Source organism: Protopterus annectens, chromosome 7.part0 (assembly GCF_019279795.1).
Source record: "Protopterus annectens isolate FY-2018-M chromosome 7.part0, PAN1.0, whole genome shotgun sequence".
Lineage (NCBI taxonomy): Eukaryota > Metazoa > Chordata > Ceratodontiformes > Protopteridae > Protopterus > Protopterus annectens.
Genome location: NC_056739.1, coordinates 1,674,711,574 through 1,674,783,662, shown reverse-complemented (window position 1 = coordinate 1,674,783,662; position 72,089 = coordinate 1,674,711,574).

Below are 72,089 nucleotides of genomic sequence, written 5' to 3'. Positions count from 1 at the left end.
CTTCAGTTTACTGTTCTCCTATTACAAATGCCATTCCTATACTGCCTCTAGCCAGGCTCCATATGAGAAGACTTCAGTGGTACCTCAAGTCAGTGTAGCTTCAACACTGCCATCCACTGGATTTCCTAGTTCCCTTCCTTTCCTCCCTGTCTCAAACTCAAGCTTCAGTAGTGTATTCATAAGCTTTCTGTCAACCCAGGGCTTCCTTTCTAATCTCCAGTCCCATCTCAAGAGCTCTTTTCAGATTCCTCAGACGAGGGGGCGGAGAGCTACCTTTGGTTCTCTCAGGGTCCAGCGTCTCAGGCCTCCCCATCAGAGGTCAGATCACATCAATATCAAGGAGATGAGAGCTCTCATTTTAGATTTTCATTCTCTGTTTTTTTTCCAGGGCCATTCACAGTTTTCACAGACCATACCACACTGATGTGGTTATGTAAACAAGCAAGCCAGGACATGGTCCTACCTTCTTTGCAGGCTAGCTGTTCAGGTCTGGAATCTAGCTGTCCGTATCAAGTGACCCTTCAGGCTGTCTACATACCGTCAGAGCAAAATATAGTGGCAGACTCTTTGGGCAGGTCCAGCAGACAGGCTCACAAATGGATGCTTCACAGAGATGTGTTTCTGGACATTGTCAATCTGTGGAGTATTCTTCAGGTATATATTTTTGTCCCTCCTCTGAACAGACAGCTTCCTCTAATCTGTTCCAGTGTCCCAGGTCCTCTGGCTTAGAAGGTGGATGCCCTGCCTTTTCCGTAGAAGGGGATGTTTCTGTATGCCTTACCTCCCCTTCCCCTGATTCCAAGGATCCTGCACAAGGTAAAGCAATGCTCCCCCAAAATCTTGCTTGTGACTCCCTTTTGTTCCAGACAGCATTGGTTCCCCTTTCTTTTTCTCTTAACTAAGTGCAATCACCACAAGTTACCTCACCTGCTGGATCTTCTCACACAAGACAAGGGGCATCTTATCCATCCTCATTTGAACACTCTTCAACTTACGCTGTGGTTGATTGGGTTTTGATCCCTTTCAAACACCTCTTTTCTGAGGACATGCTTCTGGTTCTTTAGGAGGCCAGGAAACCCACTACTAGGAAATCATATTTGTCCACGTGGAAAAGATTTTCTATTTGGTGCCCTTCTCATAACCAGGATCCCTCTGGATCTCTCTTATTTGTGTGAATTGCTCCATGCTGGATTGGCATATTCTTCTGTTAAAGCTCACCTTATAGCAATTTCTGCTTGTCTGCCTTTGACACCTCTTCTAACCTCTAGGTTTGAGGTCAGTTTCTTAAAGGTGTTCTTCATATTAGGCCTCCCAAGAAGCCTATTCTTCCTTCCTGGGATCTCAGTTTTGTTCTTGAAAATTGAGCCTGCAGCTTCACCTTCTTTGCAGCTTTGTACTTGGAAGATTGTTCTTCTTTTGGCCCTTACTTCAGCTAAGAGAGTATCTGAACTTCAGACTCTTATGGCTGTTCCCCCATTTTTAGTTTTTCATAGGGACAGGGTGTCTCTCTGTAGTAATCCTTCTTTTATTGCTAAGGTGGTCAGTAAGTTATCTCTTAATCAGTCTGTTAACTCAACCTCCTTTTTCCTTCTCTGCAGTCTGCTAATGAGAAGGTTGTTTGCACCTTGTATTTGCATAGGCAGCTCAGATATTATTTGGATAAGACTTAGGCTGTTCTCAAATCTGAGCAACTCTCTGTTTCCTTTCATTCCAGGTCTTTGGGTTTGGCTATTTTTAAACAAACCATGTCTTCCTGGATTTCCAAGGCCTTTTTTTTGTTACTCCTTTTAGGATAAATGCCTTTCTACCTCTGTAAGGCTCATTCTACCAAAGTTGTTGCTTCCTTTTCTGCCTTTTTTCAAAGCACTGAATGCCATTTCCATCCTTGAGGCTGCTACTTGGACTTTTGCCCATACTTTCACCAAACATTACAAGTTGGTTATTGGTTTTCAGAGCAGGAGCTGGCTTTCCTAGGGCTATCCTGCATGGATTTCTATAGAGCTCTTCAGTGCCTTCCTCCTCCCAAGTTTCCTGTTGAGCTTTTGTACTCTCCCTTAATTCAGGAATACTGCAACAGTGATATGGAAGGACGTAGTACAGTTGTGTAAAATCTTGCCATAACAGTAGATGTACTTTTCTTTACTGTTGCAGTAGTCACTCCCTCCCTTCTCCCCCTTTTTGTTTTGTCTTTTTTTCTCAACTTCCTGGCCAGGGATACTTCTTTTTTCCTTTTTCAGGATGCATATGTTCTTCCTGGTCTCTAAGGGCATTCTTTTCTTCCTGATGCTTTTCTGTTCTGAAGTATGTGTGTCCGTATGTCACCTTTATGCCCTATGTCTTGCACGGGGAGCATACATGTGACATACAACATCTATAAATTCTAAAGGTTGTGGTATACTGGACAGACACTGGGATATCCTTGAGAGGAGATGCATTACATCAGGAATTCTGCAGCAGTGAAAGAGAAGGACATCTGTTGTTATGGTAAGATTTTACACAAATGTGCTTTCTCTGCACCACCTAAAATCACTTCCTTAACCATTCCCTGTCAAGATTAGAACCCTGTAGCATCTACTTCTTAGTCAACTACTGCTACTCCTGACTCAAACTTCCTGTTTCTTTCATGTGGTTCATCTAGTGGTGATTATCTAGTAACTCAGTAGGACATTTTAGTTCCAGAAAGTTGCCATAAAAGCAGTTTGCCTAAACTTGATGACTGTCTGATTTTACCAGGTATATCTGTGCTAGATTATGTTCTGAAATGCTAGGGAACCTTTGTGAGATTTGTTTTTATTGTAGGATAGCAATATGATGAAACTGATTCCCTGCATTAGAAGACAAACAGAAATATTCTCCTGCTGATGTCTGTCACCACGTTCTACACTATTGCTCCTAGAGCAGTTTTTTTTTCCTCACTATCCAATCCTGTATTTTGGAAATGTATTTATATTAGGGCTGTTTCACATATAGACAGTCACACTCTTTGAAGTTATTAGGAGTAAGTATGTAATACATTTCTTTGTTCTTTTGTTGACTTGGATCAGGCAACTCACGGATTGTATAGTTTAAAGATTCAGATACATTTATTATCAGAAACTTTAACCTCTGTGAAGTCTGATATTCAGTCTATTGAGCTTTCTGGTTCTTTGTGGATACCAACCCAGAACAACCTTTGGGCACCATTTCAAAAAAGGGGTCTGCATCGTTTGCTCCTCCTAAAATCAAGAAGATTACAAATGCTTTGTCTAAAAACTAAAAGAAAAAAAAACTAAACACACTGAGTCTCTGTTGGGTTCTACAGAAGATTTAGATGAAGAAGGGTCTAGTTCTTTCAACGCTTACAACGTATATAAAAAAGGAAGTAGGACTACCAGTCTCCATCCCTTCCTCACAGAGAGGAGAACATCTGGTATCCAAATTCTACCATCCACACTATTATTTTATTAAAGTACAGAGTAGTCAGTTCTGCATCTAGTTTAGACATGGCCCACAGCAACAGCAACAACAAGAGAGTATGCCATCTCTCCCTTTCCCCTCCCAAGACCTCATCATTACCCTTACCAAATGTCCCAGACCATAAAAAGCAAAAAAGCAGCAATGGAAGTGTTAAGTTTGTTAAAGAAAAGGGCCATTCAAGAGATCCTGCCAGACCAGGAAGGCTTTGAGGTTTTTTTTCCTGATTTCTGTTGGGAAAAACAAGCAACCTCAGACCATACTGGGATCTCAGTAGTCTAACCATTTTCATCTCAGAAGAATATTTTAGAATGCTAACATCTCAGGCTGTCCTTTCTTTTCTATCAGAATGAGAGTAGCTGTGCTGCTTGGACCTTTAAAATACATACCTCCAGATCAAAATTATCAACACATTTAAGAAGTATCAGTGCTTGTGGTTTAGACCTGATTATTATCATTTCAGGACTCTACACTTCAATCTCACCAGGGTGTTCACCAAGTGCATATCTGTTGTATCAGCTCACTAGACCTCCATTTTTTTACATAGTTTACTATAGAATATGTATTTTTGATGGGACAAAGTTAGCATGTTTTGGTATTTTTGGCAGTTGTCAGGGGCTCTTGTGCTAACTTGCTGTTGAATATTATGAGAGTATCTCATCACTGTTCCAGTTTGGTTCAGTCACCATCCAGTAGTTGCCAATGTATGATGATCTGGATTTGGCGGTAATGAGCAAAATCCTTTCCAGTTTGATATGTGGCTGCATTTCTGCTTTATTTCACTTCCAGTTTTGATTGTGGATGAACATTGCAGTGGATTTTGTCTGCTGAGTGTACTAAATGGTTAACATTACTTTGCTGCTATTATTTTTTAATGCAGCCAAGTGGATAATTAAATTGTTCTGAAGGACAGATAGCATGCATTATTTTTGATACAACACTCTGAACTATATGCGATTAATCACCCAGTTTGACAGCTTTTTTGGAACTGGTTTTATGAGTGACTGAATTAATGTATACTGAAGCATCCATGTTCCTGGTTCTTAGGTTTCCTGACAGGTGCTATTGTTTTGATTTTGACTACATAGTGGATTCCTTTTTGCATTTCCATTTTTACTTAAAACTGAAATTTACATGTGGAGATTTTACTTGCATTTGGTGTTATTGAAGCACCATTTCTGGTTAAGGGACACAAAATTGGTTCTTTACAATATCAGTATTTCTAATTTGCTCATGTTTTCCAGATATTTTTAACTTCACATGTGTTACATTATATTTGCAGTGTTTTGAGTGACAGAAGGTTTAATTCTTTCATTGTCATTTTGGTTGTTGGCCCTCCATGTTATGTTACTGTAGCTCTATTTTTAAACTAGACATGAAGGATGAAATTATCCTTTATGCTTACTTGGCTGGTTGGTGGCTAGCTTTTGGAGGATGCCTAATTGTTGGTTTGTGAAATCTGTGTACACTTATTGGACTAAAAGGACTCTGGATTTCATTTTGCCTTTCTGGTGTAATTTCAGGAAAGATGACTAATTCTCAGATCATGGACTCTGTGGGTGCTTCTAGGATTGAAATATTCCATATTTGGATATGCCTTTTTGTTTAACAGTATAAGGTGAGCTCCCACACTGATGTAACAGTTGGGAGGAGATCAGACTGAGTGCTGCCATTTTACTGGAGTTGAATTAAGGGAAGATCTTGCATATTTTCATTGACATTATTTCTCTAGTCACACACTAAATACATTAGTAATAAAACTGTCTTCATCTGAGCAGAAGTATCAGCCTGCATCAGTAAAACAATTGCATTTATTTTCATTGATAAGGTGATGTTTGAGAAATCTTTTTAAGCAGGTATATCTGTTCTGTTTTACTTACCTGTTCAGGAATGATGTTCCAGCTGGTGCTGTTTTGAAGAATATCCTTTTACAGTTGTCAAGAGTGTTAAGTGGTCTAAATAGTTAATGTATCACTGTTTCTGAGACAGTAGCTTTGATTTATAAATGTTATTTAGGAAGGATATGGGGGCTGTATTTCTCATGAAGAAGTTTGAATCTGGTTATATTAAGAAGAGGAAATGCCCTGTCTGATACAGGAAGTCAGTTTGTTTTATTTAATTTAGTGCAGTGATGCTCCATGCTGTTAGGTTGTTAAAGAGGCTGAGGAGTCCAACACCTTTGAATTTGTCCATTGTGCAATAATGAATTGAATTTCTTCTTCTGCACTGTCCACCTGGTTACTTGGGAGCATTTCTCCAAGAGTTCTCTGATTTCCTCATTGCTCTAGTTCACAAATCCCTTTGATGGTTGATTCTAGGGGATTTCATTGCCTGGGTTGCTGAGATCTATGAATTTGCTGTGGAGCTTTTAGGATCATTAGAGAGCTTCTGCTTCTGTTTGGTAGTTTCCACTACATCCCACAATGTTGGACATTCATTGGACTTAATCTTTCTACTTGGTCTTGAGACCAAGGACTTGAAGATAAAACATTTTTCCTGATCAGACCTTCATCTGGCTCCCTTCAGGCTTAACATTCTCCTGGTCCAATCTTCCATTGTGGAGTTGTTCAGATGTAGGGATCTTGGGGCTGTTAATTCAGATATCATATGATTACTCATGGAGTAGCTCACTGATGAGGTCATGGTGGATGAACCATATGCATTAGTGATGGCATTTAATGATGTAGTTGCCAATGCTCTGAAGCAAGCTCTCCCAGTCAGTGTTTGTCTTAGAGTTATAGCTCGGCAGGAACAGTGGTTTGACCATGAGTTGATATCATTGTATAAGATAGGGCAGAGTTTGGAACAGAGAGTAGGTTTATATCATACCTTCTTGAGGATAAGCTTTTCTGCAAGAGCATTATGCTGTATACAGTATTGTCGCTAGAGATAGTGCCTTATTTGAATTTGTCATGTAAGCAGGAAAAAATGTATATTAGTCTTCCCTCATCTATTTTCCACTCTGTTATGTGAATTCATGGACTTCCTGACAAATGTATATTGTATCACTAAAGTAGTATGGTTAATTGAGTTGGTATCTCTCACAAAGGAATTTTTCTTTGTTAAGAAGGGAATATCACATCTGTAGTGTGTATATTTGGACATTTGCTAGATGTGATATTGCCTGTAAATGTCAATATGTCAGATTTAGTGGTAGATCCAGTCTCAGACTCTGACACCTTCCTGGTCCACTTTGCTTTTGAGTTTCACCATTTCTTTTTCTCTTATCATGAGCTGATTGAGTGCTTTAAATTTCTGAAATTATCCCACATTTATTTTCTTCTGGGCTTCTTCAGCTTCTTTTGGAAACAGTGCAGCAGTCTTAAAATTCTGAAATGAGTTTGTATTTATTTTTTCATTTGGCTTGCCCCAAACCATGTGCATCCTGTTTTGCTCAAAGCATGTAAGTCAAGGTTTAATATTGAGCTATGCTCCTTACTGTGTGAAGGATATAAGTTGGAACATTGCTGGAGATGTTAGAACTTTGGATAAGTATTGCACTTGTTACCAAGCTGTAGCCTCTTGTAAAAAGACAGCATACCTCTCCAGAGAGATCTAAACAGCAGCTAAACATCTACCAGTATTCTTCTGAGTGGTGAGCAGTCTGTGCAGCCAACCTTGCATCCTTGCTTTTTCATCACACCAATGTGATCTGGCAACCTGATTTTTGCTGACAAGGTTGGAATTGTAAGATTAGCATTTCCTCCATTTGACTTGTCAAACATTTCTTTGGTCTAGGTCAAAGCTCATAAGACTTGGATGTTAAGTTGTCCAATCTCGCCTTCATTCTTGCTGGATGGGTTCGGAGCTGATCCTCGGCTTTGACTCAGCCACTTACTATAGCTCAAGAGCTCTTTACTGGCTCGAGGCTACCAATTATCCCAGAATGCCCAGGGTCAGCTACCCAGATCTCGTTTGCCGCTTCAGATGCAAGGTTGCGTCAGTACTGGCTCAGGCTTAGTATAACTTTTTTCTCTGTATAAAGTTCAATAATTTACTTGTAAAGTAGTATTTTTTTCACTGTTTTATAGTAGTTTGTAAGTTTATTTAGTCCTAAACCCCTTATCTTGTCCTTTGCTGTGTTTTTTGTGCTGTGTTGGCTGTCGTCCCTTAGTAGCTAGGCCTTCTGTTTTTATTCCCTGAACTCATTTAAGTTTGAGAGCCCCCCCCCCTTTAAGGACAGCCATTTAAGTTAGAGGCTCTCCTTTTAAGGTTTTTATAATATAATTTTTTATTGTTGTAGTGTGTCTCTTTGTGTGGTACTGCCTTCTTTTTTTTCTTAAAATATCCAAGGAAGTTAAAACATCAGGGTTCAAAAAGTGCAACTCATGCTGTCAGAAGATGTCTCTGACAGTTGGGCACACTAGTTGTGTTTACTGCTTGGGGGCTCTGCACCTGCAAGACTCTTATTCAAGTTGTCATGCCTTTAGTCCAAGGGTCCTGCAGGAGCGGAAAAACAAGCTTATCCTCTGCGGATTATTAAAACAGGATTCTCCGGCTGAAACATCTCAGCCAGTGAAACCTTTGAAACCAGTCAAGCCATCGGCTCCATGTTCAGAACCGACTGGTGAGCTCTCTGGCACCGACAAGACTTCTCCTCCGTTAGCTCCAACTGTTACTTCAGAGCCGTCTTGGAGCCACAAATGAGCTAGGTCTCCTTCATTAGAGCCACAATCACCTTTGCTTCAAAGCAAGACCAGTCATCGCTGATCTTCCCACTCCTCTCGATCCTCAAAGTTATCGGATCAGGATGTGGAGGGAGTGGTCAGTAGGTTGCTAAAGTCACAGGCCCATGCTAAAATGCTTTCGAGCCCACCTCAACAGTGCTTGGCTCCATCTACTTCGATTTTGATTCCTCCTCCAACTATGCTTAGTTCTGAGCCGGAGTCCATGGATGCTCCAATAGTTGTTCCTTCGGCTCCGATGACATCCTCGTCAGTTCCAACGTTGGCTCCGATTACCTCAGTTCTTCCTCCCATCGAGGTATCTGGGTGCCGAAACTCTCTCATCAGCTCTGAGGGGGGAAGTGGCATCGGACCCTTGACCGACCCCGCTCTCCCTCTCGGAGCATTGGCTCACTTGAGCTCGGCTCCCACATCGACCTCGGAGCCGTCGCCTTTGGCAGAGAGTGGGTTTCCTGTCTCTTTGGAGCTGGAGCCTTCCTTGTGTCATGACGGTGACGCCTTCGAGGTCATGTGGGAGAGTACTGTCTCCACAGACAGCCCCACTATTGGTTCCATTGGCTTTGTCCCCGCAGGTGCCTGTGACAACCTCTGCTCCCCCTCCAGCCCCAAAGTGTAGGGAACCTATGCCCCAGGACACCCCATTGGGTGAACCCTCTTCTTCCAAAGCCTCCCCAGAGCATTCTGAGCAGGCTCCTCGTAAGAAAAAGTGTAAGAGAAAGTACCTAGACTCCCCTGAGTCTGTCACCTCAGATACAGACCTGGATGAATCGGAGGGGTCCCCAAGGTCCCCCTCTGAAGATGTTTCCTTTTCGGACATCCTTGAGATTTTCAGGCAGAGGTGTAGCTGGAATTCCCTAGCCTCCTCCGAGGACAAGTCTGTATACCTGGATGCATTTGGTTCCCGACCTTCCACCTCCTGGATGTCACCACCTTTTGATCTACTCATGTCTGTAGTGTCTTGAAAGGCTTAGTCAGCTCCAGATTCCATGGAACCTGTCCCAAGGAGACCCAATAAATTTATCACAGCTCCCCAAGACAAACAATTCTTAACCAAAGGTGTCCCAGTTGATGTCATGGTGGTAGCAGCAGCCACAAAGAGAGAGTTAGCTGAAACCTCCTCATCTGTCCATCCACCAAATAAAGACTCTTGTACGATGGACAGATATGGGAAGTGAATGTTTTCATCAACGACTTTCTCCCTTATGTCCCTGAACTATCTTTCCCATTTTACTAGGCTTCAGAGGGCTTTCCTAAAAGAGCTTGGAGATACCCTACAAGATCCCACAGCTGAGGCAGCTTCAGCCAAGGTAGCTACCCAGCTGGCAACTCTTAATTCAGTAGTCAACTCCTCCACGAGGCTTATTTCATATGCAGCCGATGGAGCGAGTAGAGTGGCAGGAACAGGAGTGGCTCTTAGGAGACATTCTTGGCTGTGGCTGTGTCAGTTTGCGGAACCTTTCAGAGCGTCCTTCACCAATACCCCCTTTGATGGCTCCTCTTTCCTTGGGCCTCAGGTGAAAGGCATGCTTACCAGGTGCCAGGAGGAAGGCAAGATGCTCTCTGATGTCGGAGTCCATTTTTCCACTCCTACCAGACCATACCCAAAAGGTCAGAGGGGTGGAAAGATGTGGTTTCGAAAATCCAGGAAAGCTGGAACAGCGGCAGGAACAGGAGTGGCTCTTAGGAGACAGTCTTGGCTGTGGCTATGTCAGTTTGTGGAACCTTTCAGAGCATCCTTCACCAATACCCCCTTTGATGGCTCCTCTTTCTTTGGGTCTCAGGTGAAAGACACACTTACCAGGTGCCAGGAGGAAGGCAAGATGCTCTCTGATGTCGGAGTCCGTTTTTCCACTCCTACCAGACCATACCCAAAAGGTCAGAATGTGGTTTTGAAAATCCCAGGAACACTTGCCTGTTACACGTGGTGAATTTTCCCCCAGGGGCAGAGGGGGAAATAATAACAATGGCAGATGCTGCCCTCGTGGCAGAGTGGGTCCGCAAAATCAGGGTGACAGAGATATGTTCTCTTCCAAACCCTGTCAACATCCCTGAAGGGATGCCTGACTGCTCAACTCTGGAGGCAGTTGGGGGAAGGCTTTCATTGTACGCAATTGCACGGCAAAATATTACAAAAGACAAATGGGTACTATCCATTATATCCGGAGGTTACAAAATTCCCTTCCATCAACATTCTCTTGTTTCAAAAAAATCCATCCCAGATGTTCCACCCAATCTAAGGGATCAGGCAGTCACAGAAGTTTCAAGACTGCTAGAAAAAAGAGCCATCCAGGAAGTCCCCTCAGACCAAGTAGGATCCAGAACTTACTCAAGATTCTTTTTAGTGCCCAAAAAGACAGGGGACTGGAGACCAATTCTGGATCTCAGCAGATTGAACAAATTTGTAGAAAAAGGAAAGTTCCAGATGGTAACACTGTAGTCCATTCTCCCCTTTCTGGGTCAGGACAATTGGATGTGCTCCATAGATCTTCAGGACATGTACTATCATATAAAAATGGACAGACGGTCCAAGAGATTTCTACGCTTCCGGCTAGGGGCCAGCCATTACCAATTCAGAGCTCTGCCCTTTGGTCTCACCACAGCCCCCAGGGTGTTCACAAATGCATGACAGTAGTTACGGCTCACATGAGACGTCTAGGACTCCAGGTGTTTCCTTATCTAGACGACTGGCTCCTCACTGCTACCACCAGGCATCAATTTATAGAGCCACGAGATTACACCATAACATCCTGTGCTCAACTAGGTATCACAATAAACTTTGAAAAATCTGCCTTGCTGCCCTCTCAATCTATTACGTACATAGGAGCAGAGCTAGACACAAGAAAAATGATTGTAAAATTGCCTCAGGAAAGAGTTTCCATCATCCGACAACAGGTGTCACTTCTCCTGAGGAACAAAAGAATTCAAGTCAGATATGTCCTTCAAGCTCTAGGGTCCATGGCAGCAGCCATTCTTTTAGTTCCTTTAGCATGCTTTCACATGAGAATCCTTCAGTGACTTCTTTTCACACACTGATCCTTCCAGGAATTACCCATGTCTCACATGATGCTAATTACGGACTCTTGCAAAAGACACCTTTCCTGGTGAATGGTCTCCCCACTAGTGACTCAGGGCAGACCTTTCATGGAATCCCATCTGATCACCACAGTGACCACAGACGCTTCCCTGATAGGGTGGGGAGGGACATTATCTAGGGAAAACAGTCCAAGGCACATGGCAACCTCATGAGTACCACTTGCACATCAACGTCCTGGAGATGAGACCGGTGCTCCTAGCATTGCAAGCTCTTCAAGACTCTGTCCCTGTTGGGACTATTGCAATACAGATGGACAACATGTCCGAGGTCTGATAATCAACAAACAGGGTGGGACCAGGTCTTACCCCTTGTGCCGTGAGGCCCTCAGACTCTGGCAATGGGTGATTTCCTCCCAACATTTTCTGACAGCAATGCATATCCCTGGTAAATCCAACATAATAGCGGACAGGCTCAGCAGGGCTATCCTCATGCCGTATGAGTGGTCTCTGAAACAGGAAATTGTGTATCTTATTTTCCACAAATGGAGCCAGCTTTGCTGCAATCTGTTTGCCTCTCCCCTTAACAACAAATGCAGCAGCTACATCTCCCTTGCTCCTAGTCCAGGTCAGACACCCAGGGACGCTCTAGTCCACGATTGGCCTCAGGGACTCCTTTATTTATTTCACCCCTTCCCCCGAAGTCATTCAGAAAGCAAAATCATTGGGTTGCAAGATAATCCTCATTGCCCCCTATTGGCCTAGACAGATTTGGTTTCCATTCCTTCACCCCCACCTTCTAGCCCAACCTTGGGTTCTGGACCCAGTGCCGGAACTCTTGATTCCTCAATCAAGCGGGTTACACCAGTCCCTCCAATTTCTCAAGCTCACAGCTTGGTTACTCTACTTCCAACCTTAGCCAGGCTCTGTAATATTTCCCCAGCAGTGCGTGATATTATTGTTTCCTCCCATAAGACAACTACAAGGAAAATTTATGCTAGCAAATGGAAAAGATTCTCTTACTGGGCAGAATCCAGGAATGTAGATCCCCTTACAGCTCCTGTACACGAAATATTGGATTTCTTAGTAGAACTGTTTCGATCTGGTGCAGCTGCTGCTACCATCAGAGTACAACTAGCTGCCATTTCAAATTTTCACATCAGAGTTTTTAACTCAAGCTTAATGTCTCACAAACTCTCTAAGGCCTTCATGAGAGGTACATCTCTACTTAGACCCCCAGTGAAAGAGCCCCTTCCACCTTGGGATCTCACTTTGGTTCTGTCCTCCTTGATTCTGCCACCCTTTGAACCAGCAGCATCATGTTCCTTGAAATTTCTCTCTTGGAAAACTCTCTTCCTAGTTGCTATTACTTCTGCCAGACGTGTTTCATAACTTCATGCACTATGTGTTCGTCCTCCATACCTAGTTTTTCACAAAGACAGTTTCTCTGAAAACCAACCCATCTTTTCTACCTGTTTGTTCAGAACACAATTTGAATCAATCCATTGAACTTCCTGTCTTTTTCCCTAATCATTCCAACAAGGCAGAATACAGATTGCACCAACTGAATGTGCATAGACAACTGCTTTACTATCTCCATAGAACTAAAGAGATGAGAAAATCAGATCAAGTGTTCCTTTAATTTGCAAATAACAAATAAGGCCGTCTAGTTTCTAAAGTAGCATTGTCAAAATGGTTATCAGACACCATAGCCCATTCCTACCATTTGCGACAAAAAGATCTTCCAGCAAAACCCAAAGGTCATTCAACCAGGCCAGTAGCTACTTCAGTAGCTTTTCAGTCTAGATTGCCCATAGATTCAATTTGTGCAGCAGCTACTTGGGCAGATCCTCATCCATTCATTTCTCATTACAAAGGAGATGTGGTCTCCCGGGGCAGGGCATCCTTTGGTTCCACGGTTCTAAAGAGTCTGTTCCAATGAGCCACCCAGCATTGAGGTGCTAGGGATGCTGTCCCATCCAGCAAGAACGAAGGCAAGATTGGACAACTTAATATAAAGTTATGTACATACCATAATGTTCCATGTTAGTTGTCCTTCAACTCGTCTTCCTTCTTGCGGCCTCCCTCCTTCCCCCTTCCTCGAGGATTGAGAGCAGTTTCTCAATGGTTTCATTGGCTAATTTGTTTTGTTATTAGTTGTTTCCAAAGTAAACCATGGCAATTAACTCTATATCCAGCTTGATTAATGGATTATCTTCTACAATTATGTCTAGTGTGAGCTATCTCAAATGAGATCTGGGTAGCTGACGCTGGGCATTCTGGGATACGGGGTTGCCTCGAGCCAGTAAAGAGCTCTTGGGCTATAGTAAGTGGCCTAGTCAGAGCCGAGGATCGGCTCCGAACCCATCCAGCAAGAAGGAAGGTGAGATGAAGGACAACTAACATGGAGCGTTATGGTAGGTACATCACTTCTTTTTTTTTTGTTCAATGTTTTATACTCTTGGCTATAATAAGTTCTTGACCTTAGTTCCAAGCTTGCATATTAAAACTTGCAGTTTGTAGCCTTACTTCTCCAGACTAGTTATGGACTGTCTGGATGTTCTGGAGGAATTTATTTATTGGGCATTTGTGACCTTTCAGTGAACTGGAGTTTTTACAAATTTGTTGAAATAGAGTATTTTTACCTCAGTCCTCAGGAAAACATCTTTGGGCCTCATACCCTGATATACTTGACAATTTCAACCCTATTTCACGCCATCCATTTCTTGGTAAAGTTATCGAGATGGTAGTATTGTGCAGTTTGAATCTTATTGTTGTGGTCTTTGAGCTCATGATCCCCTATCAGCATAGTTTTTACTCTTGCCATAGTACTGAGACACCTCTCATTATGACTGTAATGAAACTTCTTATGCTGAGAGATCATTGTTTCTATTTTTTTGTGTTCCTGTTCCGTCTGTCAGCAGCAGCTGACACTGGTGATATGCTGATCATAAGATCTTGATTGACTGTTTGCATTTCTGCTTCGGTCTCGCCTCTATAGTCCTTGATTGGTTTACATCCTGCCTTTCAGGCTGTACCTAAAGGATTGTTTTAAGTATGAATTATTCAATTCATGGTACTTACATTGTGAAGTGCCTCACTGTTCGATCTTGGATCCATTGTTCTTTGAAGTGTTTTTGTCATCCTTAGTGGAATCTTAGTGGGGTGGGGGTAACATAACATTGCAATGGTGATGATACTCAGCTTTTCCTCTGCTTCCATCAAGGCCATATAGTGAGTGTGTATTTCCTAGTTGCTGATCTGTAAGTTACCCATTTATGGTTGTCTGCTAATTGGTTGAATATTAACACTTCCACAGTCAAGGCTTTAGCTATGCATGCCACTCTGAGAGATTCTTTAGCCTTGTGACTTCCACCTTTCATTCTTTATATTGGTAGTAAACGAGGTTGAGACAAATATGTGAGATATTGGTGTTAGCCTTGATATCTGGCTGACATTCAAGGGGAAGATGTCAGCTGTGGTAAATCCATTTTGTTTCCATCTGAAGAACATTTTCAGATCAAGCATTTGATACTGCAAAAGGATCTGCCTGTAGTTGTTCACATTCTGGTCTTCTCTTGTATTGTCTGTTGTAATGCTCTGTACCTTGGTGTTCCCAACTGTATCTTAAGATGATTATTGCTCATGCAGAACTCCACAGCTTTGCTGCTTACTCTTTCATAACATTGCCATTATGGTATGCCCATGCTGTCTCGACTGTACTGGAGCCCTCTTCACTGTTGTATTATTTTCAAAATGTTAGCTTTGGACTCATGTCTGCATGATTTTGGTCCCTTTAACTTGACGGCACTTATTGAACAATAGTGCACATCTCTGGTGTTCTACTTCTCAGAAGTTGTTAGCAGTTCCTCAGGTACAGCTAAAAATAAGAGGCATTTGTTCATTTGTTTTTCAGGCTCCATGCTTTTTGAATCTGCTACGTAACTGGTTTTAGGAGTGCTCATCTTTGGTCTGTTTCAGGACTGCTCTTAAGTCATACTTTTTGTCCTCAATTTTTAATGAATGCCATTTGCACCACTCACATGTTTTATTTTAATTATTTTATCAACCAAATTATCTTGCTTTTATTTATTGTTTCTGTTTTTATATTGTTGGCACTGCTAATTCAATACCTTTATTGCATTGTTCCAGCTTTTATTTTATCTGTAATATTATTGTTCTTCAAGTGCTTTAGATGTGAGCACTTTAGTAAAACTGAAAAATTGTCAGCAACCAAGGTATTTTTGTAAGTAGGTGATTCACTGCTTTGGTGAGCACAAGGACGTGTGTTATTTAAGTTGTTCAACTCCATGGAAGTCGTAGTAAATTTTGTCAAATCATACTTCTGGTTCAGTTTTTCATCTTAGTTCTTTTTGCCAGCATGTCTTGTTCCAGGACAAAATTATTCATCTGCAATAGTCAGCTGCCCTGGATCAGTGAGCCATAGTTGTGCAGGTTTACAACATGGATGCTGTACAAACAACAGTGAAAATATTGTTGCTCAGTGTGTAAATAAACCACAAGAGTAGACCATGTCACACAGGTCCTTGATAACATGCCACCTACTTAGAGAATACATGTCTTTAGCATGTAATTAGGTTAGTTCCATTAAAAACCAATAATTTTGATTTTTCTCAGAAGATAATTGCTATCATTTCTCAAAAGACTTACTGAAACAAGTGAACCCATTTCTCTGTTTGGGCATTATTTTTCTTCTTGGCATTGCACATTTCACTTTAGGTCTACTGTTCATGATGTTATTATCCTGGATCATTTGCTCCAGATCTAAAGTTTTTGTCCTGGAACACCATTTTCTTAAGTGTCTGTTACCTCAGGTAAGAGGATATCAGAATTGCAAGCTTTCTTTCAAACCAGCTTATCTGCTTTTTCACAAATAAATTGTGACACTCAAAACAAACCTTTCCTTTATGCCTAAAGTTGGTTCTGAAACTAAAACAAATCAGTCTGCTTACCATACTAATCTTTTACCCTGAGAATTCCAACCTAAGTAAATATCTTCTCTCTTGTATGGATATCTACAGATAGCTCATGGTTTTTGTGGACAGGACTAAATATTTCTGAAAAATTATCATTTACTTGTAGCCTTTGCTAAACCAAAGCTTGATAGAGAAGTTTCTAAGCTAACCCTTTCCAGGTGGTTAACCAGATGTATTGAAATATGTATTGTTAAACAAGGGAAGCCATTATCTGCAACTCTGAGAACTCATCTCACTAGAGCCTGACTACTTCTACTACTACCTTATTCCCTAATGCCACTCTTATGTTAAGTTGCTGCAGCCTGGACTTCCCTGAACATCTTTGTAAGGTGTTGTAAACTGGCTATCGTTTTTAGATCTTGGTCTTCTTTTGATGCTGCCAATATCTAAGATATTTTCCCGTGATGGTGACCTTGCAGCAAAATTAGCGTGGGACTCTGTTCTGTCAGTTAAGGAATATGAATCTCTTCTTTTCAGATGGAAAAGTATTGTACATACCACAGCAGGTTCATGTGATTGCTAGGTTGATGACCCTAATGGGGACTTTTTTAACTTAGCTAGGTTTCCCAGATCTGTTAATGATAATTTGTGATAGATCTGTAAGAAGAAAGCCTGTCTTCTGCAACATTCCATCCTTTTATCCCCATTTGTAGTGTGCCCAATCTTGAGTTTTCACCTCCTCTCTCCTTTTACCATTTTCTGTGTTCCATAGATAAACACAGTTATATATGAAGTGGAGTGTATGTGCTGAGAGATGGTTTACACTTAAGCAAAGGGTTCTAGGCAGCCTGGGGAAGTATGATCTGCCAAACAGTGTTAGTGTCTGCAACAGAAGTCCTGGTGCTACAGAAGAGGATCATCTTCTTGCAGATATATTGTTACAATAAGTACTTGAATTGTTTTTTCTACCTCATTAACTTTTTGGCTTCTGAGTTCTCGTGCTCATCTCCATGAGTATCAATAGTAATTGGAGAATTTTACTTAGACATCTCTTATTAATTTTCTCCATTCACTAGCGAAGAAAGAGCAAACTAACATTTGTGAAGTCTGCAGTGGCAGTTGATGAATCCATTTACACAAAGGTTGTTTTTTACCAGTAGGTTTATTTTGTGTATGTTTACCTCCATAGACATTAGTGGATGAGAGATTCAGGTATTTCACTCAAAATCTGTATTGTTTTTCATAAATCCTTTTCATATGATAAACATTAGCTGGACTTATTGACTCATGATGTTCTGCCTGCTGTACAATTTTGTTGCACCTACCTGGAATACTGATTGTTTTATGTATTATACCCTTCATTTCCAGCAGTGGAGCATAGGGATCATTTATATGTGAGCGAGTAGACCAAGCCATGTTGCTATGCAACAGACAGTTGAAATTAGTAACTGTATGTTTAGCAGTAAGCTACACAATGAAACCTAAGATGTAGCATTAGGGATCAATCCTTAAGTCCTGTGATTAGGTTTGTCCTATTCGCCATATTGTTTTCACAAGATCTAATTCTTGCGGATGGTAGTAAACCCATGATCCCCCACACAGTGTTATGTAATGAGTCAGCTGTATAAGAGTACTCATTACTCTTGCCGATTCCACATCTTAAGTTGAGATTCCAGCAAAAAAGATTAAACTCATTCCCAGTGATGTTTTGTGATGGATTAGGGCATGAACTCAGCCTTCGAGTCTTATAGTTGTATATGAATCTTCCCCCGGACTTGGCCTGAAATGCTCTCCATAGTATAGATGACAAAACCATTTCCACCTCAGGACAACCTGCTGAGGCTGTGGTGGACAGGGATGGCGTTACTGTGAAACCTTCCTCTCCGGCCTTCAATTGGAAAATTTTGTCTATGTAAATATTGTGCTTCTTCATCTAGGGTGTTCCTGATGTTCTGATGTCTAAGTGCTTGTGTACCCAGCCAGGTTTTTGCCTCTTGTTTCTAGGGGAGTGAGAAACTGAGAGTCAGCTCTCAGTTGCTTTGGGAGTGCTGTTTTTCTTTCTTTCTTTTCTTTTTTTTTAATTCATTCAAAAGACTTGGACTTGACATTTGAAAAAAACTTGTTTATCTGTCATTATGGCTGTATTGGAGGTAATCCTTAGGCTGGATTCTCTTCGCCTAGTAACCCAATATGTGTGACAAGGAACCCAGAGATTAGAGCTGTAGGTGTGGAGATCTCCTTTGATCCTTTTCTAAGTTAATATTGTGTATCTCAATCCCACTTTTCTCTAAAAGGTGGTTATAGTTTTGTTTCTGAAACTACCCATGCTTTTCCCCCATTTCTCTGTAAGGACAGAAACATGAGAAGAAAGTAGGCCTTACACCAGGGATGGAAGGGTTCACATTTGCCAAAAAAACTTCATTAATAGATTGTCAACTGCATTTTCTTCACTATTGGCTTGTTCCACAAAGTGGCCTTTGTTGCAGTCAGTGTCTTCTTCACTCCACTGCCTTCATTATTTGCTTTACATTATTTTCTACACATCAGTACCACCACCATTTGGGAAACCATATGCCCCTTTTTAAAGATTATTGTTTTAATGTCTTCCTATTGAAAGTGCAAAATCTGGTATTGTTAGCCCTGGAGATAAAACCTTTAACTTTGATTTTGGAAGTAAAGATAAGACAAGAACAGACAATAATTAATAAGTAGATACACAGGCATTAACATGCAGTTTAGCATGGATAACCTTAATTTTAGGTTAGTTAATGCATGTGGGTACAGCTGTCAATTTGGGACAATTGCTGCTATCAGGAAGGTTAAACTTTATTATTTGGAGATTGTGTTTTTTTGTGTTTGTTTTAAGTTAATAGGTTTGGGGTATTTGGAGATTTTTTGTTTTTGGGGGGAGTTCATTAAAATTATTCTTGTAAATTATGACATAGGTTCAAATGGAGATGACAAGAAACAACAGTATAATAGGATCAGTCTACAAAACATTTGTGGCTGTATGGAACAGAAAAGCTGAGAATAGTTCAAAAAGTTGTGATATATAATGGTGGGAATAATAACTTCTTATCATAATGGCTACACTAAACATTATTTTGGAATGTGAATGGCCTCACAGGTATAGACAGAAAGGTAAGAGCTCTGAATTATATTAAGAAATGCAGAGTGCAAACAACAATGCTACAGGAGACACATTTGAGAATTTGATGAAGAAATGATTTCAGGATGGATATTCAGCAGACTATCAGGGACAAAGGAAAAGGAGAGTACTTAAAATAATTGCTAGAGGTGCTCCAGTAGTGATAGAAAAGATGGAAAGATAGTCATGGTAGATTTTTTGGTAGTAAGGGGCTACTGGCAATGGAGGAGAATTATGCAAGCATGCCTTTATATTCCACCTAAAACTGCTGTTGTAAAGCTTAAGAACATGAGAAATCAGTATTCATTAGGGAATGCTACTTATAGCTGGGAAATGGAACTTGATTTGCAACAGTGAAGCTGTATCTGGGGGTCTTAGAAGGGAAATATAACAAATGAGGGTAGATTTCTGAAGAAATTCATCAAACTGTTTTGTATATGGAAGATATAAATTCAGTAGTAGGAACTTGGAAACAATTAACATATTATCCCCCAAGGCACAGTAACTGGGCTAGACTAGACAGAATTCATATTTCACAGGAACATATGGATTTAAATGAAAGCTTTGTCACATATTCAGTAACTATTTCAGGTCATGCACTAATAACAATGACCTGAAATAACTACAGAGCACAAAAACGTTTAGCACAATGACTTGGGCAACAGAAAATAGAAAGTTTTGTTGCCAAATTTAGGGAGCCTATAACAATAAAAATAACCAGAGTTCTTGTAGAGGTATGATATGTATTTTGGAAGTTTTATGAAAATTTGTATAAAGGAGAGAAATGTGGAAATTAAGAAAAAACATAAATGGACATGTTTATGGAAGACTTAAGTATGCTAAGGTTAGAGGTAGATGAGGCTCAACAATTAACAGTTAAGATAGGAGGAGATGAGATAAAAGCAGTGATGTATAATCAATCTGCAGGAAAGTCTGTAGGAATAGATGGTATCCTTTGGAAGTTTGGAAGCTTGCAGGGAAGAAAGTGATAAAAATCTGGAAGATTTTGTTTAATGGTGTTCTAAAAGGAGGGGAAGCACCAACATCCTGGAAGAAAGCTGTGGTCACTGTAATACCTAAAAGGGGGGGGGGGTTACATGTCATATGCTTGAACAATTAAAACATTGAATCTCACTTTAGCAAGACAAAAACTTTAAATGTCTTAATCATCAAAAGCCGACATCAGCAAATCTCACCACATTGAATAGCAATAGTTGCCCATCAGCTGCGTGTAAGTTGGAAAGACTATACATATTTACTCCCATCATGTTATACATACAAAAAGTAACAAGTAAGATGCTAACAGCACAGTTTCAAGTCTTTTTGGGGACATAAAATTAAAGAAGACAAAAAGTTTAACTTCGATTTAAGAAAAAAAAACAGTACATTCCAAAACCTGCTGTCACCTTCTTAAATTATCATTGGGAGGGACTTTATCCATGCGCCCCCACATCCCTATCCTATAACTCTTGAGATCACTGTACATAGGAATATGGCTAACATTCCAAAATATTTCAGTCATAAAATCAGTGTGTATCCCCCATCATTTGTAAATGCAGTTTTTCATTTCTGTGGATTTCTGTCATAGTCCTCAGAATTTAAACTCTTTTTTGATCTTATAGATTTGCTTGCTCTTTCTAGTGAAGTCCTTTGAGTTATCTTGAATTATTGCTTCAGAGTCAGTCAAGCCATAGGACGCAATAAGGAGATCTTCATTGCTAGAAATAACAGGTTCATTCTTAATTTATCAATTCATCTCTCAGAGGACCTTCCACAGTGAATAGAAAATTTCTCCCACTACCCCGTGCAGGAGCATAGCCTCTTCAGCCAGCCTTTCCTTTGGGGATTCCTTATAAGTTGGGTTAATATATACTAATAAATTGCGTGTTAACAATGGAGATGACAACACTTCATTGTTATTTCTTGATTTGCAGGAGAGTGCTAACTGTTGGCTTGGAGCAGACTGGGTGGAGTGATGAATATGCTCAACAAGTCCATATATTACATTGCAGCATGTGTTGCCACACGCATGCAGCCATCTCTGATCACAGGAACTTCTGAAAATACGTAACTGAAACTAGCCATAAGGCCCCACAAGTAGGTTCCTTTCTTTGATAAACCGATATGTTAAGAATATATGTGATGTGTTCATTTTCCACAACATAAGCACAACTTTGTTTCCTTGAGTCACTGGGCTCTACTTGGCAAAAGGATTGTTTTTGTCTTCATTTTTCAAGTTGGGAAGGTGTCAACATGAATTGATGAATGCTGCAGTTAACCTGTTTAGTGTATCATCTGAAGAAAGTACATTTGTATGTGTATACAAGCGTTGTTTTATACAGTGAACCGTCTGAAAATACTGAGATAAGAATATTAATTTTCACTTTCAGACAATTCAGCAAATTTGGTTCCCCTATAAAGAATGGCTTTCAAACAGTGAAAACAAAATGCATTGTCAGTGCTGGACTGGTAGTATAAATACACTGGAAGCTGGAGGACCAGAAGGCAATAGATTGTATTCCCACACCAGGTACATGGACTCAGTCTCTAATACTAGTACTGCAGGGCAGCACAAAAGTGGTGCTGTACTCCTGAAGTCCAATCATTTGTGTAAAATATTAAACTGAAATCCCATCTGCCCAAACTGGTGATAGCTCAGGTCAATGTAAAAGTTCAGCAGAGTAGGAAAATTTCCATAATATGTTGCTCAAATTTCCTGTAATTATGAACACCACCTCAGGTCAGACCAGAAAGTAAACTGTCTCTGTTGGGACTAAGCAGGTCAACAAGTGAAAAAAAAAATAAAAAAAAAAATCAGTAATTGTTTTACCATTGGTATATAAATGGGTATATCAGTAGAACGCACTCCCACAAACTTTTAATTGAATGCTTATCTATGTTCCTTTTTCAGTTATTATTTCTTTACCAGATTAGATGTGACCAAATCATTCTTTACTTTTTTTTGTATTCACATATTTATAAAATAACTTAATATCCACATTTTTAACTAAGTTATTTTCACATACCCTTTTGCTGTGTTTAAGTGAACTCTGAAGTTTTGTAGTTATTGCATTTAATTAAATGTATTATATTGAGTGTTTTCTAAACTTAGTATATAATATTTTATTTTCTTTCACAGAATTTGATAATTACTCCACCAAGGTTTGGCTATATGTCCCTCTGTTTGTTTTTTTAATGTCACAGTGTTAAAGTGTACATCACATAGATCGCATAATTGCAGCCATCTATATATTCAAAATTGTTTATATCATTTACCAGTTCTGTTTTCAGAATGTTAAAATTCAGTTGTTTCAAATCATACATTGTCACATGTTCTGTTTAATTCCTCTAAGTGCATTAATGTCAAATGCAATACTGTCATGGTCTGAAGTACTAAGTGGGTGACATATATCAAGATTTACTACCAACTCTTATTTACTAACAAAATATGTAATATGTTTTGACCTCTGGTTGGTGTATTTGTTTTTTGAGTAAAATTGCATCCACTCAAAATATCCAAAACTGGGAGGCCTCATGGTTATTGGAGTAATATTTACTCCACTTAATTTCTGGGTATTAAAATCTTCTGAAATTATAGTTGGCATATCATACATAGCATTTTTTTTCAGAAAATCTTGATGCCCTTCCTTTACAATTATCATTATCATTTGGATATCACTGCATCTTGGAGAAAAGTAGTCACTAATACAGTAAAAACCTGTGTCATTCTCTTCATGAGTCTTCAAGCTCTGATATATTATTGGTATAAAACATCATTTGGTTCATATAGTAAGAGCTCACTCCTATATGAAGTGACCAACAGCATATAAGCAACTGCTTCTCAAACAATTATGCTCAACTGGCTGTGATGCAAGCACTGTTTGCCTCATGCTTTGGACAGCAGACTTTCAGTAACACACCTTTTTATTTGGCCTAACCATAGCCTTAAAAATGTTTCAGAATATTTTTACTCTAGTATATGCTGTCTAGCAAAAAGGTCATTTGTCTGGAAAAATGACCATTGAAAGTTTTAATGTTTACCATCAGTGTAAAAAATATATTTACCAGCAGTGGTGCAAGTTCTTAAATACTTCATGCTGCTCTCAAACCTGAGCCACAACGACTTTCTTTGACTCACATAGATTATATAGCAGAGTGCCTCAGTATGTAGTACAGATCTAAAATCTTCTGTATTTTTTTTCATTCTAGGAAATCAAAATAACTGTTAGTGACTTGGCTATTTACAGATTACAGAGAATTTCAAGGATTTCCAGAATGCGTACTTGTTAACTGCTACTGTCAGGATAGTCATGATGACTTAATGTGTAGGAAATTTAATCAGTGGACCTTAAGTCTGGTGGGATCAGAAAATGCTGGACTGGAAAAAATAAATAGTTATTTCATTGCCATACACAAGGAACCTATATAGCCTATTGCAAATAATTCTGTTTCGGACATACCTACTGCTGAAATAATTTGGACAACTTTCTTAATCAGAGTCATTAAGATAACAAGAAAAAAATGCAGATTTTTAAATTTACCATGATGAAGGATTTTTATATTCCCTTTATGCATTTGGAAAGACTAGATCTATGGTGCCTGTACACTTCTGTAGTTTAAGTTAATTCATTATCTGAACAGACAGTGTATCCACTGTTGGGAATTCTGACAATTTGTACTTTAGCAGTTTAAAAAGAAATAACACACTCAAATATGTGTCATTATACTTGAATGTAGACTTAAAGCAACTTAGTGAATGTGCTGGTGTTTAGCAACATTTTGTGTTTTACCATCTGTAAAACACTGCAATGAACTGTTGTGGCTGGATCCATTCCAACACTGTTGAATAAGAAGTTACAAATATGCTTTCCATGTTTTCTGTTCTTTTTATGCTGAAATTGCTGTTTAGAAAGCACCAGTATGTAGCTCATGTTGTAATAGTTTGTAGTTTGGCCAACATTTTGACTTAAACAAATATGCTTCCTTTCATTACAATAGGTTGAATTTCATGCACAAGATGACATTTTTTGAGAGTATTCTTTCTGGCTAACTATGACCTTTCTTGTTTTACTGTCAAAAAAGTAGGTTTACCTGCTTCTCAGATGGCCAATTTAAATGTTATTTGTCATTTATCAGAAAGCACAATTCTGGAACATTTGTCTCTGATATATGATGAGCCATATTTTATAAAGTTGTTGCTGTTCTAGCAAAAAGCCAAATGTGAGACTAAAATGGGTCCAATGGGATCAATGGTCTACCCCAATTAACAAAATAAAAATAAATATATTGCTGTGGTATCCAGACGTTATACTAAATAAATCTGTAAATTTGATCAGTGATGTGTAGAGAATATAATTTATGAAAAAAATATATATAAAGAAGTGCAGTCAGTAATTGTGTAGAAAATCTGGAACAAAATAAAAGTTACAAAATTGGGTCTTGTTTAATTATTAGCAAAAATAGAATGACCCTTTTCATAGTATTGCTTGTCTAGCTGCCAGTTTTTTTTTTGTGTGTCAGAAATATCTTAGAATTTCTATTTATAGTAATAGTGCAGTTTTTATAGTGTTCGATCATGGTTTTGATTAGGTAACTTGTCAATAACTAAAATCTGTGAAGTGATGAATTTGTTGTCCACATTTGGGCTATGTAAAGCATTTTTGGAAAATGCATATGTTCTTCGTGTTGACATCAGTCTCAGGTGACGTGCAGCCAACGCAGGAGGGAAGTGCTTTACTCTGGTATTCGGGCCGGCTGAGGGCTACAAAGCAGGAATAATCCACAAGTGATGACTGCAAAAGTGAATACACTTGAGCATCTACATTTATGGTAAGTGTACACAACTGTACTTTCTTTACTGAATGATTATATAGTGTGAAGGAAGCTACAACTTTAAAATAACAATGTTGTATCATTTGATTTGTTTAATTTTCTGGTATTCTTCATAATTTTCAGTTTCCAGAACTGGTGTGTGATTCATCCTATATGTTATGCTTTATTGTGTTACTAACTTGCACAATATAATTTGGTAATAATGAACCACATTAGTGAGATCTGAGAAATGTTCTTTCCTATCTTGTTGGTTTTTGCTCCTTTTCTTAAGGTACAATTTGATACCATTTCCATTCACAGATCTGACTCGGCCACTTTTCCTAGCTCGTAGAACACTGAAACTCTCGAGCTCCTCCCTTTACCCATAATGCCCTATCCACCTTACATACCTCAGATTTCATTTGTTGCCATGGCATTCGGACATAGGATCGCAAAGCTCTCAAGTGATTTATATTAGTTTGTTAATAATTCTTAATTATCTTATAGGTTCATAGGTAGGTACTAAGCTATTGGCCCAAGGGCCTAAGTAAGCCTAACCAACAAGGTTCCCTGGCTTACGCCATCCAAGCTTTAGTCCCCTTTTTAACCTTTACAATTATCTTTAAAATTTTTCCCTTATATTTTTTCTCTTTCTCTAAATTTCCTTACTCTTTAGCGTAGTTTTTTGTACCATTGTTGGTATTCTGTTCCTTTTTCTCTGTACTTAAGTACTCTGTAATTGCCACTCTTAGTAATTCCCCTTTCAAATCTCCTTTTTCTTTAAAATATATATATATATATATATATATATATATATATATATATATATATATATTTTTTTTTTTTTTTTTTATAATATTATTAACCTAACATGTCTGAGAAACTGTCAGGTTCATATATGTGGCCTATGGCCACAAGATCCCAAATTCAGATGTGCACTCCAAATGTGCATATTGTTTGAGAACTTCACATTTATATGCCAGCTGTGATATTTCCAAGGGATTTAATTCCCTTGTGTTAATTGACTAAAACAACAAGATTATTTTTGAGGTTTACTGCCTTCTAAACCTGCTTCAGCAGTCCCTGGAGCTCAAACCCCCAAAAAGTCAGATAAAAAGAGATCTCTTGAGCCGACTACAGCTTCAACCTTGGCTCTGACCTCCGAGCCTCCTCCCAAGTAAGCAAAAACATCAGATTTGACTGCTTTGCATCCAAAATCTAGACCCGAGAAGTCACCTAGAATCCACTCATCTCAGCTCCCTTTGCCCTTTTTGGCTTCTCCATGACATCACTGCAGACCTTCCTCTACAGCCTCATCCACTCAGTCTTTCAGGAGCCTGTCTGAAGCAGACATGAACAAGATGATGGGTAAGTTTCTCCTGAGTTTCTCCTGACACAGATACAGATGGGAGTGCTTCTGGCTCTGACCCCATCGGGTCCAGAGACCTTTGTCAATACTACACCACCTTTGCTACCTCCTTCTCTGATCTGTCCTTTGGCTTCTGAGTCATCAGATCCAAAAGTCCAGAAGTTGTCTGCATTGGATCTGCAGATGTTAGCATCTTCCACTTCGATAGTGTCTCTGAGCAGTCTGGCACTGAGCATTTCAGAACCATTTTTTCAGTGCTGGTGCTCTGCTTTTGAGGTAATGAAAAGTACCTTCTCTAGTCCCAGAGTTCATACTTCTCTACCCTCATAGGTTCATAGATAGGTACTAGGCTATTGGCTATATGGCCTATATAAGCCTAGTGAAATGGTACCCTGGCTTTTGCTACCCAAGAAAATTATTTTCCTGTGCCTCTGTCAAGCAGAGCCACAGAAGTGATCCCCGGGGTGAATTTCCTATCTCCCATCCAGCCATCAAGATTTTTCTTGAAGAGTGCTAATGAGGAGCTTTGTTTGATATCGATAGGTAGTTTGTTCCAGAGTATGGGAAGTCTCTGGGGCAGGAATCTATCCCTCCAGCATGTTCTGTTTATTGTGGTGACAAGGTTTAGGTCCCTAGAGCATGTAGCTTGGAGGGATTGGGATTTCTTTAAGTGGAGCATGTCCAACAGCTCTGGGTTTGACATAGCTTTGTATGTTAGGCATAGATTGCCTCTGAGTAGGCGATATGCGACAGAGTAAAGCTGGAGTTTTTTGAGACGGTCTGCATAGGGCATCTGTTCGAGGCCAGTAATCTTCTTTGTGAGATATTTCTGTGACCTTTCCAGTTGTTGTAGATGTCTTGTGAGGTACATACCAAAAAGGGTGTTGTACTCTATAATGGGTCTAATGAGTGATGATTAGAGGGGAACAATGACCTCTTTTTTCCTGGATGAGAAACCTTTTGTGAAGAGGTGTGCCACGTAGAAGGATTTCCTGACTACTGTGGCAATGTGATTATCAAAGGAGAGACTACTGCGCACCTGTGTCCCAAGGCCTCATTACACTTTCGGTGTTAAGTAGACTACAGCCTATGTGGTAGTTCATGGGTACAGTTTTTACATAAAGGGATGACAATGCACTTTTTGGCATTGAGCTTGAGGCTATGGCTTTGACACCAGGCATCTGTCTCAGTGAGGCCCTTTTGTAGGACGTCCACATCGATAGGAGTTTTGATTATGACTCCTAGTTTGCAGTCATCTGTGAATTTGTTAGTCAAAGACCTTCTGTTTTAGCCTGTACTTTAGAGAAGTAGATACCAAACAGGAGAGGACCCAGGACTGAGCCCTGTGGTACTCCACTTGTCACTGGTCTGAAGTTGAATTTAGAGTCTGATACTTTCACAGTGTGGGTTCTGTCAGTGAGCCATTTGGCAACCCGTCTTGTGACATAGGGATTGATACCTAGTTTAGTGAGTTTATCTATAATTCCAGAGTGGGGGGTGGTGTCAAAAGCCCTGGCGAGATCTAGATAGGCTGTGTGAACCACCTTACCCTCATCTACGGCTTTGGTGACCACTTCAAAGAAATCTGTCAGGTATAGGAGACATGATCTGCCTTTTACAAACCCGAACTGGGTAGGGTCAAGAGTTTGGAGATTACCAGTGTCATTGTTTATAAGTTCCGTGATGATATGTTCCATAGCCGTGCAGACCAGGCTCGTCAGGCTAATGGGGCAGTAGTTCCTAGGGCCCGTGGTGGCTCCCCCTTTGTGGAGTGGGATAACCATTGCTGTGTGCCATTCAGTGAGCACAAAGCCTGAGGTGAGGCTATGACTGAACATAGTACTAAGGTGGGGTGCCAGTTCGTTCTGTAGTTCATGTAGAACGCAGCCTGGGATGTTGTCAGGTCCCATGGATGCTGTGTTCTTGGCCTTGGAGAGTGTGTTTTTTACCTGTGCAGCTGTGATTACAAGAACTTTGCATTCTTCCGGTATAGAGATGGACCCTTTAGGGGATGAGAGAGGGGCAAAGTTATCACTGAACCTATCTGCCAGGATGTTGACAATATCAGTTGCTTCTGTATATTTAATGCCATTGTGCTGTAACTCAGAGCAGATCTGAGTGTTGCCATTGAGATTCTTGACATAGCTATAGAATGCTTTGTGGTTGTCTTTAGAATCAGTGGCGATTTTGTTTTCCTAACTAGCTTTGGAGGATTTTGTGAGGAATCTCAACTTCTTACTGAGGCTGACCAGGAAGTTTCTCCAATCATGGAATTTTACTCTTTTTTTGCAACAGTTTCTTTCTTCTGTTTTAGAGTTTGTTTATGGCAGGGGACCACCAGATTGACTTCCTTTATTTGGAGGATAGCATCTTGGTTCTGTTAGGGATTGCACGATCCATGCACTCGTGTAAGTGTTTATAAAGTGCATTTGTATAGGATTCAGCAGTCTTACCTCTATTGTCCGTCAGCATGGGTGTAGTGAAGTTTGCCACTTCTGTCTTAAGAAGCATGAAGTTGGCTTTGGAGACATTTTTTACAGTGGTTTCCCTAATGGGGGTGGGATATGGATGTTAGGGTGATTAGCTTGTGGTTGGATCTGACCAGCGAAGAATTGACATCTGGTGTGGAACACCGGTTGCCCATGTTGGTAATGACCAGGTCAAACATATTGCTACCCCTGGTGGGGGTGTGGATAAGTTGATCCAAGGCATTGGAATTTATGAATTCCAGAAAACATTGAGCACAAGAGTTGGTACATGAGTAGTTTTCCCAGTTAATGGCGGGGTACTTGAAATCACTTATTATTAGGGTGTACCCTAATATTTTCCAGTGTATCAAGAAATGAGGAGTGGGAATCCTGGGGCATGGTAGGGGATCTGTAGCAAGCTACAATTTGGATTGCTGTCTTGCCCAGAGTTAGTTGCACTTGGATAATCTCGGATGCATTATGCTGAGCAACTAGCCTGGAGGTGTGGATATCCTTAATGAATATGGACACACCTCTGCCTTTAGTGTTTTGGTCCAGGTTAGGTGGCCGAAAGGTGTTCATAGGTTCATAGGTTAGTACTAGGCTAACTGCCCTTGCGAGCCATTGTAAGCCTAGCCAATTGTCCCTTTTGAGACTCAAACCCTGCACCTTGTATTTGTAAGGCAAACACCTTAACCATTAGGCCACCCTCCCTCCCTCCCTCCATCCCCACAAGACATGTTCCCAAGCTATGGAGGAATGCACTGGTAATGTCCCTCTATAAGGGTGCTTTCCATTGATCTGAGAAATTAAGTAGAAATAACTGGCTCTACCCACAGCTAGGGACAGCAGCTGCTCTCCAACACCAGCAGCTGTAAATACATTCCCCAGTTAAACTTTTTCTTTTTAGTTATCAGTAAATCAAGATAAATCTCTAGGCAAAAAAGGTAACCCAGCAGAAACACTGGAATTGGCCACTTGTAAAATAGTGGCAAAAAGGTACTTAACCTGCCACTTTTTGTCTGCTTCAAACTAGGTATTTACCTAGAAAGGACACAGCTGAAATCAAGTCTGTAGATTGTGTTTTGCAGCATTTACTGCTCAATTTCTCCTGAGTGCAACCTGCTTCACTCAGACTCACTCCGCTTTTCTACTCTACCCCATTCTCACCCACCCTCTATTTAATTACATTTATTTCTAGCCAACCACACCCACTGCTTCTCTCCCCCTATTAATCTTCCTCAGCACTCCTCACCAATGATTGACTCATAGGACACACCTTAGACACCTCTTCTAGTAAATTAAGACCATATCCCACCTTGCTTTCACTTCCATAATCACCTCTCCTTACTCCATCACACTTTTTTCAACCAAAATACACTTACCAACCAATACACATCCACCTCATTCTTACCATACTCACTAACATTCTACCACACCATGCTCATTCTTCATTGTGTAGCACTATTCACTCTTAGCACCTTGTCCTACCTTACATCCTATCACACAAACTTAAGTTACACCCAACACACTTACTTCCATCACCAATATAATCCATTCAAAGTTAAACCAATTACATTTGCTATTAACACAGCTGTCTAAAACTACACAGCTTTAGATCTCACCACCCTCAAATGGTTCCCCCGATATACTACCCTACAGGCAACCATCCAATACAATAAACTAATACTCAAATACCTACAGAACAATTACTTAACAGCAATCCTACTCAGTCTTAGTGGAGACATTGACCCCAACCCCAGACCCTCACCCTTTCAGGACAACACTAACAGTGTTCAAAACCACTCTCTTAATATCCCCAGAAAAAGTAATGATCTACGCATAATAAACTTAAACATAAGAAGCTTTTTAAACAAAATACAGGAACTTCATGCAAGCTTATTTTTATACTCCCCTGACATAGTCCTTCTGACAGAAACCTGACTCAAGCCAGATATCCTTGATAATGAAATTCTTCCCATTGGTTATAGCATTCTCAGACAAGATAGGAAAACAAAAAGGGTTGGCAGTATAGCCCTGCTCTTCAAAAACCATCTTACATTAGAGAGGGTTAACCCCCCCCCCCAATATCACCAACTTAGAAATACTCCTGGCTAAAATAAAACTCAACCAAAATAAAAATATCAACATCATATGTGGCTATATTCCTCCTGGCAACAACATAGACAAACTTGAAACCATTCTACAATGGTCCTCCAATGACTTCCCACAAGAGACCATTATACTATGGGACTTTAATATTAACTGGTACTCCTGCAACTCTGACTACCCTACCACCCATATCAACCTCTACAGCTTTACCCAATTAATTTAAACCACAACAAGGTTTGATAAAAGTACTAAAAAGTAAACTATCATTGACTAGATTCTCACCAACTACTCCACACTTTCCTATAGTTTTGGTACCCTCCCTGACCACCTCCCAACATGCATTAAACATCATCAGACAAATCTTACAAAAAACCCATCTACTTACAAAATACGCAACACCAACAATTTCAGGCCTCAAGATTTCATAACATCCCTTATGCTCTGCAACTGAAAACCCCTTAAAACTTTATCACTGGACAGTGCAGTTGACTAGTTTAACACCACATTTTTAAATAACTTAAATAACATGGCTCCTATCAGGGCAATACAAGCACAATCTAATTACTCTCTTTGGCTCACTAAACTAAAAGAAAGAGATAAACCGTGGCACTAATGGACCCACAAAAAATCAATAGTTATTCACCAGAAGTATCTCCAGCTAAGAAACAAAACCAAAACCCAAATAAGACTTGATAAGAAGAATTACTGTACTAGCTTATAAGCTAAATACCAAAATAATCCTCAAAAATTCTGGAGCACTTTAAATAAAATACTACGACCAGGTCAAACTAAGGGGTCTATATTAGAATGCTGAAACCTCACCTAAGCAATTCCCAAAAGGCCGACACATACACAGCGAACCACAAGAACACCGAACGTCCTCAAGCGTGAAATTAAGCCTGGTAATGCAGGGGTGCTCTCTGGATCCTTGAACCAGGTCTCTGTCACTGCACAGATGTCAATGTTCTCCATTTTATGGAGTGCCTCAAGTGAGTACATTTTGAGGTTTAGACTTCTAGCATTAAGTAGCATTACCCTCAGATTTTGCTTGCTTGTATATGTTACAGTGGTGAATTTGTCATTTGAAACTTGCCTAAAAAAGGCAGTTATAGGGGTGGCAAGAGCCTTAGCCAGTATCCAGAGTCCCAAAGGTGACAGGTGCAGGCTATCTCTGGCAAAGCATCGTGGTATGCCGATCATGTCATCCCAGGCAGACAGATATAGGATCCCCTTAGAATGACACCAGAAGCTTAGCCAATTGTTGAAGTCAGTCATTTTGTCCTTGTACTGTGGCATCATTCTGGGTGATGGCAGGATGCTACTCATGGCTAGGGTCATACCTGCCTGGGCTACAAGATCGGACAGCTCCTCCATGTCTCTTTTCATGTAGTCCAGGGAGGTACGTCTCAGGTAATTCACACCAACATGGACAAAGACAGAGTCGTATTTGTACTTGTTGTGCAGTGACCTGAGTGCATGCATTATGTGGCAGATCCTGGCATTTGACAGGCAGCTGACAGTAACTTTCTCCTTGTTTAGCCTGGTGAGTGGAACATCAGTGTGCCTGACTATAGAGTCACCTATGACTAGAGTGTTGGGTACATTGTTATGCCTTATGGGCTGTGGATGAGTGGCACACTGAGTTTGTGGGCTATGTGTCATTTGGGTTGTGTTGGGGGTGGAGGTTGCTTGCATTTCTGATTTGGAGGTCCCTGTCGCTTGGGTAGATTTTTATTGAGAACCTCCTTGAATTTAGGTGTGTGCTTTATGTTTCTATGTGTGTGTTTTGGTGGTGTAGGTTTTCAGGAAGTATGTGATGAGTGTGGTGTGGTGCAAGTGTTTACCTTCTCCTCTTCACTGTCTAGTCCAGTCTTGGGTGATGAGAGCTTTGCTTCCAGTTTCGCTATATAAGTGCATCACTCACAGGTTGTAGTGTTGGGTGGTAGGAGGAGAGGGTTGTCTGTGTACATGAGGCAATTGCTGCATTGCCCCAAGATGCCCAGATTCATCAGGTAGACAAGAGAAAACACCAGGAGATGACCCTTAGACATGCCTGGATAGGTGCTTATTTATTAAGTACAAAAAACTGTTTTCCTCTAGACAAGTGAGGAAAGTTGAGTCATGTAGTAATTTGTAGCTTGTTTAGTTCTTACAATGAGTTCTGAACAAGTGCTGAACTCAAAGAAACAGATTTGAGTGCTGAAACTAGAAAACCAGCTAGTTCTAAGAAACAAAATTAAGCTAAAAGGCTTCCCTCCAACACAGAAACACTTGCGGGCTCAGAAGCTTATAAACAGTCCTGGATACAGCAAATCTGTATCTGGACTAGACGACTTACAGGAAAGGCAGGAACATTTCTTTCTTTTTTTTTGGTTTGTAAAGGGGAAAGGAGGAGCAGAAACTAAGTGGGTTGGCCTTCTCAAATGTTCTTCCTGGATTGGGTAGAATGAGGTAATGACAGTAGACTAGGAGGAGTGTCCCAGATCAAATTTACAGTAGGGGCGGGCAACTGCAAAGCCACACAGCCTCTGCTAAAAAACAACTAGGCCCAAAACACAAGCCTGAATATGGACAGTGCTACACTACCCACACTACGTAGGTAGAAAAAAACTGCATAAATGTTTAAACAGATAAGGAGCAAGGAGACTCTAGAGAATGCTTTTAACTGCAAACAAGTTGTATGATACACTCCTTCGCAGGATATCAGAACAAACCCAACCAGATGCTTAACAATTGTAGAAAATTTCTAGTTAATACCTCACACAGAGTGAAACTAGCTAGAAAAGTATATGCAGACAATAAAAGTGCTAGAAATAACTCATAAAAATAAGCAAAATAACTGGATACTTAATGTTATATATCACAGATTAGTTGGTTCAGTGCCCTTCCTTCCCAGTCTCATTAATTTCTATGTCCAGGGTCCCACTCATCTGTTCCAATGGGAAAGCCAGCTCGAACCAGTCTGCAGATTACCCAACAATGTAAAGTTCTGTCTTCTTATACCTCTGGAAAGCATCCCACCAAGGAGGTTTCTCAGAAGAGGAATTGCAAAAGGAGGTATTAAGACTGTCCACAAGAGTCTATCATGGAGGACATTGACTTTGATGAAGGAAAAGGGTCCCCAGATCACCACCTGAAGATGTCTCATTTGGGGACCTCTTAGAACCCCTAAAGCAAAGAGGTGATTGGTCCCCCGTAACTCTTTCCAAGCAGAATTGCTGTTCCTGGAGGCCTTTGTGCTGACTCATCTACCTTACTGGTGACTCCGCCTATCAACAAACTCATTGATGTAGTTTCTCGATGGACATGGAAGGAGCTTGACATGACAGAGCCGATCCCTAAGAGACAAGATAGGATCCTGGCACCACCTAAGGGTAAACTACACTGTAGTAAAGGAGTACCCATTGATGCCATGGTTGTAGTGATGACCACCAAAAAGGAACTGGCAGAACAAAGTTCCTCTGTCCACCCCTTAACAGGAAGCCCAGGGTACTGTACAGATTTGGGAAGTGTGTCTTTACTTCAGCAACCTTCGGCCTTAGGTCGTTGAATTATTTGGCACATATTACAAGACTCTGGAGTGATTTGATTAAGAAACTTTCAAAATCCCTCTCTGGGACCATATCGTCCAGGGTACAGAGTACAGTTGCCTTGCAGTTGGCTACCCTACAATCTGTTTCAAATTCTTTCATGAGGCTTAGCTCTGATGTGGCAAAAGGTACCTCACAGATGTCAGGTTCAGGTATTACCATCAGGAGACATGCCTGGATGTGCTTATGTGACTTTGTGGAACCCTTCAAATCTTCTTTTGTCAGTGCTTCCTTTGACAGAACCTCATTATTTGGCCCCAAATTTAAAGATATGCTCGCTAAGTGTTGAGCATGAAGGGAAAAAAATGTGGCTGCTGTGGGTGTATGTTTTTTGTCCCCTCAGCAGTCCTTTTGTAGGAAGCAACAAAGCGGCAGAAAAATGCGGTTCAAGAAATCCTGGGATCCCTTCCAAGATCCACATGGAGAGAGTTCCCCCACGGGTGGAAGGGGAACTTAAATGGAAGATGCCATCCCTGTGGCAGAGGTGGCTCGCATAACCAGGTATTCAGAGATACCTTCTCTGACAGAGCCTATCAGCACTGCTGAAAAGAGGCCCGACTGTCCAACTTTGGAGGCAGTCGGGGGTCATTTATCTCTACACCAGAGAGCCTGGTTAGAAATCACAAAAGATTCATGGGTGCAAAAGATAATATCCAGAGGTTATATAATACCATTTTCCCATCCACTTCTGTTGGTTTCAAAGAAGATTCCCAATATTTCATCCAATCAGAGGGAAGCAGCAGTACTAGAAATAAAGAAGCTGCTAGAAAAAAGAGTCATCCAAGAGGTCCCCCCAGACCAGAAAGAGTCTGGAATTTATTCAAGATTCTTTTTAGTGTGAAAGAAGACAGGGGACTCCGGATCAATTTTGGATCTCAGCAAACTAAATTTATCGGTGCAACATACAGATTTCTAAAAGTGTCTCAGTTCAGTCCATTCTGCTATTTATGCACAAGGACGACAGATGTGCTCATTAGATCTCACGATGCATACAGTCACATTAAAATGAACAGGCGATCCCCCAGATATCTATGCTTTCGGCTGGGAGCCAGTCATTAGACTCCATGGTATTTGCCAAGTGTATGGCAGTTGCTGCAGCTCACTTGAGACTGCAAGGACTCCGGATGTTTCCATATTTAGTTGACTGGCTTCTAACTACTTCAACCAGGCATCATCTACTCCAACCTTGGAACTACTTACTCCAGTTGCCCTCTCAAGTGGAATTCTGTCAATTACAACAAATCTTAACTTGAACCAACTCAAAATTTGGAATACATTATTGCTGTTTTCAATACAATTACCCAAATAGCCTTTCTTCCTTTGTCCTGAATTCAAACAATCCAGTCCAAGGTCAAAAAAGATAATTCAAAACCATTCACTTTCAGCTTGTCTGATACCCCAAGCACTATGATCTGTGTCAGTAGCAATCACTCTTTTACCACTGGCAATGGACTATATAAGAATCCTTCAATGGACACTTGCAACCCAATGGTCTATTCTCAATTAACCATTATCCAGTTAGGTCAAAATAATGCAAGCCTGCAAAAATTATCTTCTTTGGTGGATCCATTCCAGTCAGAAACAAGAATGCTGTCTATTTGTTCTCCCTCAGCCAAGGCCAGAGTGACCACGGACACCTCTCCGATTGGGTGGGGGGACTCTTCCTGGGAAGGATGGTTCAATATACATGATTCCCAAAAAGGCCGACATTCATATCAGTGTCCTGGAAATGAGAGCTGTCCTACTAGCACTGCAGGCCTTTCAAGGAGCTCTTCTATCTGGGACAGTTTTGTTTCAGACAGGCAGTATAATAGTCTGGTACATCAACAAACAATGGAGAACCAGCTCTTACCATCTTTGTCAAGAAGCTGTGAGAGTACGGCAGTAGGCAATCTTATCCAATTGTTTTCTAATAGCACTGCACATTCTGGAGAAATTAAGTGTGATTGTAGACAAATTAAGCAGGTCTATTATAATGTCTCATGAGTGGTCTGTCAACATGAAGGTGACAGAGAGGATTTTCCATCAATGAGGCCATCCATGCTGCAGTCTCTTTGCATTTCCACTCAACAAGTGCAGCAGGTTCTTTGCCCTGATGCTTCCCACTGGGGAAATCCCAAGGGGACACTCTGCTTCACAATTGGCCCCCTGGTCTCCTTTACACTTACCCCCAATCCCCACTCATTCTCAAATTTCTCCAGAAAGCATCTTGATTGAAGAGCACAGTTATCCTCATTGCCCCTTACTGTCCTCATCAGATCTGGTTTCCTTTCCTTTAGCCTCATTTTCTATACACACCATGGATTATGGATCCAACTCCAGATCTACTATTTCACCTCATAGCCATAACTCATCTAGACATTTCAGGCCTCGTGCTGACTGCATGGTTTCTCCAGTTCCATTGATTGCCAGACAGTCCAGGCTTTCCTCCTTATCCGTCACATTCCTGTGTAATTCCACAAAGCTTCCACTAGAAAAATATACAAAAGTAAATTTTTTTTGAGCACATAAAAAGAATCTAGACCTTTTTTCAGTGCCAATTTCTAATGTTCTTGACTTTTTAGCTACAGTTTTCAGTGAAGTGGCTAGTTCCTCAACTGTCAGAGTACAATTAGCAGCCATTTCAAATTTTCATATGAGTAAATAGCGTGACCTTAGCGTCCTCTAAACTCAGTAAAGCCTTTTTACGAGGAACATATTTACTTAGACCTTCTCTGAAGGATCCTACTCCTCCTTCACATTTAAATGTTGTTCTTCAGGCCTTAATTTCACCCCCTTTTGAACCTTCAGCTAAGTCTGATTTAATATTTTTGACCTGGAAGACTATTTCTCTGGTTGCTATCACTTCTGCCAGAAGAGTGTCTGAACTTCGCTCTTCGTTCTAAGCCCCCTTATTTAATTTTCCACAAGGACAGATTATCATTAAGAACCAACCCTTCCTTTCTTTCTAAAGTGGTATCAGAATCCACTATCAATCAGGTTATCAGCCTACCAGTTTTATTTCCAAATTTTTCAAATAAAGTAGAATATATGTTACATTTGTTGGATGTTCACAGACAGTTACATTTTTATCTTCACAGAACCAAAGATATTAGGAAATCTGAACAATTATTAGTTTCCTTTTCTAATTCAAAATTAGCAAACCAGTTTCCAAAGTGACTTCAGCTAAATGGTTGACTGACGGTACTACCTTTATATACAAAAAAGTGGGTTTGCCTTTACAAAAAACACCTAAAGCCCATTTCACTAGTTCTATGGCACCTTCTTCAGCCTTTTTGTCTAGAACTTCACTGGATGAAATTTTGCAGCTACAACTTGGGCTAATCCTCATACCTTTATTGGTCATTAAAATTGGATCTGGTCTCTTATGGAAGAGCAGCTTTTGGTTCAGCAGTGCTCAGCAATATCCTTCCTCAGAGTCCACTTGGGATTTTAGGTAGCTGGGGACTCTGTCCCAACAGTTGAGGAATGAATGAAAATATCATCAGATAAAGAAGTTTTGTATTCACTATAATGTTCCATCTGTGTTGTCCATTTTCATTTTTCCTCAACTTCCCTCCCACCCACCTACTTCCATTCTTTACTCCTGGAATATCGAAGGATATTAGTGGTTCCTTTGTCAGATTCTGTTATTTCATATTTCTTAACTATTATACAGGTCTGTGGGCAGCAAACTAGATCTGAGGTATGTAAGGTGGCTAGGGCATTGTGGGTAAAGGGAGGAGCTTGAGAGTTTAAGTGTTCTACGAACTAGAAAAAAGTGACAGAGTTGGATCAGAAGGTCAGATTTGAACCCAACAGTTGAGAAAGAATGAAAATGGACAACACAGGTGGAACGTTATAGTGAGTACATAACTTCTTTTTTACAAAGATTCCTAGGACTGAAATGTTGCTTAATTGGTTACTAATGCTGTGCATGAGCCCTGAGTTTAGAATTTGCAGTCATTGTAGGCCAAAAATCATCTGTTGTACACTCATTGGTCAAAGTACATGCTATGCCTGTGGATGTTGAAAAAACATTTGCTGTAATCTCCTATATATTATGGCCTTTGCTGTGCAATTACTGATCATCATCCATTGCATGCTGTGCACACACTAATGAAGATCAGTGTAGTGCATGGAGTATATGTCTTTAGAAATGCTAATGCCTAGGTACAGGATGTTGCATTTCATATGGTGTACTTTCTAAAACCTGTAAAAATCCTTTTGGAGATTAGTAAAATGTCCAACATTTGCACTGTTTATGAGTCATTCTGACAATCATCTGGATTATTCATGGTGTCAAAAGTGAAGACTTTTGCAGAATCAAGAAATATTTTTGTTTTGAACATTACATTTCATTTCATTTCAGAAATATTGTGTAATTTTTAATTAGGAAAAGAAATCTCATCTAATCCCACCTGAAATTCTTTCTGCAGAGCAGTTTAACAGAAACCGGAAAGTTTCTCGATCATATAGTTTCTATTTGTTTTTCATTTATTCCTCACTGCAAGTAGAGTAATCAAGAATCTTTAAAAGTGTGGTGCATTGACATGGCACTGGAGAGCAAACCTTGACAGTGATTAACACTTTTACCTTTCAAGAAAAAGACAAAGACAGAATAGTAGCGATTAGATAGAGATGTTTAGGAATTATTATGAGCCTGTAAAAAATGTGCCATTTATTCCTTACTTGCAGTCTCAGTAGCTTACTATGCAGCACACACCTTTACTGTAGAAGACTGAGGGTTCTGTTACCACATAAGGTACTTGGATTAATTTTCCAATACTTACATTGCAGAGTAGTATAAGGGGGATGCTGCACTCCTGAGTTAGATGTATTCCTTTAGTCGTACAGTCACAGAGACATCTTCGGGTACTTTACACGACCTTAGTAATGTTATGCTTAATGACTGTTCTGATTTATTTCCAGGCTTAGGAAGTTTGCCAGAGGAATATTATTTGCAGACATATCGTGATGCTATGCCATCGGATATGTGCTCCAAGGAGGATACCATTAGCTCTCTAGAGAGGAACCCTGGTATCCATATACAGGTGTACAAGTACTCTATGCACTGTGTTCTATATGGCATTGTTCTGGATTATGAGTCATAGATTGTGGTCCTAGAGTGTAGTGTAAAACTTGCCCCATGTCTGTGAATTGCATAGAGGGGTGTGTTACAGATAGTGATGTACTTAGGGCTGTGGTGCCAGTTCATTCACACTTCTGTCACCTGTGGAAAAGTTATCAGTAAGGAATTGGAAACTTGTTACCCTAACCCTAAACTGCTGTACTCAGTGGTGTTTCGTGACAGCACAGTAGAGAACACCCATCTATATGCATAGATGTCCCCTGCTGGGCTCTATTATCATACCTAACTGTGAATCATAAAGATAGTCATTGAGTATGATAATGAAGGTAAGGTTGTTAACTTATTATGTTAATGAGGAGATATGATGCTGTGTAAACACCCTTTGATGGGAGCTCATCTGCATCAGAATGAGGAGTGGGGCAAATCTGTTGGCTCCATTGCACTCAGAGACTCTTTTAATGGTAGAGTTTTTCCACCTTGCAAAAAGTTTTATTTTTTCTTTTCTTTTGTAACATTAGTATTAATCAGATTTGCATGCTGTGCAGCATATCAGCATGGAAGAGAGGTCACTGCTTCCACAAGCATAATTCCATTTACTGGTACAGATTTGCAGTCCCTTAAGTTACACTATTGGGACCAAGCCCATGTGCCAAGGGTGTTATGTTTGTTGATCACATATTTGCATGTGTGATATGTGAATATAGAGTACATTATATACACAGTGGAGAAAGAGAATGTACAAGGTCACACCTGTTTGTGTACAGATTATTATGAATTACATAAGGCTTTGGCATGCCATTGTAGTGGATACCAGCCCTTCTCCATGCCACACAGTCTTTATGAATATTGCCAGAAATGATCAGGAGTTGAAGTAAAATGAAACTTTGGGTGTCATTAAGAAGCAGTTAAAGCCAACAGAATGTGTGCATAATATGGTTAAACAAGACAAGATTTTCATTTGTATGACCCACAAGATCTGAATATAATGATTCACCTGCTTACAGGTGAAACATCTCAACATTGCCAGACATTTTATATACATGTGTGTGTGTTTGCGTGTATGCATGCAAATATATATATATATATATATATATATATATATATATATATAAAATATATGTATTTATATACAAATATATATATGGATCCCTATCAGTTGATTGAGATTGCAGAAACTCAGAATTCATATGGTTGGGACCACATGATCGAGTTTTTGAAAACTCAAAAGCTTTTGAATGGAGATTGCAATACAGCGAGGATCAGAAAATGTACCCTTTTCTTCACTATAGTGCGATCTCGGAGTTGGTATATATAATTTACAAGGGGTGTAGGGGGTGCAGGGGAGCATGTCCCTCTGCATATATGTAAATAAAAGATGTTTGTGGGTTTTTTTTTTGATATACAAGTTTTTGAGAAACTCGATCATATGGTCTGTATGAATTTCAAGTTTCTGAAAACTCGATCATCTGTCTCACATATATATATATATATATATATATATATATATATATATATATATATATATGGTTTACTGTGAGTTACCCGAATGACAGTCAGTCAAATGGCCGATGTTCGAAATCACGGGGTTCAACAGAGGTAGACTAAGTTTAGTTGAGTTGCATGGTGCACTCGACCTTTTGGCAAGCGACGTACAGAGACTGTGGAGGGAGGTCACGCTTTAGTGAGGAACTGAGAATTAACCCATTTCCTCACTGTAGTGCAATCTCGGAGTTGGCATATTTAATGTGCAGGGGGTGTGGGGGGATGCAGAGTTCAACAGTAAGTTACTCTGCATAGCAGGAGGTGAGTGACATCACCTCCTGCTATGTCGAATACATTGAACAATGGAGGTTGATGTATTCACTTTTGCTGTGGTTTACTATTCGGAATTTCAGCTTCAACATTTCAGTTCGACATTGTAAATGATCGACCGAAGTTGATTTGAAATTTCCATAGTAAACTGTATATATATATATCTATATATATATATATATATATATATATATATATATATATATATATACTGTTATTTTTTTTTCTTACAATGGTGGTCATTGATTCTGGAAGATAAGTTGATTACAGAAAGAGTGATAATACAAATGCCAAAGCCATAAGTCAGAAATACATACCAGAGGTTTTTAAGAATGGAATAGTTCCTTGCAAAGATGTAGCTAATATTGATAAGATAACTGTACCTCTAAGAACGTTGTTAGAAAAATATATAGCATGGAAATGTAGTTGTGGAGCAGAAAAGAGTTCAGAAAGACTCAATGTTATACTTACGAAAGGACGACATTACAGTAATATGATATGAATAAGTTATGTGTGTTACAAGGAGATGCAAGTCAGAATAGTTTAACAGATGTAATCATATAAGAGAATGACCTGATTGACTGTGGGTCTGGAGCATTTACAGAAGCACAAAATAGTTATGCTCAGACAGAAAAGGAATTGAAGAATTGTTACCAGGGGTAGAGGTATATAAGAAGTTTAGTGAATGTGTCTGTAGTAAGTTTACGTAGGAGCAGGTCACAAACTCTTCCAAAGCATATTCACAATGTCTTTATATAAAACACCTCTGAGATCACAAAGTATGTTACTTAATTTACAAAACTATGATATAAAAATGGAACACAGACCAAGTAATGAGCTACATGAAGCAGATATATTAGGAGAAGAGCATATTTATGATAGAAACATACCAGTCTTGAAGAAGAGCTACACATTTGGGAAGTATTCAGCAGATTTCTATGATGGACAAAGAATTCCAGATGTATTGGAACTGATGTCACACTGAGAGGACGGTCTGTGGAAAAATTATCAGTAAGGAAAGAAATGTCATCTTCTTCTTCTTTCAATGAAGAAATACCTTATGATCAGAGCCTAATGGCCAAATCTGACAAAATGATAGCCCCTAATTTGCTGTGAAGACAAATATTTGAGTAGATATGTCAATGACTTCTGGAAATAGGCAAGTGTAGAGAAAGTTCAATAACTGTACTGTATGGGCCAGGCATGATATCTCAGAACATGTAGCTCAGAACTTTCCCATGTGCAATGCATGTCATAATAGTAGTTCAGTAGCAAATGTGCTAATTGGCATACCCTGGCAAAGTGGACACAGATTTGTTTTGGTTCAAAGACTGTTGTGCCTGTGATATTTGTAAATTGTTATTCCAAATTGTCTGAAATAAACTTGAGAGACACACCAACTGCAGGTGTAATTATTGCATTAAAGTCTAGATTCTTGAGACCAGAAGTATCACCATGGGGGGGGGGGGGGGCAAAGAGGACAGCTACACCAGGCACAAGGTGTTAAGAGACACAATTGTGAGTGCCAAGAATAGACTTTTTTTTTCCTCTTCATGTCAGCATGGGGGTGGTACAAAGATAACACAGTGCTCCTTCTTTGGAAAGAAGGGAGGAGTGCCAGACTGGAGAAGAGACCTTTTATTCATTTCTTGCCCCTCATATTGGCATGAGGGCATTACAAGGATGACATGCAGCACCATTCATATGGAGAAAGAGCATTTTTTTTCTACACAGAATTATGTCAGAGCATTACAGAGGTGATGTGTCACTGCTTAAGACATGGGATACTTGATGTCTAATAAAAACAAGCCAACAGCTCCAAGCATAATCCAAATTTATTAAAATAAAGGTCAAAATCAAGGTAAGCGCTTTTGGCTGTATCACCAGCTTTGTCAGACAATTGAACATTATCCAATTAATTATTAATTGTTTTAATAGTATAATTGTCAGTTATTGAATTAATTAATTTTGTTATATATGGGGTTGGATAATGTTGCTCAATTGTCTGATGAAGGCTGGCGATACCTTGATTTTTACCTTTATTTTAATAAATTTGGATCATGCTTGGAACTGTTGGCTTGTTTTTATTAGTTTATTTCATACTTGATGTCTACCAGTGGTCCACAATATAAAAGTAATTCAGATGACTTTTGTCTAAGTGGTGATTGTCATCAGTCCAATTCACAAGTGCCAAAAAGTATTCAAACAGTGAAAAATCTCATGTGAAAGAATTCTAGCAATAGCTGTGAGGACTATTATGCCACAGTTTTGGAATATAGATGTACTCTGTTGCAGAGACTCAAGTTGTGGTTTATTGATGTGTGTCATGCATTGCTCAGTACATGGTAGTGCAGGTAGTGGCAGTGTGTAGGATGTGGGTGATTCTAGGACATGGATAATATAGCTAAAGCAGGGCATACTATTTAGTGCACGCTAATAACTACATGATAAATTGTAAATGAGGAGCTCCATACAAATGAGATAATTGTAATAAGGGAATTATTTATAAAGTGTTCATGTGTTATCCAGGGAGTTCACGATTCACACATTTAGCAGTTTTATAACCTGTAACAAATGTTGCTGTGAGGGTCACTTTCCCACAAGGCTTTCTGGTTGGCAAGTATGCACATATGCTAGCTAAACAGGTTTTAACATACTGGTATCATGCAAGCAAGGAGCAGTACACATATAAACTGATTGTTGGGTGTTTTGTATTACAACAGCAAGCTTCAGTAAAGAATTCTATACCCATTTTGAAAATGCATATTGCTAGCAGTCCCTGCCAAAACCAAGGATCACAAAAATTGAAAAACAAACAATGTTGGTGGTTCACAACCATAAATAACTCTGTACTAGAAAAGAAAGGATGTCCTTTAATTATTTAGTAGATTCAGAACCTGTCTTTAGAAGGATAATATCAAAAGCATTACAAAAAAACAAAAAGAAGAACATCAGTAAAACAGCCCATGAAGTTAGACTGGCCTCTGAAGCCTAAGGTAATTGTAAATCCTTCTTTAGCTCTGTTAGAAAACTAAATAATAATACCCTGCTTTACTCAGAACTTACTTGCAATGACTCCTTTTTTTCTAACCCAAAAGACATTATTGATATCCTTAAAAACAAATTTAGTGCCAACCTCACTTTGGAGACTTCTGTTCAGAGCCATACAATATATGAATCCCTTACTCCCCCAATTGTCTAAAGATCATTTACCACAAATGCTAACCAAGACCAAATATTCTTTCTCCATGGCACCTGATAGTATACCTAGTGCTTAATTAATAGTGGTACATATGTCCTTGCATGTACAATCCTCAAAATTTCTACCCTAAGTTTAGAGACTGGTGAGTGGCACTGCAGTAGTGATGCTCCTCCATAAGGGTGGCCTTACAAATGACCCAGGTAATAACTGACCTAGCAGTTTTATCTGCAGTGCTATGAACCATAATTTAAATGACATAATAACTTACAATATCAAAAAATGTTGTTAGACTGACCCCGGCAGTTTAGCTTTGTGAAAAATAGATCCTGTTTTGTCTGGTAGAATTTGAAAGGATTACAGAGGCTGTAGATGGTGGCCATATGGTGGACGATGTGCATCTTAGCCTGGACAAGGCCTTCAACATCATTCCCCATGCTGCCATCATACAAAAGTTAATACTTTAAAAAGTGACCCATATGAGTTATGATGGCTAGCAAACTGAAAGACAGAACCCACACAGTGGAAGTTGCAGGTGCCTTATCTGAAAATGTAAAAGTGGCCATTGGTGTCCCACAGGGCTCGGTGCTGGGACTTATAATTTTTGGTAGATAATTCACAGATCTCCATGCAAAGAGCCAAGAGCTCTGGCTAATAAAGTTTTCAGATAACTGAAAACTTGAGCTGTGTTGTTAATTTACCCTATGACACCCAAACCCTTCAGAATGAACTTTCCCTAATAAACTTTTTGAGTGGATTATTTGGAATGAAAGAATGAATGAAATAAGAATGGATATTATCAGAAATTTTGAAAAAAATATGATTTTTGTTGTGGAAAAAAGAGTGGGGGTCAAAAGGATAAAAAAAAGAGAAAGATATATAAAACAGTTGTATATAATTGTAAATAAGCTCTATAAATTGTACATAACCTCAGCTTTGGCCAGCTAAGAACTTGGTTATATTCAACTGGACGTATAAGAGAATTTAAGTACCTTTATCTGCACTTTTTTTAAAAAAAATACAGTATTTAATTTGATTTAAACTGTGTTGAAGGAATATTTAACTCAAGTGGCAGTTATTCTGCTCTTTAGTAACTTGAACTGAAGCTAGTGTGTTATTTGCTAGTAATTACAGGTGAGCCACATTCTTTGATTTCCTGTCCTTGCCTTTTAAGTGGTGCATTGTGAAATTTTTATTGCTTAAAACCTTAGCTTTGGCCAACTAAGAACTTGGTTATATTCAACTGGACGTAGAAGAGAATTTAAGTTTTTTTTTGCTTTTTTAAAAAAAAAATACAGTATTTAATTTGATTTAAACTGTGTTGAAGGGTTATTTAACTCAAGTGGCAGTTATTGCTCTTTTAGTAACTTGAAACTGAAGCTAGTGTTATTTTGCTAGTAATACAGGTGTGGGGGTAGCCACATTCTTTGATTCTGTCCCTTGCCTTTTTAGAGTGGTGCATGTGATTTTTTATTGCTTAAAAACCTCAGCTTTGGCCAGCTAAGAACTTGGAATATTTAACTCAAGTGGCAGTTATTCTGCTCTTCAGTTATTCCCACCCACCCTCCTTGTTTTTGTTTTGGTGTTAATCTTGGTGGCCTTGAAACTGCCCGCCCCTCAGCCTGCCTCTGGGCCCATCTCATTTGCTCACTCAACTGAGTGCAGTGAGATCATATTCTGATTTCAGGCACTCCTACTGTGTACAAAGAGAGCATCTGGGAAACAGACAAAAAAAATGAAGCTTATTTCCTGCCTTTCCTGTTAAGTGGTATAGACTATTTGTAGGCTTCTGAGCCCCCAGGCCCTTCTGTGTTTGAGGGAAGCCTTCTAGCTTGTTTTTTTCTTATAACTAGCCAGTTTTCTAGTTTCAGCACTCAAATCTGTTTCTTTGATCTCAGCACTTGTTCAGATAAAAAAAAAAAAAAAAAAATTGTCTGCTTTTACTGTACTTGTGTTTCTACCTACTTCATTTTACTTTTGCATCATCTTAAAAATACTCAATTGTATTTATTACTGCTTGGTGTAACTCATTCTAAGCCTTTTGGTTTAAACACTTGGGCTTCGGACCATATGTTTTGCACTGAGAGGGTTTGTGGTCTGCACTGTTGTGGCAGAACAGGTAGCTTACATCCTTCTAGGTTGGGAACTGCTGATTGAGGGCTCAGTGTCTGTTATTCTAAAAGTGTATTAATTCTGGTTTAAGCACTTGGGCTTTCAGGCCAGTTATTTTACTTTAAGAGGGTTCGTGGTCTGCACTCTTTTGGGAGGAGAGGCTGGACTCTGCCCTTCTGAGCTGGGAATTTCGGGTTAAAGGCTTATAGTGCATGCATATCTGAACTGCTTCTTACCGAAGTTGATGCACCTTGTTTGCTGTGGCATAGACTGGATTTGGGCCTGCTGGATCTAGCTTTGTTTGTGTAACTTGAGCACTAATCCAGACATTCTCTAAAGTATTCAATTGTATTTATTAATGCTTGGTTGTAACTTGATTAAAGTGTAGCTATCATTCTAAGTCTTTTGGATTAAGCACTTGGGCTTCGGACCAGTTGTTTTACATTAGGAAGGTGTGTGGCAAGCACTGTGGTGGCAGGACAGGTAGCTTTCATCCTTCTAAGTTGGGAACTGCTGATTGGGAGCCCAGTGTCCAAGGTATTAGTTCTGGTTTAGGCACTTGGGCTTCAGGCCAGTTATTTTACATTAAGAAGGTTCGTGGTCTGCCCTCTTGTGGGAGAAGAGGCTGGACTCTGCCCTTCTGAGCTGGGAATTTCTGGTTGAGGGTTTATAGTGCCTGAATATTTAAACTGTATCTTACTGAAATTGGTACACCTTGTTTGCTCTAGCATAGACTAGATCCAGGCCTGCTGAATCTAGCTTTGTTTATATGCTTGTTGTTTGTTTGCTTGTTATTTCCCTGGAAGCTAATTCCACCTAATACGGCTTCTCAGCTTCTGTGGATCACTAGTGATATCTGCATTGCTTACTGTACTAGTTCCTTGTTTCACTTGAAAGAAAGTTACTGTTTGTCGTTTTGCATTTAGTTACTTGTAACACATTGCACTCAAGTTACCTGGCACTTGCTCACTAAAGCAATTATATAAGTCAGCACTAAAAATTAAAAGCACTACACCCTCACTCCCCACTGGCCCTTGTTTTCAATTATTAAGGAATTCCCAATATTATTCTAGCATGTCCAAAGGTCAGTTGTCAATCTCCTCTCGGTCCAGCTGGTGAATCTGGGAATCTTGAGGCAATGTTATAACTGCCTCATGAACACAGACAACCCTCTCCTCCTCCCACATAACACAAATACTTGCGAGATGCAGCTATTTAGCCAAACTGGAGGCTGAGCTCTCTCAACTCAGGACTGGCAAGACCAGACAGGAGGAGAAGGCAACTACACACACCACAAAACCAGCCTCACATAATGCTACCACACCACTGAATCAAACACATAAACACACAAAGACATACTCGGAGGCTCTGAGTAAAAATTTACCTAAACAGCAGAGGCCTCCAAAGCAGACACCCAAACAACTGCTACCTCAAGACACCCCACAAGCAACACATAAACCACAAAAGCAGTGTGCAAAGCAGTCACAGCCCTTAAGGCCAAATACAACACCAAACATACTTGTCATAGGTGACTCCATAGTCAGACACACTGACGTCCCACTCACCAGGCTGAACAAGGAGAGGGTCACAGTAAGCTGCCTATCTGTGCTAGAATCCGCCACATAACACAAGCACTCTGGTCACTCCACAGCAAGTACAAATATGACACAGTCATTGTCCATGCTGGTGTGAACGACCTGAGACGTACCTCCCTGGACTACATGAAAAGAGACATAGAGGAGCTCTCTGATTATGTAGCCCAGGCAGGTATGACCCTGACCCTGAGCAGTATCCTTCCTTCACCAAGAATGATGCCACAATATAGAGACAAGATGATCAGCTTTAACAATTGGCTTAATGTCTGGTGTCATTCAAAGGGGATCCAGTGTCTGTCTGCCTGGGATGACATGCTTGACAAGCCACGCTGCTTCAAGGGACGGCTTGCACCTGTCACCCTGGGATTCGGATATTGGCTAAGGCTCTTGCCACCCCATAGTGCCTTTTTAGGCAAGGCTCAAATTCTAAACCTACCACCCTAGAAAACAAAAATGGGAAGAAACTGAGGGTAATGCTGCTCAATGCCAGAAGTCTAAATCTCAAAATGCACACACTCGAGGCCCTTCTCAGTATGGAGAACATCAATGTCTGTGCTGTAACTGAAACCTGGTTCAAGGCTCCTGAGAGCACCCCGGCACTATTAGGTTTTACCTCATATCATGCGTTCGGCCCCAAAACCCGGACCACACCACAAAGGAGGGGTGTATCCATATTCATAAAGGATACCCACACCTCCAGGTTGGTGGCAACGCATCAAGCTTTGGAAACCATCCAGGTGCAACTAACCATAGGCAAAACTGCTCTACAAATTGTAGCATGCTACAGGCCACCCTCTCAAACTCAGGAACCCCACACAGCCTTCCTGAAGACACTGGAGGGTATAAATGTATCTCCAGACACCATCATATTGGGTGACTTCAACTACCCGAATATAGACTGGGAACATTACTCAAGCCCTAACTTTCTAGCCCAACGGTTCCTGGAGTTCATAAATTCAAATGCCATGGAACAGCTAGTCACTGTTCCCATGAGAGGAGAAAATATACTAGATCTCATTATCACAAACATGGGGACAAAATGCTCCACACCAGAAGTATATCCCTCATTGGTGAGATCTGATCATAAACTAATCTCACTGGAAATCCACATCCTGCCCCCACCCCAAACAAAAAAGACCACAGTGAAGAACTTCTCTAAAGCAAACTTCACACTACTCAAGACTGGTGTGGTATCCTTCAAGGCCCCTGAGCCAGTGGAAACCACAACCCAAGCTGCGGAAGCCCTTACAAATGCCTTCTATGAACACCTCCAGGACTGCATGGATCAGGCAATCCCAAATAAAACCAAGACTCTTTCCACAAAGGGCAAACGTCCAGTCTGGTGGACCCCAGCCATTAACAAACTTTACAATAAGAGGAGAAAGCTATTACATGATAGAACAAAATCCATAAAAGGGAAGTCACCCTGATCATTATTAGTAAAAAAATACGAGCACTCATAAAATCAACTAAGGCCAATTTTGAGAGAAAAATTGCCATGGATTCAAAGGACAATCATAAGGCCTTTTCAGCTATGTTAGGAACCTGGGTGGAAACTCCCAGATATGCTCAGAATTAGTCCAAAATGATACAAAAATCACTGAACCCACAGACATTGCCAACATACTGGCAGACAGGTTCAGTGCAAAACTTCACCCCCCTCTCCCCCCCTAAAGGAGAGATAACTATCCCTGCAAAGTGTAGCCTCCCAGACATCTCAAATGCGCAGGTGAAAGCTGCTCTCTCTAAAGCTAAAAACACAGCATCAATGGGACTGGATGGTGTTCCCGGCTGTGTGCTACACGAGCTAAATGAGGAATTAAACCCGCACATAAGGCAGCTGTTTAATCTCAGCCTTACCACAGGATACGTGCCCAAGGAGTGGCGTACAGCAACTGTGGTCCCACTCCACAAAGGCGGTGCCTCTACGGACCCTGGTAATTACCGCCCCATAAGCTTAACAAGTCTAGTCTGCAAAGCTATGGAGAGGATCATAATGGAGCTCATAAACAAAGATATAGGGTCTTGCAGACATTGGACCCGACCCAGTTTGGCTTCGTCAAGGGCAGATCATGCCTTTTGAACTTGGTCGACTTCTTCGAAACAGTCACCAAGGCCATTGATGAGGGAAAGGCAGTCCATACAGCCTACCTTGACCTTGCAAAGGCCTTCGACACAATACCCCACTCGGGTATTGTAGAAAAACTTACCAGCTTAAATGTAAACCCATATGTCACAAGATGGGTTGCAAACTGGCTTAAGGACAGAACCCACAGGGTTAGAGTTGCTGGCACTATGTCAGACTCCAAGCCGGTCACAAGTGGTGTCCCACAGGGCTAGGTCCTTGGCCCCCTATTGTTCGGCATCTACTTCTCAGGAGTACAGGCCAACATGGGAGGACTTTGGCTGACAAAGTTTGCAGATGACTGCAAACTGGGCGCCATAGTGGAAAGTGCATCGGACATGGATATCCTTCAGAAGGGACTCACAGAAACAGATAGCTGGTGCCAGAGCCATGGCCTGAAGTTAAACGCCAAAAAATGTATAGTCATACCCTTCGGGAAAAACAAGGTAACCCCAAGCTACCATATAGGTGGCAATCCACTAAGCACAGAAGAAGTTATCAGGGACCTGGGGACCCAGGTTGACAGTGGCCTTTCTTTTGACACTCACGTTGCTAAAGTGGTTAGAAAGACCTTCTACATTGCCCACCTGATCATGAAGGGATTCACATCCAGATCTAGTGAGGTCATTGTTCCCCTGTACTCTTCACTTATCAGACCAATGATCGAGTACAATGCCCCATTCGGGATGTATCTCACCCGACATCTGCAGCAATTGGAGAGACCCCAAAAGTTCCTCACCAAAAGGATAAAGGGACTCCAAAATCTGTCATATGCTGCCAGATTGAAGAAACTCCAGCTCTATTCAGTTGCATACCGTCTGCTCAGAGGTGACATGTGCCTGACATACAAGGCCATGTCCAACCCGGAATTAATGGACATGCTCCACCTCAAAAAATCCAAATCCACCAAAACCACTAGAACAAGTGACTTAAACCTTAGCACGGATATAAATAGGACATGCTGGAGGGATAGATTTATCACCCAAAGACTCCCTATGCTGTGAATAAAATCCCGGTCCATGTGAGGCAGAGCACCTCGCTGGCTCTGTTCAAGAGAAATCTTGACCTGTGGATGGGAGATCGTAGGTTTATCCCGGGAATCATCTCTGTGTCACTGCTGGACAGAGGCACAACAAACTAATGGGCACAGTATTTTTTCATATAAGGGGTGGCGTAAGCCACAAAAATTTGGGCTAGGCTTATAAATGTCTTAGGGCAGATAGCCTAGTATAAACCTATGAACCTATGAACCTATGAACATAATGTGTATTATGAATTTTAGTAAATGACCCCTACTGTTTTCAAGGGCATTTATTCATTTGGGAGTTGAAACTTTCTGTGAAGTGACTTTTCAACGCTTTAATTTTTCTGGAAAACTTCATGGCTGAGACTGAAAAATGAAGTACAGTAGCACTATGGAAAGATTATTTATTTCAGATCTTCAGAACACAAATAGAAACAAAAAACTAATGTGCTGGTTTGGAATTCAGTTATGGATAAGCATAAGTTAAAAACATTTTTCTTAAACTATGTAGTAAAATACATGAAGTTCTATAAATGTGATCAATGAAATGTATGGACTGTGGGGTTGGAAGTGTGGTTAACAATGGATGTTTATTGGGTTTCACTGTTGCAGTAATAACAATATGGGGGCTATTCTTGCAGTGGCAACCCTTGGCTGGCCTGAATACCAGATATTTGAGTCCCTCTTCCTGGCCTGAATGATGCCCTGCACCTAACATCAGGACATCTGGATACAACGGTCATTGGCCAGCACCTTCTTACTTGCCTTTGGAGCCTGAAGCATCCACATTTGTAGACTGCATCAGTCAGTCTGAAGACAAGAGTTCAACAAAAAGCTAAGTGCCCCATTGGAGAACCTTTCTGTATTTTGCATTATCTGCTCTTTTGGATGAGTACTAGAACAAATACTTGTTCTGATTGTGAAACAGAGATTCCACATCAGGGCTTTCCTTCCCTTTGTTTATTTTGTTTAAGCCTGAAGCACAGTTTTCTTAATTGTCTCCACTCCACTCGCTTTAAAAATGCAATGTCCAACATAGAGCTGAATCCCTTGCATAGTTCTTAGAAAATGAAAGAGGGTGTCAGGGATCTTCACCTACTATGATGTCCACCAGTTCTTTTGTTTTCAATGCGTCATGTAAGCACAGGGAGAAGCTTTCAAATCATTCAAGGGGTAGTAGAAGATACAACTTCACCATCAGCCAGTCCACCCAGACTTGTGATTGTCGAAGGACAGGAGATGCTTTTGCAGTACCTTCTGATGACCGGGCATATGATGTAGACCATTATTGAGTACACATTGGAGTCCAAAATGCCTTCAAGCCTCTCCATGTCTGCATGAAGCAAAGGATATGTGTTTATGATCACTCTGCAGGCCTCAGTTTGCAGCTATCATGCTAAGTCTTTAGATAGAGAGGACAGTATCTCTAATTTTTTCTAGGGGTCATCAGTAGACTATACACAGGCTGTGGCCACCCGCTTGTGGCCTGGTCCTGGCACATTGATGCCACACCCATGCCTAAGTCTAAGACCAAAGTCAAAAAGGATTTTTCCTAGCTTGCCTAAGCCTAGGACGTCTGGCTGTCAACCCCAAGGGGCCTTCCAGCAGAAGCTACTTAGACTGGCTGAGGACCACTTCAGAATGCAAACAGCACAGTCCTGCTAGACCTCTTTCTACAACAGAATATGTTTCTGGAAAAAGAAAGTGGGACCACCAGTAATCCTCAGAAACTTGTGATTCAGATGAGGATGATTTGGGTTCTGTAGATCAGATGTCTTCTGGTTTGTATGCTGACTTTGACTCAGATGATATATTGGCCTCAGCCTCACCACCTGAGGACTTCACCTTTTGTGAAACACTGTATAAAGTTAGGGAGTATTTTCATTGGAATATTCAAGTCTAACAAGAGGGTCAGAGAGTTTTGAAGCTCACTGAGCATAAACCTTTGGCCATTCCTCCAGTGCTAGAAATAGTGGATAATGTCATATTGGACTCTTCCCTATAGCCTGACTCCCAACCACCTGCTGCTTAGAAGCTAGACTATTTTTATAGGGTCCTGGTTTCCCCACAACCACCTTTTTAGAAATCCTACTTCTGATCCTGAAGTGGTGATTCTGGGTCCTAAGGGAGACAAAGGCAGCACTTTTAGAAACCCTTTGCCAAATGATAAGGAGGAGAGAACCTGACATATTTAGCAAAAAAAAAAAAATCTATATTTTTGTCACCTGGGTTATGAGAGCTCAGTTGGCAGTTTCTTATGGTTAAGTACCAGGAAACCCTGTTGGACCATATGAAATCAAAACTGGAGGAGATGGAAGATACAGCTGAATATCTGCAACTCTGTCTCTTGAGTTTCAAAGCATTCTTTATAGTGTGACATTGATGCTTTGTAAGCATAAAGTAGGATGGCTACTTCAGTGTCAGTTACCCTTAGACATGCTTTGTTATGGGACCCATCCCTTCCAGACTTTGTTAAGTCTGTGATTTTGGATGCTCCGCTAGATAAATACTTTTTACCTTGCCCCAAGGCTGTAGTTATCTTCAGAAATCTGGAGGAAGAGGATACATCTATTCAAACTCTCAAGGATTTTCTGCAGGTTCAGCTACCCAGGTTTGGAAGAAACTGTTCCACTAAGTCCTGGTTCTTTCCTTCCTCTCAGCATAGATAAGGAAGGGAGAAGGTCCAAAGGGGCAGAACACCAGTGCAACATAAAATATGGCAGTCAGAACCTAACTGTAGTCCTAGTGGACCTAGACCCCAGAGGGCCCAGTAGGGAGTAACCATGACTCAACTGGCTCCCTCCTTATCCTTTCTCTCAAGTCCCACCCCAACCATCCCCCTCCCCATTTTTCAAATCTCCCTCTCCCTTCTTCAGAACTGGGGGGAAGCTGTTCCTCTTTTGCTACAATTAGTCCAAAATCACCTAGGACAAATGGTTACTAAACATTATCAATACCAATTACAAACTGTCTTTTGTTTCTTGACCAAAGCATACAAGCATTCTGTCCCTCCAAATGAAGTTCAAGAAGCTGTGGCCCAAGTAGGTCTGCTTTTGCAGCAAGATTCCATAGAAAAGGTACCGCCTTGTTCCAAGAAAGGAGGGAACTTGGAGACACATCTTAGACCTTTGCAGATTAAACAGATTTCTTCAATGTCCAAGATCAAAATGCTAAACATGCAAAAGTTCCTACCTGGGTTATCTCCTCAGGCATTCATGGTCATATTGGATCTAAAAGATGCTTACCTACACATCCCCACTACAGAGTCCCACAGGAAGGATCTTAATTTCAAATTAGGCAGGAATCATTATCAATTCTTTGCCCTTTGGCTTATCATTCGTGCCCACTGTATTCACCAAGTGCCTGACTCCAGTAATCACCTACTGCAGGAAAAAGGGCATCCAAATATACCCCTACCTAAATGACTGCCTCATCCAAGCAGATTCTGTGGAGGAGCTCCTTTCCACCCTATATCTTACTATGAAGTTTTTCTCCAACCTTGGATTCACCTTAAATCTAAAAAAGTCCAACCTCACTTCTCCTCAACAGCTTGTCTGTCTAAGGGCCATGCTGGACACAGACCTTCAGAAGGTTTTCCTACTGGGGCAAAGATATTTTTCCAGACATCATACTTCCACTGTATTTTTCCACTTTCAGTGTGTTCAGCAACAGATGTCCTGAAAGCATTGGGCTACATGGTCTTATGTATTGTAGTGAAACCTGTAGCCAGACTACACATGAGGAAGATTTAGTGGTCTGTCAGAAATGTTTGAAACCAACAGCCAGTCCCTCAACCAACAAATTCAACTCCTTCCCAGTCTAAAAAAGAAAACTGGCATGGTGAATCTCTGCTTGCAACAAAAACTTAGATGTATCCTTCAGGATCACTCAATCAAACCAAATCTTAACCACAGATGCCCCTGTCTTAGCATGGGGGCACAATCCAATGACCTCCCAAGCACAAGGAAGATAGGGGCAAAGCTTTCTAAAAAGAAAAAACAACTCAGAAATCTAAAGGAAATTACTGTTTTCAAAGGCATCCTTGCTCTGAAAGACTTAGGAAACCAAGGACCTTACTGATAAAAACAAACACCACAGTGATGGGGTACATAAACAAGTGGGAGATATTCACTTATATCATCTCTTACCTAATAATTTCTCTTTTAAACATAACTCAATCTTTGGGCCTACACCTTCTGGCTCATTAACTACTAGGGGAAAACAATTCATTAGCAAACCACCTCAGCAAGTCATAAGTGAACCTACATGACTGGATGTTAAACAAGGATGTTTTCAGGCTCACCAGCATATCATAGGCTGTGCCAAAAATAGATCTTTTTGCTTCAGCCAAAACAATCAGCTGAAAAGTTTTTGTTCAATGCAGGATGGATGCTTTCTCCTTCTCATGCACAGGTCTGTTTCTTTATGCATTGCTTCCTATTCCCAGGTGCTTCTGGAAGTCAGGGAGGAAAAGCCAAGAGCGATACTAACAGCACGGGTTCCCTGTCAGCAGCCTGAGTGGGCAAAACATGTGATTGCATCTTCAAACAGTGGACCTGTTGACTCAGAACAGGGGTTCATCATACTCCTCAAGCTCAGCACCTTGAGGTTGATAGCTTGTCTAATATACTGACTTTTCCTCAAGGCCTTTCTTTGAACAAGAACATGCTAGCTATCTTAAAGGAAGATAGAAAACCAAGCACTAGAAAATCTTATATGTGAAAATGGAAAAGGTTTTCAATCTGATGTCAGCAATGGTTCCTCGTTCCAAGGTTAGCAAAGACCAACTATGTACTAACCTCTCTTACATACTTATTCAAATTTGACTTATCCTACCCTTCCATTAAGATTCACTCTTCTGCCGTATCTCTCATTCTATTATGAAACAGTTTCTTAAAGGTTTTTGGGAGTTTCTTAAAGGTATTATCCACCGCAGGCCTCCCAGGAGAGCTCCCTCACACCTTAGAACCTCAAATGTGTGCTATAAAATAAACTACCCTTTGAGTCAACAGCAAAACTGACATAAAGTTCCTTTAATGGAAAACAGCTTTTCTAGTGCCTATTATCTCTGTTGGGTGGGTCTCAGAACTGCAGACCCACATGTGCACTGAGCCCTTTCTTATTTTTCTCCAGGGCAGAGTTACTCTTAGGACTAATCCCACTTTCATGCTCAAGGTGGTTTTGGAACTTTCCTTAATCAGTCCATAAGCCTTTCTACCTACATCCTTTACCCTCAAAATCAGGGAAAACTTATGCTACACTCACTTCACATGAACAGATAACTCAGGTTTATGTAGACTGGACCAATTCATTCAGAAAGTCCAATCAACTCTTTGTAGCCTTTGCAAACAGCAAAATGAGAAATACTGCATTTCTTAGAGGAGTTCCTACTAAAGAAATGTTAGAGGCTGCTACTTGGTCCTGTGTCCACACCTTTACCAAACATTACAACCTTCCTAATTTTTTCAGAACCAGAGCTGGTTTTGTCCCTGCCATCTTACAGGGCATCCTAGCCTTTGCCTAAATTGTTATACACCCTCCGCTTTTTTCAGCTTTGGGAATCTTCCTATATTGTTATTATACAACAGTGAAACATGATGAACATAGTACAGTTGTGTCTACTTACCATACTTGTAAATGTTCAAAAGTCTTCACTTTTGCTGCAGGTCTTCCCTCTCTCCTTTCCCTCTGTCATCGTTTGTGGTTGGCATGGACACTTCTTCCCTGTCCCCTTTCTTTCCACCACTTCTCCAATAGTAGTTCTTTATGGCCTGTTTGTTTGCCACTGCTGGAAACTTTTGGGTACCTTGTACTTTTGGCCTGGAGCTTAGTTATGGGGCTCTCCTTGTATGAGTAGGCAAGAAAGACATGTAAGATGGTGCTGGCTAATGACCCTTATACCCAGATGTTTTGATATCAGGTGCAGGGTGTCTGTCAGCCTGGGGGAGGGACTCAAATATCTGGCATTCAATTCAGCCAAGGGCTACCACAGCAAAATCAACCTGTATTGTTGTTAGTGCAACAGTGAAGTCACTCAAGCATCTGCATTTATGGCAAGTAAACCCAAGTGTACTATGTTATGGATGGAAACATTCAACATATTTCAAGTATAGTAACTGTGAATGGTAAGAGAGGATTTGCTCATACTGGGGCCAAACTAAAGCATGTTAGTTATGTGAAGGTGAAAATCATCAATACAAGACTGTATCAAATGAAGGTGTGTCCAGTGTGGGGGGAGGGGGCATATAACACAAATCTCTTAAGCCAGTTTGTGGAAAATGTACAGAATTTGGACACTTTTGGTTTGACTGTACCATACTGGAAAAGGACAAAGTAGGTGAAGAGGAAAGTTTAGAAGCAAGACAAACAGTAGAAAATATTATTACAGAGGTTACTGAAAGACAATGTGGTATGGGGAAGGGGGGGTTAGAGAAGGTTAGAGATGCATGAGGTAGAAAAGAAATAACAGATTTGATGTTGTCAATTTCCAATCTTTCTTCAAAAATTGAATTTGGATCTGACCCTCAGATTCAGCTTGGCCGCTTTTTGCATCTTGTGGCTATTGGAAAGTCTCTAGATCCTCCCTCACACATAATGCTGTAGTCCCCTACCATACCTCAGATATCGTTTGCCACCTTCATGTATGGACATGATCGCTGCTAGCTTTCAAACTTTAGTGTGATTTCTTGTCAGTTAAGTAAACTAATTATCTTTATATGTCAACCCTTTCCTTTTCTCAGTATACCTTATACATTCCTTTCTTATCCTATACTTTATCAGTGTAATTGTAGCTTACCATTGTTGGTAATTTCTTTTCCCTTTTTAAGATACCCTTATGGTAACCTCTCTTTAATTACCACTGTTGGTAATTTTTTCTTCCCTTTCTTCTGACCCCCCCCCCCAAAACAAAAGTTTTTTTTTGTTATTCTTAGTGGTGTATTTTCTCAGGATGGCTGAAAAGCCTTCAGGTTTCAAAATGTGTAATGTTTATGAGCATAAGATCCCTTTTCTGATGCACATGATTTGTGTGTATACTGTTTAGGCCTTGTCAGATTTGGTTCCCCTTCCTTTGGCCTCATCTAGTTCACCCTCCATGGATTGTTGATCTAATTCCAGACATCCTGTCTCACCAGACAGACATGATCCACCCAGATATTTTAGTTCTAAAGCTAACTGCATGGTTTCTCCACTTTCATTAGTAGCTAGAAAACCTAGTCTCTCCTCTCCTTTTTGTCAGATTCTTTTATCTTCCCATAAAGCCTCCACTAGGAAGATTTACAGACGTAAATGGGAAAGATTTGTTTTTTGGGTAAAACAGAAAGGCACTGATCCTTTCTCAGCACCAGTACATGAAGATGTTGAGCTTTTGACAACAATTTTTAATGAAGGGGCTAGCTCCTCGATTATTAAAATACAACTAGCTGACATTTCTAATTTTCATATAAGAGTTAACAATTCCACCTTAGCTTCTTTAAAACTTTGTAAGACCTTTGCAAGGGTTACCTTTCTTCTGAGACCCCCTTTTAAAGATTCAACTCCACCATGGGATTTGAATTTAGTTTTAAAAGCTTTGACTCAGTCTCCATTTGAACCATCAGCATAGTATTTACTAAAATGTTTAAACTGGAAACCTATCTTTTTGGTAGATGTAGCCTGTCCTCAAAGAGTCTCTGAACTTCAGGCCTTGTCTTCTAAGTCTCCTTATTTAATTTTCCATAGAGATAGGGTAGCATTTTAAACCCAGCCATCCTTTCTTCCTAAGGTGGTGTCAGAATCTAACATCAATCATTGTATTAATCTTCCAGATGTTCTTCGTGTTTCACTGTTGCAGTCATTACACTTGGGTTATCCTGCTGGCAGGCTTCCCGCAGTTGGCCTGAATTCCAAAGTCTAGGTCCGGCGTCAGTTGCTGTCACCTCTTCCCTGACGTCAGTGTGCCATGGATATAAAAGATGCAGCCAAGGCCATTTTCTTCAGTCTTTCTTGCCGTGTGATGCCCGAAGCATAAGTAGTTTGCAAGTGCTGGTCGGCCGACTCCTGAGATTTTCGTGTTCTAATTTCAGATCCAAAGTCTTCATTTAAAGCTAAGTACCCCATTGGGGAAACTTTTTTCTTGCTCCAGACCGATGTCAGAAAAAGTTAATAATTGTATTTCTTGTGGGAAGCAAATACCTCATAAGGACTTTCATTCTTACTGTATTCCTTGCCTAGGCCCTGACCACGACGTTGCTAGTTGTCAGTTTTGTGCTAGATTTAACCAACGCACTATTAAGCGTCAGTACGATTTTGCATTTCACTATTTTGGCAGAAGATTTAATTATACAATGTCGTCGGATAGCCTTCCGACTACTGGAATTCACAAGAAACGCAAAGAAAAAGACAGGCATCCGAGGTCCAAAACCGACGACAAGGCTTCTTCTAAGCCAGTCGCCGGTTCTCAGTGAGGCGCCTTCGCAGCCCCTGATGCCCACTACTTTAGACCTGCAGGCTGCTACTGACTCCCACGTTGAGTTGACTAGGACACTGGAAGCTCAAGGTATTGGGCCTTTCAGAGACTATTTCCTCAGATGGGTCCGGAGCCGCTGAGCAGGCATCGGCTTCTGAGGGTATTTTCAGACCTACTCAATTGTACATTAAAACGACTTCAGCTGCAAAGGCAAAGACTAAAGCACCTTTAAAGACAAAGAAACAAGTACAACAGCCTCATGGACAGGCCTCCATACCCAAAAAACAGATGCTCAAAATAGCCGAAGACCTAATTACTTTGATCAGGGGTTCCCACCCCCCTCCAGATAAAAGGCCTAGGCAAGAGACAGAATATGAATCTTCAGATCAGGTTTCCATTTCATCTGATTCCTCTTCTAATCAGGAATACTCTCTTCCTCCCTATGAGGATTCTGATGCTGAAGAATCTATCCCTTCAGCCTCTCCTCCTGAGGATTACTCTTTTGGGGAAACTTTGCATACCATGAGGGAGCATTTCCACTGGGAGAGCCAAGATTTTTCCGAATCTAAGAAAAGGCTCAGAGACTTCCTTTTACTACCACAACACAGGCTCCTAGCTATTCCACATGTATTAGACATTGTAGATGATGTATTTTTAGAGTCCAGTCTGACCCCTGACTCTTTACCTCCAGCTCCTGTTAAGCCGGACAGGTACTATAGGGTTCATGACTCTCATAAATTCCTTTTCAAAAACCCTGCTGCTGACCCAGAAACTATCTCTCAGGGTCCCAAAGGGGTCAAGGCTTCCACGGCAAAAAAACCTACCCCCTCTGACAGAGACTCTAGGGCATTGGACAGATGGGGAAAAAATATTATGTCACTGCTTAAACAGAAAATGTTGATAAATTCTGAATGTGCAGAAAACAAAGAAATGCAGGATTTATTGCATGCAGCTGAACAAGTTGGAAAGCATACTTTGCAATGTGGTTTTGATTTTTTGGAGGCCTCCTGCATGGCCGCTGTTACGGGTTCTGTCATCAGGAGGCATGCTTGGTTAAAGGAACAAAATCTGCCTGATCATGTCAAAGCAAAATTATTAGATGCTCCTTTACAGCATGATACCTTGTTTGGTGTTAAAGCAGAAGAGGTGTTAAAGAAAATGGAGGACAAAGCTAAATCAATGCACATGGTTAAAGATTTCTTATAGGTACAGCCTCCAAGATTTAGCAGACACTGGCCTACAAAGAATTGGTCCTTTCCAGTGTCAGACAGACCACAAAGGGGCAGATACAGATGCCCAAGAGGCAGATCTCAGCCCCAAGGTTCATACAGGTCTAAACAATGGGGTGCTTCTACCTCCAAAAGTGGAGAAGACAAATCACAGCCATACAGGAAACAGTCCCAATGACTTCCCCTTGCCTGCACCAAGCACTTATCTTCTGGCAGCACCTTTAGGGGGAAAACTAGCACTTTTTTCTCAAAATTGGATCATTATAACACAGGACAAATGGGTCCTAGACATAGTGTCGCAAGGCTACAAATTTCACTTCCATACACTGCCAAGGACAAACGGTTGGCCAGACCTGCCAAAACATCAATGGGCAGAGGCACAAAAGCAAGTCTCATCCCTCATGGACATGAGGGCCATTCAACAAGTACCCGAGCAAGAGCAGGGATGAGGATTTTATTCAAGACTGTTCTTGGTACCAAGAAAGGACAAGACCTGGAGACCAATACTGGACCTATCTATTCTAAACACATATCTGGATATTCCAAAATTCAAAATGTTGACTCTACAGCAACTTCTGCCCATGCTGGGCAAGAAGGCTTGGCTTGTGACTTTAGACCTAAAAGAGGCATACCTGCATGTCCCAATCAGACAAACATGCAGAAGATACCTCAGATTCAAAGCTGGCTCAATGCATTACCAATTCTCTGCACTGCCCTTTGGCTTATCTACTGCGCCCAGGGTCTTCACAAAGTGCCTGGCACCAGTAATTGCATTCTGCAGACAAAGAGGAATACAAATATATCCTTACTTGGACGACTGCTTCATTCAAGCAGAGAACAAGGATATTCTACTACAGCATATGGCATTTGTAAAGAGATTTCTAACAGGCCTAGGGTACACAGTCAATGAAAAGAAATCAAAACTAGTACCCTCTCAAGCGATAATATTCCTGGGTGCAAGCTTAAATACAACTGCCCAGATGGCTTATCTCACACCAGACAAACAAAAGCAACTGGCTACCTATTTCAACCTGTTGGCAACAAAGGCCCAGTTATCTGCAAGAAAAATTCTGCAGGCTTTGGGCTTCATGGCATCCTGCATTCTACTAATTCCATATGCAAAACTGCATATGAGGAAACTTCAATGGTATCTAAAAAGTGTTTGGACTCAACATTGCCATAGCCTGGAAACAATAATTACCCTCATTCCCTGCCTGCAACAGGAGTTTCGATGGTGGGCGAAGGCTTGTCACCAGAACAAGGGACAGCCATTCACTTTACCCCCAGCCAAGCAGACATTAACAACGAATGCATCAGATTATGCCTGGGGGGCCCACATGGCAGGAAGATGTATTCAAGGCACATGGTCCACAAACCAAATGCATCTACATATCAATCAAAAAGAGATGCTAGCTGCTCAGAATGCCCTGACAGCCTTCAAGGACCTACTTCATCTGGGACAACTACTGATAAAAACAGACAACATCGCAGTCATGTGGTATATAAACAAGCTGGGAGGCACTCATTTTTACCCCCTTTGCAGACTAGCCATGACTTTGTGGGACACAGCATTGACTTACCAAGCACATCTGCAGGCACAATTCCTGCCAGGAAAGATAAATACTCTGGCAGATGAACTAAGCAGAAACCTCATGGATCCCCACGAGTGGAAATTGCATCCACAAGTCTTCAGCATGATAACAAGGAAATGGGGATGCCAGGATATAGATCTGTTTGCCTCTCCTCACAACTACCAACTAAAAAGATTCTGCACAAGGACTTATCACAGACAAGCATGGAAAGTGGATGCCCTATCTTTCAGCTGGAAAAGCTTAGCAGTATATGCCTTTCCTCCCTAAGGTACTCCTAAAGGTCAGACAAGAGAAGCCAAAGATGATACTGATTGCCCCAGACTGGCCCCGCCAGTACTGATATCCAATCCTAAGGAACTTGTCTCAATGCCCGGCTTGGACCTTGCCTCAAATACCTCATCTACTGTCCCAACAAAGCAATCAGATCCTGCACAGCCAACTAAAGACCTTAAATCTGGCAGCATGGCAGATAATGTAGTCATACAAAACGCGCCTCTCACTAAAGCTGTGATGGATGTCATTTTGGAGGACAGAAGGCCTAGTACCAGAAAATCTTACACTGGAAAGTGGAAGAGATTCTGTGCTTGGAATCAGGCACAAGGAATTGACATAGCTGTACGAAATATTCCTCAGATTTTGCAATACTTAACTGAGATACTGGACAAAGGCCTAGCCTTCTCATCAATTAAAATTCATGCCTCTGCCATTTCTGCTCATTACAATACAGAGCCACCAATCTTTTCTCATCCTTTGTTAAGGCAGTACCTCAGTAGAGCCAAAACTTAAGGCCTCCAAGGATCACCAATACCTGCATGGGACCTCAATTATGTCTTGGAAAAACTCACCCTGCCTACTTTTGAGCCAGCCGCTACAGCTGATATAAAGTTTTTATCTTGGAAAACAGCTCTGCTCCTAGCAATTACCTCTGCATGATGAGTCTCAGAGCTACAGGCACTCATGGCTGTGGAACCTTTTATAATTTTTTATCCAGTCAGGGTTTCTCTGAGGACAAACCCAACATTTATGCCCAAGGTAGTGTCCAGTGTGGCCCTTAACCAAACTATTCGTTTGCCTACTTTTTATCCAAACCCACAGAATAAGGGGGAGAGAATTCTGCATTCTTTGGACATACAGAGACAACTACGCTTCTACTTGAACAGAACCAAAGCTTTCAGAAAGACAGAGCAACTACTAGTGGCATATGCTGCAGGATCACAAGGAAAGGCTATCTCAAAGCAGACTATTTCAAAGTGGATAGGCCACTGCATTTGTTTCTGTTATTCATAACATGGCAAGCCAGTGCCTAAGGGCATTAGGCCATATTCAACCAGAGTAGCAGCCACTTCAGCAGCCTTCCTCAGGGGAGTACCAACCAAAGACATTTTAGAGGCTACTACATGGAGTTCAGTGCACACCTTTACAAAGCACTATCATTTACCACTCTACTCTAAATCCAGGGCAGGCTTTGCCACTGCAGTTCTGCAGGGCCTCATAGCCGCTCCTAATGCTATTTAGCTCCAGCCTCCCAACCATAGCTTTGGGATTCAACCCAAGTGTAATGACTGCAGCAGTGAAACACGAAGAACATAGTACAGTTGTGTATACTTACCATACATGTAGATGTTCAAGTGTATTCACTGTTGTAGTCCAGGTTATCCACCCACCATCCCCCATTTCTTTGCTGGAACTTATCTGCACGTCTCCAATCTATACAACCTATGTGGTGTATTTGCTTGTAGATGAAGGTATCATATATTTTGGTGCATGCATGTTTTATTGGCATATTTTTAGCCTACCCTTTTGGGGGCACCTGACATCTGGGGCAAGAAAAACTGAAGAAAACGGCATTGGCTGCATCTTTTATACCCCTGCTGCACTGACATCAGGGAAGAGGCGACAGCAACCGACACCGGACCTAGACTTTGGAATTCAGGCCAACTGCGGGAAGACCCAAGTGTAATGACTGCAACAGTGAATACACTCGAACATCTACATTTATGGTAAGCGTACACAACTGTACCTTTTCTTTCTAAATTTCACAAACATAAGAGAATACATGTTACATTTGTTGACTGTTCACAGTTATGTTTCTGTTTGCATAGAACAAAGAATTTCAGAAAAAAACAGATCAGTTATTTGTTTCTTTTGCAGAATCAAGTCAGTTACAAAGGTGACCTTAGCCAAATGGTTAACTGATCACATTTCCTTAAAATTGGGTCTGTCTTTGTCAAAACCTTTGCGAGCCCATTCAACCAAGTCCATGGCAACTTCATCAGTGTTTTTATTTAGGTCTTCCATGGATGTTATATGTGTAGCTGCAACTTGGGCTAATCCTCATACCTTTATTATTCATTACAAATTGGATCTGGTCTCAAGGAGAAGAGCAGCCTTCAGCTCAACAGTGCTCAGGAATAGCCTTCCTTAGAGACCTCCAAGGATTCAGGTGGCTGGGGACTGTGTCACAGTTGTTGAAGAATGAATGAAAATTGAGAATATCAGATAAAGAAGTTATGTACTTGCCATAATGTTCCATCTGTGTTGTCCATTTTCATTTTTCCTCAATTCCCATCCCTCTAACCTCATATCATTTGGTTTGTGACTTCCTGAACAAGGAGATAATAAAGGAACCAATGTTCATGTCTTTGAACTCCAGGTATTATTTCTCATTTTAGTGTTGTTTCTATTTTTCTATAAAGTTATAAGGCTAGCAAATAAGATCTGAGATATGGTAGGGGGACTAGAGAATTATGGGTAAGGAAGGAACTCCAGAGTTTCCAGTATCCATGAGCTGTAAAAAGAGGCTGAGTTGGATTCAAGGGTTGGATCCGAACCCACTTGTCGAGGAAGAATGAAAATGGGCAACACAGACAGAACATTATGGTGAGTACAAAATTTATTTTTCAAAATGAGGTTATTAATTTACAGTAAGAAAACAGATTTACACTCTTAGAAAATGAAGAGGAGGGAGAAATGGAGACAGGAGAAAATCAAGGTAATTAAAAATCAAATGGTGGGTGACGGAAAGGAAAAAAAAAGATAAGGAAGTAAAACACTAACAAAAAGGAAAACTGATTACATGGGAGTTTTAGCATTAAATGATAATAGCATTAGAAATTATTTAAGAAGCATGGTGGTGGTGGAATGGTGTAAAAATAAAATTAAATGGATGTTTTTTGCTTTATGGATACTAGATGCAACAAAGAAAACAAAAGGAAGATATTTCAGGCAGCACAGGAAGGTCATATTGTTTGATCAGTAGATAATGAAATATGTTCTGGAATAGGAATGCTTACAAACATGAAGAAATAATTCTAGCTATAACAATAGTGGTACCAGGAAGAGGAGCGATATGAAAATGAGTCAAAAATGTATAAGACTAATTGTGATTTACATGTATACTAATATGGCAGACAAAAAACTGTTGTTTGAAGAAATTAAAAAATATATGTTTTAGTGGCTATGTCAATATTGATTGCAGGAAATTTTAACTGTGACCTGAGGAAAGAAAAAAGGAAAATAACACAAGATATTAAGATGACAAGAGAATTAATAAAATGTGGAGATTTAAAAGAAGAAATAGTTGAGAATGGGCATGTATAAGGGGATTTGTAGGACAGAAATAGCTTATATAGTTTACTGTAAAGTCATGAAAGAGATAACAGAGGAGGTACAGATGGTTCATAGGGTCATAGGAGATTACTAGGCTTATGGCTTAAGGGCCCCTACAAGCCTAGCCAATATAACCCACATTTACATACTATGTGGGATTCACTAGACAATCTCAAAATACTGAAATATCGAATTTCAGTATTTCGAGGCTGAATAGTAGAAAACCCACATACCCAAAAACCCAAAACTGGGAAAAGCACAATCACGACCATACACACACACAAACCAGCACACAAACACACACACATACACCTACCTAACTGCACTAATACAAACAAAACACACACAAACACAACATAACACACAAACACACCTACCCTACCTGTAAGCAGGGGGCAAGCCACCCTGCACCCCCCACAGCCCCCTATTTAAATATACTAACTCCGAGGTCGCACTAAACACATAAAAAACAGCACTACACACACACTCTCACACACTAAAATCCCTACCCAATACCCTTACATAAACACCACTTACCTGAAACCCCAGATAAATTCACAAACCGCACCACATGTCAAGAACATGACACCATGATAGCGGATTCATCATTCCCATATTCGACATAGTGTAGTTTCACGTAACTGCACTTTTGACTATCCAGTCTCAAAATACGTTAATTCAACATTTCAGTATTTTGAGATTGTCTAGTGCATCCATTATATGGCCCCTAGGGGCAAGAGGGTGGCATAAATTTGTGCCTGTGCATTGAGTATTTTACAGATTGTCCCTGTCCATAAGGGACATAAGCACTACCTCAGGTATGAATTTGCGATTCCCTATCCATTGATCCAAATTATGTTTGAAAAGGGCCAGAGAAGGGCTCTGCTTAATATGAATAGGAAGCTTATTCCAAAGAAGGGGCAATCTCTGAGACACATATCTGTCTCTCCAGCCTGTTTTGTTTGAGTTGCTGACTAAGTTTAGATCTCTAGATCAGGTGCCCCTCATGCTGTTTGACTTGTGGATGTGTCGCAGCACCATCAGGCCTGAATTTGTGAGTGCCTTGTAGGTCAGGCATAGGTCACCTCTTAGTAGTCAGTAGGAGATGGAGTAAAGGGCTAGGACTTTTAGTCTATCTGCATAGTTCATGTTGTTTACAACTTATATTTTCTTTGTGAGATACCTCTGAGGTCACTCCATCTGCTGTAAGTGCCTAGTCAAGTACATGCCAAAATTTGCATTGTACTTGATTATTGGTCTAATGAGAGCTGAGTACAGCAGAATTATAATTTCCATGGATCTGGATGCCATACCTTTACTAATAAGTTGAAACACATAAAAGGAAGAAAGATCATATGACAATGAGATCATTTTATAAATTGGACACATTGGTGGGTAGTGTATAAGCAGAGGTATAAAACATATTTAGAAGTGGAGAGGGATAAAAAAGGAATAAGATTAAATAATAAATACATTTTACAGAATCATAAGAAAGAAATAGACCAATAAAATTACAAAATAAGAGAAATAAAAAGACACATATATGAACAAATAGGGAAAAAGTAAAAATATATAGGCATTTTTTTTTCTGAAAGGAAAGAAAAAGGATCCTCCTCTTATTTAAGAGAAGTAGTAAAATGAGAGAAGGAAGGGTGAATGCTAGCTTAGATGATAAAAGGAGACATAAAATGCAAATAAGAAGATATTATGGAGGCAGTAGAGAGATTTGCTGGAAAAATGTATGAGAAAGAGAAAATTGGCGGGCAAGAAGAATGGAATGTGAAAAAAATGAAAAAGTAAACAATTTTTAGAAAATGATAAAAGAGCAGAAGAAACAGAGAAGGTGACAAAAGAAGGCAAGAATGAGTCACTGCTGGGATTGGATGGTACAAGCTAAGAGTATTACAAGGAAATGAATGAAGATGAAAGAGAAGTTTTTTTAAAATGCTAAATGAATGGATGAAGGAAAGTATAATGGAGGAAGATGCGGTGGAGTGATACAATTTGCATAGAAAAAGGATGAAAGAAAAGATATAAAAATGGTGACCTAATGCTCTCTATAAAATATTTATGAAAATATGACAAAAAGTATGGAGAAAGTAGTGGATGATATAGATGGAGAAGGAGTCTATGGTATAAAAGGGAGAGAGGTGGAAAAATGCTAAGCATAGTGAAAAGTAAAAATGATATTAAAAACAAATAAAGATAGACGTTATATAGCTAAAGTGTGTTATGAAACAATATGGCAGATTTCAGAGGCATATGGTATAGGAGAAAACATATTAATTTAATAAATATAATGATAATTCATATATACAGGTCACAATAAATGTATAAGAAAACTAAGTATTAAGAGAGGAGTAAAACGCAGATGGCCAATAAGGGAAGAGTAAAACAGAGATGCCCAATGAGTATGAGTTTATCTGTATTAGCATGAATGTAGTAATGGAGATATGTATATATATATATATATATATATATATATATATATATATATATATATATATAATATATATATGTGTTTGTATGTGTGTGTGTGTGTGTGTGTGTGTATACAAAATAAGGGAGATAAAATGAGAAATGGAAGGAAAGATATAGTACCAATATGTATGACATATGCAGTTGATTTAGTCCTAATAACAAAATCAAATAAAAAGGATGGATATGTGAGGTTATAATAAGGAAGCTGTTAAAACCTGGTTTGCAATTAAATAAAGTGAAGTGTAAGGGATGTGGTAAAATGAAAAATGAAATATATTTCACAAGAATATTTCATAAGAAGATGTATTTCTTAGAGGATACTGACACCATGGAACAGATTCCCATCCACATGAAACAAACTTCATCCCTGTCCATTTTCAAGTGCAACTTAGAACTATGGGTGGAAAACAGAAAATGTATCTAGGACTGTCCCTTGTGCTGCAATGGACAGATGCAGCTTATAAACACTATATCCCATGCATGGCCCCCCTTAATTTATCAATGGTATGATCCCAGTTATTCTCATAAGGGTAATATATAATCATCAACCATGGGATGGGTAATGCCAATCTATAACCAAATAGGATGATTTATTTTGAGCAAAAAAAAAAAGGAAATTGGCATAAATTAGCTCACAAGGGCAGCTAGCCTAGTACTTACCTTTGAAAAGATTTTGGGAGTGAAATTTACTGAGTAAGACCATGTAATAAGTCAATGGAGAGAAATGCCAGAACAGATAAAACATTTTGGGGTTGGTGGAAAAGTTTTTATTTATCATTTCATAAAAATACATATATGTAGAATACTTACATATTAGGAAAAATAGCATATCTAGGGTGAATGTTTCCAACTCAAATGGAAGGAGTTCTTAAGAGGTTTTTTTTTTTTAGTTTCATTTAGGGCTCAAGGCTGAACATGGTGAGAGGAGAGACACTTTTATAATAACAAAGAAGAAGGTGGTTTGAATTAAAAAAAAAAAAAACTCCAGTGAGACATTTAGCATCTATGCACTTATTTTAGGTAATGAGAAAGGTAAAAGAGAGTAAAAGAAATGATAGGTCAGATGTTATATGAAAAGTATAAAATATATATGGGAATTAAAAAGGGAAAAGAAAAGAAACAATAGGATGAAAGAAAAAGAATATGACAAAATGAAATTATGGACATTAATAATAAATGAGAAAAAGAAAAGAATGATATAAGATAATTTTCAATTTTTTTGCAAACCCATAGAAGGAATTAAAAGATGGAAAACAGCAATGCAAGACAGGAAAAAGCGGTTTGAAAATGTTTATGATGCATTCCTGTTTTTTATTTGTTCTGGCCATAGCATTGCTTATTTGAAGTTCAAATTGAAGTTGTAGTTTTGTTTATCTTTAATAAATACACAGTTGCAGGTTTGGTCATTATCTGCTTCATTACCTGTGACTTTCAACAAACGTCAGATCATATTGTAAATTTGTTTACTGTTACTTATCATAGGCACATGAATATTGATTCAGCTTCCCCAGACAGTATTCTGACTTTACTGTTCAGTTATGTTCCTACATTACATACCATTTGACAGTATTTGCTCATTTCACTGGTTTGAAACAAGGTGTGATGAATTTTTACTCAAATTGTACTGGAAAATCAATAGTGTTGTGAGGCAATGTTTAATTTTTCATACACTTTTTCCTTAGTTCAGAATTTCTCAACAGTATCTCATTGCTTAGCCCTTTTTCATATCATCTCAGCTGCAGTCCAGCACTTAGCTTAATAAACCATTACTTCATGTTAAATTTTGGCACTGTTAATGTGTAGTGATAATGGGGTTGTAAAGGTTAAAGTGCTGCTAGATGATTCTGGCAAACTGAAATCTAAAACAGTGCAGAGAAGATTCTTAGCAGATTATATGGAGGTAAAACAGTCACTATATAAAACCGATGAGAGTGATGCATTCTGTGGGAAAACTGCAGAAAGATTGTGGCAAATGACAAGTTTTGAAAGAGGATGCAAAAACTTAAAAATAAAGTTAGCATTAACATCTAGACACACAACATCAGGTGGCTGTATGTCCATAAGAACAATATATTTGATTAAGGTGAGAAACAACAAATATAAGAAACGGAAAACAGATCTAACTGTAACTTTTAAAACTGAAATAAGTTGTGCAAACAAATTAAACATAGCATGGGAGAATATCAAGAAAAATATGAACATGAATTATATAAAGATATTGAGCATAATAGAAAACTATTTTATAGATATTTAAGCTGTGGTAGGAGTAAAAACATGCACATTAATAAACTGTGTGTAGATTCATTCACAGACTCAACAGATTACTGATATATTTATAAAATATTATGCAAAGCAGTTTGGCTCCACAAAGGGGGTGTTAAATTGTCCTAGTAACATCCCGGTAATCTCAGATACTAAAATCAAGTTAGATTATATTGAAAAAGAACTATGCAAACTGGACCCAAACTAAACACCAGAAGGAGACAGAATTAGTAATAATGACCTGAGAACACTTTGGCATGAACTTATAGTGCCATTATATCTATTATTCACCAGGCCATTTAAATATGGAGAGATTCCTCAAGACTGGAGACATGCATTTGTTAACCTTATGTTTAAGGAATAGGGTGAGAAGAGTAGGACAGAGTCATATAAACTCATAAGTTTACTTTTGTTTTATGGAAAACCAATGGAGAAGGTTATTTTGGATAAATTATTGTCAGAATTAGAAATGTGGTTCTTGAAACCATACAGCAACATGTATATGCTGAAATATCTATAACCACCTGTAACATGATGTTCTATAACAATATAACAATATCTATAAATTAAAAATTGTGCTGTGATGTAATTTATATAGACAACTTCAGGATTTGATGGGGTCATACATAAAATACTGATCAATAAGCTAGAGAAACTAGGTAATGATTTACTCTTTTTAAGATGGATAGCTGCATGGCTTACAAATAAATGAAAATGGATATACGAGTAGGTCTAGCTTTGAGTTTTCTAATCATATAAACCACTTAGTTAGTGATAATTATAGAAATGTAAGTTTTACAAAAAGATTTATAAAGTCTAGGAAATCAGAAATGATGACGCCATTGTTTATTAATTACATTGGACCCATACTTGAGTATGAAATAACAATATGGAAACCTTTTAAGAAAACAAGCAAGAGTAAATTGGAA